This window comes from Cherax quadricarinatus, chromosome 11, assembly GCF_038502225.1.
Source record: "Cherax quadricarinatus isolate ZL_2023a chromosome 11, ASM3850222v1, whole genome shotgun sequence".
NCBI classification, from domain to species: domain Eukaryota; kingdom Metazoa; phylum Arthropoda; class Malacostraca; order Decapoda; family Parastacidae; genus Cherax; species Cherax quadricarinatus.
In genome coordinates this window covers 47,321,600-47,393,688 of record NC_091302.1, presented here as the reverse complement: position 1 = coordinate 47,393,688, position 72,089 = coordinate 47,321,600, and the positions used below count along the sequence as shown (strand labels likewise).

Below are 72,089 nucleotides of genomic sequence, written 5' to 3'. Positions count from 1 at the left end.
CAGATGTGTGTTCTGCTTGATACATAGTACTGTACAACCCTGACAGATGTGTGTTCTGCTTGATACATAGTACTGTACAACCCTGACAGATGTGTGTTCTGCTTGATACATAGTACTGTACAACCCTGACAGATGTGTGTTCTGCTTGATACATAGTACTGTACAACCCTGACAGATGTGTGTTCTGCTTGATACATAGTACTGTACAACCCTGACAGATGTGTGTTCTGCTTGATACATAGTACTGTACAACCCTGACAGATGTGTGTTCTGCTTGATACATAGTACTGTACAACCCTGACAGATGTGTGTTCTGCTTGATACATAGTACTGTACAACCCTGACAGATGTGTGTTCTGCTTGATACATAGTACTGTACAACCCTGACAGATGTGTGTTCTGCTTGATACATAGTACTGTACAACCCTGACAGATGTGTGTTCTGCTTGATACATAGTACTGTACAACCCTGACAGATGTGTGTTCTGCTTGATACATAGTACTGTACAACCCTGACAGATGTGTGTTCTGCTTGATACATAGTACTGTACAACCCTGACAGATGTGTGTTCTGCTTGATACATAGTACTGTACAACCCTGACAGATGTGTGTTCTGCTTGATACATAGTACTGTACAACCCTGACAGATGTGTGTTCTGCTTGATACATAGTACTGTACAACCCTGACAGATGTGTGTTCTGCTTGATACATAGTACTGTACAACCCTGACAGATGTGTGTTCTGCTTGATACATAGTACTGTACAACCCTGACAGATGTGTGTTCTGCTTGATACATAGTACTGTACAACCCTGACAGATGTGTGTTCTGCTTGATACATAGTACTGTACAACCCTGACAGATGTGTGTTCTGCTTGATACATAGTACTGTACAACCCTGACAGATGTGTGTTCTGCTTGATACATAGTACTGTACAACCCTGACAGATGTGTGTTCTGCTTGATACATAGTACTGTACAACCCTGACAGATGTGTGTTCTGCTTGATACATAGTACTGTACAACCCTGACAGATGTGTGTTCTGCTTGATACATAGTACTGTACAACCCTGACAGATGTGTGTTCTGCTTGATACATAGTACTGTACAACCCTGACAGATGTGTGTTCTGCTTGATACATAGTACTGTACAACCCTGACAGATGTGTGTTCTGCTTGATACATAGTACTGTACAACCCTGACAGATGTGTGTTCTGCTTGATACATAGTACTGTACAACCCTGACAGATGTGTGTTCTGCTTGATACATAGTACTGTACAACCCTGACAGATGTGTGTTCTGCTTGATACATAGTACTGTACAACCCTGACAGATGTGTGTTCTGCTTGATACATAGTACTGTACAACCCTGACAGATGTGTGTTCTGCTTGATACATAGTACTGTACAACCCTGACAGATGTGTGTTCTGCTTGATACATAGTACTGTACAACCCTGACAGATGTGTGTTCTGCTTGATACATAGTACTGTACAACCCTGACAGATGTGTGTTCTGCTTGATACATAGTACTGTACAACCCTGACAGATGTGTGTTCTGCTTGATACATAGTACTGTACAACCCTGACAGATGTGTGTTCTGCTTGATACATAGTACTGTACAACCCTGACAGATGTGTGTTCTGCTTGATACATAGTACTGTACAACCCTGACAGATGTGTGTTCTGCTTGATACATAGTACTGTACAACCCTGACAGATGTGTGTTCTGCTTGATACATAGTACTGTACAACCCTGACAGATGTGTGTTCTGCTTGATACATAGTACTGTACAACCCTGACAGATGTGTGTTCTGCTTGATACATAGTACTGTACAACCCTGACAGATGTGTGTTCTGCTTGATACATAGTACTGTACAACCCTGACAGATGTGTGTTCTGCTTGATACATAGTACTGTACAACCCTGACAGATGTGTGTTCTGCTTGATACATAGTACTGTACAACCCTGACAGATGTGTGTTCTGCTTGATACATAGTACTGTACAACCCTGACAGATGTGTGTTCTGCTTGATACATAGTACTGTACAACCCTGACAGATGTGTGTTCTGCTTGATACATAGTACTGTACAACCCTGACAGATGTGTGTTCTGCTTGATACATAGTACTGTACAACCCTGACAGATGTGTGTTCTGCTTGATACATAGTACTGTACAACCCTGACAGATGTGTGTTCTGCTTGATACATAGTACTGTACAACCCTGACAGATGTGTGTTCTGCTTGATACATAGTACTGTACAACCCTGACAGATGTGTGTTCTGCTTGATACATAGTACTGTACAACCCTGACAGATGTGTGTTCTGCTTGATACATAGTACTGTACAACCCTGACAGATGTGTGTTCTGCTTGATACATAGTACTGTACAACCCTGACAGATGTGTGTTCTGCTTGATACATAGTACTGTACAACCCTGACAGATGTGTGTTCTGCTTGATACATAGTACTGTACAACCCTGACAGATGTGTGTTCTGCTTGATACATAGTACTGTACAACCCTGACAGATGTGTGTTCTGCTTGATACATAGTACTGTACAACCCTGACAGATGTGTGTTCTGCTTGATACATAGTACTGTACAACCCTGACAGATGTGTGTTCTGCTTGATACATAGTACTGTACAACCCTGACAGATGTGTGTTCTGCTTGATACATAGTACTGTACAACCCTGACAGATGTGTGTTCTGCTTGATACATAGTACTGTACAACCCTGACAGATGTGTGTTCTGCTTGATACATAGTACTGTACAACCCTGACAGATGTGTGTTCTGCTTGATACATAGTACTGTACAACCCTGACAGATGTGTGTTCTGCTTGATACATAGTACTGTACAACCCTGACAGATGTGTGTTCTGCTTGATACATAGTACTGTACAACCCTGACAGATGTGTGTTCTGCTTGATACATAGTACTGTACAACCCTGACAGATGTGTGTTCTGCTTGATACATAGTACTGTACAACCCTGACAGATGTGTGTTCTGCTTGATACATAGTACTGTACAACCCTGACAGATGTGTGTTCTGCTTGATACATAGTACTGTACAACCCTGACAGATGTGTGTTCTGCTTGATACATAGTACTGTACAACCCTGACAGATGTGTGTTCTGCTTGATACATAGTACTGTACAACCCTGACAGATGTGTGTTCTGCTTGATACATAGTACTGTACAACCCTGACAGATGTGTGTTCTGCTTGATACATAGTACTGTACAACCCTGACAGATGTGTGTTCTGCTTGATACATAGTACTGTACAACCCTGACAGATGTGTGTTCTGCTTGATACATAGTACTGTACAACCCTGACAGATGTGTGTTCTGCTTGATACATAGTACTGTACAACCCTGACAGATGTGTGTTCTGCTTGATACATAGTACTGTACAACCCTGACAGATGTGTGTTCTGCTTGATACATAGTACTGTACAACCCTGACAGATGTGTGTTCTGCTTGATACATAGTACTGTACAACCCTGACAGATGTGTGTTCTGCTTGATACATAGTACTGTACAACCCTGACAGATGTGTGTTCTGCTTGATACATAGTACTGTACAACCCTGACAGATGTGTGTTCTGCTTGATACATAGTACTGTACAACCCTGACAGATGTGTGTTCTGCTTGATACATAGTACTGTACAACCCTGACAGATGTGTGTTCTGCTTGATACATAGTACTGTACAACCCTGACAGATGTGTGTTCTGCTTGATACATAGTACTGTACAACCCTGACAGATGTGTGTTCTGCTTGATACATAGTACTGTACAACCCTGACAGATGTGTGTTCTGCTTGATACATAGTACTGTACAACCCTGACAGATGTGTGTTCTGCTTGATACATAGTACTGTACAACCCTGACAGATGTGTGTTCTGCTTGATACATAGTACTGTACAACCCTGACAGATGTGTGTTCTGCTTGATACATAGTACTGTACAACCCTGACAGATGTGTGTTCTGCTTGATACATAGTACTGTACAACCCTGACAGATGTGTGTTCTGCTTGATACATAGTACTGTACAACCCTGACAGATGTGTGTTCTGCTTGATACATAGTACTGTACAACCCTGACAGATGTGTGTTCTGCTTGATACATAGTACTGTACAACCCTGACAGATGTGTGTTCTGCTTGATACATAGTACTGTACAACCCTGACAGATGTGTGTTCTGCTTGATACATAGTACTGTACAACCCTGACAGATGTGTGTTCTGCTTGATACATAGTACTGTACAACCCTGACAGATGTGTGTTCTGCTTGATACATAGTACTGTACAACCCTGACAGATGTGTGTTCTGCTTGATACATAGTACTGTACAACCCTGACAGATGTGTGTTCTGCTTGATACATAGTACTGTACAACCCTGACAGATGTGTGTTCTGCTTGATACATAGTACTGTACAACCCTGACAGATGTGTGTTCTGCTTGATACATAGTACTGTACAACCCTGACAGATGTGTGTTCTGCTTGATACATAGTACTGTACAACCCTGACAGATGTGTGTTCTGCTTGATACATAGTACTGTACAACCCTGACAGATGTGTGTTCTGCTTGATACATAGTACTGTACAACCCTGACAGATGTGTGTTCTGCTTGATACATAGTACTGTACAACCCTGACAGATGTGTGTTCTGCTTGATACATAGTACTGTACAACCCTGACAGATGTGTGTTCTGCTTGATACATAGTACTGTACAACCCTGACAGATGTGTGTTCTGCTTGATACATAGTACTGTACAACCCTGACAGATGTGTGTTCTGCTTGATACATAGTACTGTACAACCCTGACAGATGTGTGTTCTGCTTGATACATAGTACTGTACAACCCTGACAGACCCTGACCCTGACAGATGTGTGTTCTGCTTGATACATAGTACTGTACAACCCTGACAGATGTGTGTTCTGCTTGACCCTGACATGTGTGTTCTGCTTGATACATAGTACTGTACAACCCTGACAGATGTGTGTTCTGCTTGATACATAGTACTGTACAACCCTGACAGATGTGTGTTCTGCTTGATACATAGTACTGTACAACCCTGACAGATGTGTGTTCTGCTTGATACATAGTACTGTACAACCCTGACAGATGTGTGTTCTGCTTGATACATAGTACTGTACAACCCTGACAGATGTGTGTTCTGCTTGATACATAGTACTGTACAACCCTGACAGATGTGTGTTCTGCTTGATACATAGTACTGTACAACCCTGACAGATGTGTGTTCTGCTTGATACATAGTACTGTACAACCCTGACAGATGTGTGTTCTGCTTGATACATAGTACTGTACAACCCTGACAGATGTGTGTTCTGCTTGATACATAGTACTGTACAACCCTGACAGATGTGTGTTCTGCTTGATACATAGTACTGTACAACCCTGACAGATGTGTGTTCTGCTTGATACATAGTACTGTACAACCCTGACAGATGTGTGTTCTGCTTGATACATAGTACTGTACAACCCTGACAGATGTGTGTTCTGCTTGATACATAGTACTGTACAACCCTGACAGATGTGTGTTCTGCTTGATACATAGTACTGTACAACCCTGACAGATGTGTGTTCTGCTTGATACATAGTACTGTACAACCCTGACAGATGTGTGTTCTGCTTGATACATAGTACTGTACAACCCTGACAGATGTGTGTTCTGCTTGATACATAGTACTGTACAACCCTGACAGATGTGTGTTCTGCTTGATACATAGTACTGTACAACCCTGACAGATGTGTGTTCTGCTTGATACATAGTACTGTACAACCCTGACAGATGTGTGTTCTGCTTGATACATAGTACTGTACAACCCTGACAGATGTGTGTTCTGCTTGATACATAGTACTGTACAACCCTGACAGATGTGTGTTCTGCTTGATACATAGTACTGTACAACCCTGACAGATGTGTGTTCTGCTTGATACATAGTACTGTACAACCCTGACAGATGTGTGTTCTGCTTGATACATAGTACTGTACAACCCTGACAGATGTGTGTTCTGCTTGATACATAGTACTGTACAACCCTGACAGATGTGTGTTCTGCTTGATACATAGTACTGTACAACCCTGACAGATGTGTGTTCTGCTTGATACATAGTACTGTACAACCCTGACAGATGTGTGTTCTGCTTGATACATAGTACTGTACAACCCTGACAGATGTGTGTTCTGCTTGATACATAGTACTGTACAACCCTGACAGATGTGTGTTCTGCTTGATACATAGTACTGTACAACCCTGACAGATGTGTGTTCTGCTTGATACATAGTACTGTACAACCCTGACAGATGTGTGTTCTGCTTGATACATAGTACTGTACAACCCTGACAGATGTGTGTTCTGCTTGATACATAGTACTGTACAACCCTGACAGATGTGTGTTCTGCTTGATACATAGTACTGTACAACCCTGACAGATGTGTGTTCTGCTTGATACATAGTACTGTACAACCCTGACAGATGTGTGTTCTGCTTGATACATAGTACTGTACAACCCTGACAGATGTGTGTTCTGCTTGATACATAGTACTGTACAACCCTGACAGATGTGTGTTCTGCTTGATACATAGTACTGTACAACCCTGACAGATGTGTGTTCTGCTTGATACATAGTACTGTACAACCCTGACAGATGTGTGTTCTGCTTGATACATAGTACTGTACAACCCTGACAGATGTGTGTTCTGCTTGATACATAGTACTGTACAACCCTGACAGATGTGTGTTCTGCTTGATACATAGTACTGTACAACCCTGACAGATGTGTGTTCTGCTTGATACATAGTACTGTACAACCCTGACAGATGTGTGTTCTGCTTGATACATAGTACTGTACAACCCTGACAGATGTGTGTTCTGCTTGATACATAGTACTGTACAACCCTGACAGATGTGTGTTCTGCTTGATACATAGTACTGTACAACCCTGACAGATGTGTGTTCTGCTTGATACATAGTACTGTACAACCCTGACAGATGTGTGTTCTGCTTGATACATAGTACTGTACAACCCTGACAGATGTGTGTTCTGCTTGATACATAGTACTGTACAACCCTGACAGATGTGTGTTCTGCTTGATACATAGTACTGTACAACCCTGACAGATGTGTGTTCTGCTTGATACATAGTACTGTACAACCCTGACAGATGTGTGTTCTGCTTGATACATAGTACTGTACAACCCTGACAGATGTGTGTTCTGCTTGATACATAGTACTGTACAACCCTGACAGATGTGTGTTCTGCTTGATACATAGTACTGTACAACCCTGACAGATGTGTGTTCTGCTTGATACATAGTACTGTACAACCCTGACAGATGTGTGTTCTGCTTGATACATAGTACTGTACAACCCTGACAGATGTGTGTTCTGCTTGATACATAGTACTGTACAACCCTGACAGATGTGTGTTCTGCTTGATACATAGTACTGTACAACCCTGACAGATGTGTGTTCTGCTTGATACATAGTACTGTACAACCCTGACAGATGTGTGTTCTGCTTGATACATAGTACTGTACAACCCTGACAGATGTGTGTTCTGCTTGATACATAGTACTGTACAACCCTGACAGATGTGTGTTCTGCTTGATACATAGTACTGTACAACCCTGACAGATGTGTGTTCTGCTTGATACATAGTACTGTACAACCCTGACAGATGTGTGTTCTGCTTGATACATAGTACTGTACAACCCTGACAGATGTGTGTTCTGCTTGATACATAGTACTGTACAACCCTGACAGATGTGTGTTCTGCTTGATACATAGTACTGTACAACCCTGACAGATGTGTGTTCTGCTTGATACATAGTACTGTACAACCCTGACAGATGTGTGTTCTGCTTGATACATAGTACTGTACAACCCTGACAGATGTGTGTTCTGCTTGATACATAGTACTGTACAACCCTGACAGATGTGTGTTCTGCTTGATACATAGTACTGTACAACCCTGACAGATGTGTGTTCTGCTTGATACATAGTACTGTACAACCCTGACAGATGTGTGTTCTGCTTGATACATAGTACTGTACAACCCTGACAGATGTGTGTTCTGCTTGATACATAGTACTGTACAACCCTGACAGATGTGTGTTCTGCTTGATACATAGTACTGTACAACCCTGACAGATGTGTGTTCTGCTTGATACATAGTACTGTACAACCCTGACAGATGTGTGTTCTGCTTGATACATAGTACTGTACAACCCTGACAGATGTGTGTTCTGCTTGATACATAGTACTGTACAACCCTGACAGATGTGTGTTCTGCTTGATACATAGTACTGTACAACCCTGACAGATGTGTGTTCTGCTTGATACATAGTACTGTACAACCCTGACAGATGTGTGTTCTGCTTGATACATAGTACTGTACAACCCTGACAGATGTGTGTTCTGCTTGATACATAGTACTGTACAACCCTGACAGATGTGTGTTCTGCTTGATACATAGTACTGTACAACCCTGACAGATGTGTGTTCTGCTTGATACATAGTACTGTACAACCCTGACAGATGTGTGTTCTGCTTGATACATAGTACTGTACAACCCTGACAGATGTGTGTTCTGCTTGATACATAGTACTGTACAACCCTGACAGATGTGTGTTCTGCTTGATACATAGTACTGTACAACCCTGACAGATGTGTGTTCTGCTTGATACATAGTACTGTACAACCCTGACAGATGTGTGTTCTGCTTGATACATAGTACTGTACAACCCTGACAGATGTGTGTTCTGCTTGATACATAGTACTGTACAACCCTGACAGATGTGTGTTCTGCTTGATACATAGTACTGTACAACCCTGACAGATGTGTGTTCTGCTTGATACATAGTACTGTACAACCCTGACAGATGTGTGTTCTGCTTGATACATAGTACTGTACAACCCTGACAGATGTGTGTTCTGCTTGATACATAGTACTGTACAACCCTGACAGATGTGTGTTCTGCTTGATACATAGTACTGTACAACCCTGACAGATGTGTGTTCTGCTTGATACATAGTACTGTACAACCCTGACAGATGTGTGTTCTGCTTGATACATAGTACTGTACAACCCTGACAGATGTGTGTTCTGCTTGATACATAGTACTGTACAACCCTGACAGATGTGTGTTCTGCTTGATACATAGTACTGTACAACCCTGACAGATGTGTGTTCTGCTTGATACATAGTACTGTACAACCCTGACAGATGTGTGTTCTGCTTGATACATAGTACTGTACAACCCTGACAGATGTGTGTTCTGCTTGATACATAGTACTGTACAACCCTGACAGATGTGTGTTCTGCTTGATACATAGTACTGTACAACCCTGACAGATGTGTGTTCTGCTTGATACATAGTACTGTACAACCCTGACAGATGTGTGTTCTGCTTGATACATAGTACTGTACAACCCTGACAGATGTGTGTTCTGCTTGATACATAGTACTGTACAACCCTGACAGATGTGTGTTCTGCTTGATACATAGTACTGTACAACCCTGACAGATGTGTGTTCTGCTTGATACATAGTACTGTACAACCCTGACAGATGTGTGTTCTGCTTGATACATAGTACTGTACAACCCTGACAGATGTGTGTTCTGCTTGATACATAGTACTGTACAACCCTGACAGATGTGTGTTCTGCTTGATACATAGTACTGTACAACCCTGACAGATGTGTGTTCTGCTTGATACATAGTACTGTACAACCCTGACAGATGTGTGTTCTGCTTGATACATAGTACTGTACAACCCTGACAGATGTGTGTTCTGCTTGATACATAGTACTGTACAACCCTGACAGATGTGTGTTCTGCTTGATACATAGTACTGTACAACCCTGACAGATGTGTGTTCTGCTTGATACATAGTACTGTACAACCCTGACAGATGTGTGTTCTGCTTAATACTGTTAATACATAGTACTGTACAACCCTGACAGATGTGTGTTCTGCTTGATACATAGTACTGTACAACCCTGACAGATGTGTGTTCTGCTTAATACATTGTACTGTACAACCCTGACAGATGTGTGTTCTGCTTAATACATAGTACTGTACAACCCTGACAGATGTGTGTTCTGCTTGATACATAGTACTGTACAACCCTGACAGATGTGTGTTCTGCTTGATACATAGTACTGTACAACCCTGACAGATGTGTGTTCTGCTTGATACATAGTACTGTACAACCCTGACAGATGTGTGTTCTGCTTGATACATAGTACTGTACAACCCTGACAGATGTGTGTTCTGCTTGATACATAGTACTGTACAACCCTGACAGATGTGTGTTCTGCTTGATACATAGTACTGTACAACCCTGACAGATGTGTGTTCTGCTTGATACATAGTACTGTACAACCCTGACAGATGTGTGTTCTGCTTGATACATAGTACTGTACAACCCTGACAGATGTGTGTTCTGCTTGATACATAGTACTGTACAACCCTGACAGATGTGTGTTCTGCTTGATACATAGTACTGTACAACCCTGACAGATGTGTGTTCTGCTTGATACATAGTACTGTACAACCCTGACAGATGTGTGTTCTGCTTGATACATAGTACTGTACAACCCTGACAGATGTGTGTTCTGCTTGATACATAGTACTGTACAACCCTGACAGATGTGTGTTCTGCTTGATACATAGTACTGTACAACCCTGACAGATGTGTGTTCTGCTTGATACATAGTACTGTACAACCCTGACAGATGTGTGTTCTGCTTGATACATAGTACTGTACAACCCTGACAGATGTGTGTTCTGCTTAATACATAGTACTGTACAACCCTGACAGATGTGTGTTCTGCTTAATACATAGTACTGTACAACCCTGACAGATGTGTGTTCTGCTTGATACATAGTACTGTACAATCCTGACAGATGTGTGTTCTGCTTGATACATAGTACTGTACAACCCTGACAGATGTGTGTTCTGCTTGATACATAGTACTGTACAACCCTGACAGACTTTCTTTATCCTTCACTACATACTGAATTATTATTATTATTATTATTATCATTATCATTACTATTATTGTTTTATTATTATTATTATTATTATTATTATTATTATTATTATTATTATTATTGATATCATTATCATTACTATTATTGTTTTATTATTATTATTATTATTATTATTATTATTATTATTATTATTATTGATATCATTATCATTACTATTATTGTTTTATTATTATTATTATTATTATTATTATTATTATTGTTATCATTATCATTACTATTATTGTTTTATTATTATTATTATTATTATTTTGATAATTAATTACTGTTATCGTTATTACTGTTATTATTATCATTATTATTATTATTATTATTATTATTATTATTATTATTATTATTATTTTTATTTTGATCATTAATTAATGTTATCGTTATTACTGTTATTATTATTATTACTATTATTATTATTATTACTATTATTATTATTATTATTATTATTATTATTATTAGTTTAAGGGAAATGTTGGGATCACATTTGCTGTGGTGTAGAAGGTAATAAGTTTGGGACAAATAAGATAAAAGTAGCTCCAGTTCCTTTGCCAAAGAGCTCTTGTACAGCAACAGGTGTAAAGAAACACGCCCAATATTTCTACTCTGGCTGGGAATCGAACCCAGGCCCTCACCGTGTGAAGCAAGAACGTTAACCACCAGGTTACCAGAGCCCCCTATTGTGTATGTTCCATAAAGTACACGTGAAGAGGAAGTTTTAACCGATATCTGAAGGATCTCACTGGCAAAGAATAACTTTGTACATACTTAACCTCGGTACATTACATACATGTTACTACAACACATGAGACAAGTGTAAGAATCTACACGAGTGTGTAAGGAACCTGAACAAACTTAACGTTTCTTCTGAGTGTCCCCTCAAGGAAGGTTCCTTGATGTTGGTGAGGGGCTCTTGATTTAGGGAATTGGATCTGTGCTCCAGTTCCCCGAATTAAGCCTGAATGCCTTCCACATCCCCCCCCCCAGGCGCTGTATAATCCTCCGGGTTTATCGCTTCCCCCTTGATTATAATAATAATAATAATCTTCTGAGTGTGTTTTTTTGGTGATTTTTTTCCATCCAAAGTATGTTTGTTTATATGTCTACTGTGCCGAATATAAGACAATAATATTTTATTAGTTTTTTAACCCGGGGGGGTGAAGGGTGCTAGCCACTCAGGATAACGAAATAAAGACAGTGCGTTATCGAGGACTATCTACCTTAGTTCCATTGTGATACTTTAATCTTGTTTCCCAGGATGCGACCCACAACAGTCCAATAACACCCAGGTACCTACTTACTGCTAGGTGAACAAGGGCAGCAGGTATAAGTGTCATGGACCGGGCTACGGGGACGTTGACCCCCGGAACGCTCTCCCAGTAGACCTATCGCCCGTGCCGGGGAGCGATCCCTCGTCCCTCAGCTTGTGAACTGAGGACGCCACTTACCGAGCCACGAATACCTGCTACGAGTCCTCGTAGACATCTGTCATAATGGCAACCACTCCTACGCCACCAGCACCTACGATTCTCAGACACGTCACGGGAGACAAGTCACGGGAAACACGTCACGGGAGACACGTCACGGGAGACACGTCACGGGAGGCAGAGAGAGCGTGTCAAGGCATCTAAGGTAGTTTCAAGGCGCTTCCAAAGAAATATCTTGGCCCCCCCGTGGCCTGGTGGTAAAAGCTCTCGCTTCACACGGTGACGGTCCTAGTTCGATTCCTAGCGAAGGGTTGGAACATTGTTCCGGTTGTCTATGTTCAACCATCAGTAAAGTGGGTACCTGGTTGTTAGTCGACTGGTGTAGGAAGGAAACTGACAGATCAAAGGTGGAACTGGTCAGCTTGAAGGTGGAACCAGGCAGCTTGAAGGTGGAACTGGTCAGCTTGAAGGTGGAACTGGTCAGCTTGAAGGTGGAACTGGTCAGCTTGAAGGTGGAACCAGGCAGCTTGAAGGTGGAACCAGGCAGCTTGAAGGTGGAACTGGTCAGCTTGAAGGTGGAACCAGGCAGCTTGAAGGTGGAACCAGGCAGCTTGAAGGTGGAACTGGTCAGCTTGAAGGTGGAACTGGTCAGCTTGAAGGTGGAACCAGGCAGCTTGAAGGTGGAACTGGTCAGCTTGAAGGTGAAACTGGTCAGCTTGAAGGTGGAACTGGTCAGCTTGAAGGTGGAACTGGTCAGCTTGAAGGTGGAACTGGTCAGCTTGAAGGTGGAACCAGGCAGCTTGAAGGTGGAACTGGTCAGCTTGAAGGTGAAACTGGTCAGCTTGAAGGTGGAACCAGGCAGCTTGAAGGTGGAACTGGTCAGCTTGAAGGTGGAACTGGTCAGCTTGAAGGTGGAACCAGGCAGCTTGAAGGTGGAACCAGGCAGCTTGAAGGTGGAACTGGTCAGCTTGAAGGTGGTACTGATCACAATGTAGTCGTGATAATTCAGAGGTCAAGTCATTGGGCGGGATGTCAACATCACGAGTTTATGATGCATGACTTGGTAAGGTGAAGGCACGTGACCTGACCAGGTCAAGGTACTTGATCAGATCAGGTCAAGATACTTGATCAGGTCAGGTCACGACGCGTGACCTCTCTAGGTCAAGACACGTGTAGCTGGATATGCCTACCCATACACGTGACCTGGCCAGTTCAAGACACTTGATTAGGGTCAGATCAAGACTCTCCCATCATGACCAGGTCAAACTATCGCCTGAAGCTCAATGATGCCTATGTTGACCTCTTCTAGGCCAACTTGACACTGCATTTCTCTGCTTATCAGAACTTTGCAGAAACACTACCAAAAGTTTTTGCTAATTTAATGTTCATAGGTAAACATTTGCCAGTCATACGACAGCTTAAAGGCCTAAAGGGATTCAAAATTTCCTAAAAAAAAAAAAAGACCCAATCTAATTTACCTTTTGTACATTAAAGTGGACACAGACCAAAAGCAGAAAATTCTGAACAGATGAGCTAGAGGATCTGTACTTCCCTTAAGCTGCGGGAGTCAATACTGCTGGACGGCGGGTCAGTTGAAGGTTCTAATATGTATGTTACCAGATATGTCCTCTCCCTCACCCTCCCACATGCACTGACTCTCTCTCTCTCTCTCTCTCTCTTATTCTGAATAAAAAGCGGAACATCGTAGTTGACTGTATGTATTAAGTGCATCAACACTGGAATAGTCATACCAGGGCAAATTGAAGGGTCGTAGAGGTAATCTCAAAGAAACCCCAATGGAAATAAGTCACTCTGTCTGACTTTTTTGGGTTATCCTAGGTTCTCTAAACATATGTTGCTATGTATGATAATTCTATGTAACTGTATTAGTGTATACCTGAATTAACTTACTTACTTAGTAATTCACGGAGTGGAGAGGGGTCGAACCTATGGAGAGCGAATGTTGAAACCAGCACTCCACTGATCTAACAACTACACCATGCTAGCCTAAGACGACTCGTCCAATTAGATATATTTCTATACACATTAAGAGGTTAGCATGGGCAGACATGTGACCACCCTAACGCGTTTTCACGCGTTTTCACAGACAAATCTGACACCGACATTTCTGTGGCAAGATCTAGTTCAAGTCCCCTCAAAGCTGTTATCAGTGACAGGGCTAGGTGATAGGAGTAAGAACTAGGTGAAGGGGAATGGCAGGGGTGAAGTCTAGGAGAGGTTCAACCTGGGTACATACACAGGTGAAGGTGACTGAGTGTGGGTGTCACCTAAATTATTACTGCCGTCCGCACCAACGACACATAGAATGTCTAATTGTCGGAAATTTTGGCAAATTTACTGGAAAATAATTAGATAAAACTGGATAATGCTTTAGTAATTATGAAACTGTGTACTTTCTCTTATATGTAATGGAAAGCAAGAAATAGAGGAGGTAAGTGAAAGATTGATGTGCAGACATAGCAAGAAGAGAGAAAGAGAAAGAGAGATTGATAGACACCGTCGAAGAAAAGTCAGGTGATGGACATCATAAAGATGGCAGAGCCTTCAGCTCACAACAGAAATACCTGTGAGAAATGATATTGTGATACCGACAAGATGTGGAAAAGGACACTTATGTACTTACCTACTTAGGACTGAAGAAGCCATTCGTGGCGAAACGTTTTCTTTCATAAATGTCCTAAACTGTACGTAAGTGTCTTTTTACATAGAAATACCAGTGTTGGATGCTAGGACAGGTGGAGACGTTGGACATGTTTCCTTACACCTGTTTCCCATGTTCACCTAACATTAAGTATATACCTGAGTGTCACCTGACTGATGTGAGTACATAGCATCTTAGTGGCTGGAGCAAGCCACATATAACCCGCACTCAGGACACTTATGACGACGTTTCGGTCCGTCCTGAACAATGGTCCAAAACGGACTTTCGGGTTAGACTAGTTAATGGTCCAAGTCGGACCGAAATGTCGTCATAAGTTTCCTTCTCCTATGTGCAGGTTATTTTTTTATTGTGTGCCGTGATAAATTTCCTCCACCAAGTGCGGATTATTTGCAATTAGCAAAATATATTAAGATAGAAGCATACATATTTTACAAGCTCCTCGCTGTACGTATATCATGTCTGGTATAGTAGTGATTGTATTGAAATTTCTTTCCCCAGTTCAATTCTCCGACCTCTCAAGGAAGGTTCCTTAACGCTGGTGAGGGGCTCTTGATCTAGGGAATTGGATCCGTGTTCCAGTTCCCCGAATTAAGCCTGAATAACTTCCACATCTTCCCCCACAGGCGCTGTATAATCCTACGGGTTTAGCGCTTCCCTCTTGATTATAATAATAATAATTCTCCGAAATTCATGAGTTATGAACATCTGTTACGACTTTAGGGGAGAATAGCTACACTCTGCACTCTAGACGTAGTCCAGTTTACCTGGAGAGAGTTCCGGGGGTCAACGCCCCCGCGGCCCGGTCTATGACCAGGCCTCCTGGTGGATCAGAGCCTGATCAACCAGGCTGTTACTGTTGGCTGCACGCAATCCAACGTACCAGCCGCAGCCCGGCTGGTCAGGTACCTGATAAGATTTGCTAGTATTTTTAACCAGGAGGGTTAGCCACCCAGGCTAACCCAAGAAAGTCAGTGCGTCATCGAGGAATGTCTGTCTTATTTCCCTTGGCCTGGTAGACAATGTTCTCGCTTTAGTGTCCGAGGGTCGATCCCGGTACGGATGGAAACATTAGGACGTGTTTCCTTAAGACACCTGCTGTCCCTGTTCACCAATCAGTAATATAGGTACCTGAGTGTTAGTCAACTGGTGTGTATAGCATCTTGGGGATAAAATTGTCCTAATCTGACCGAAATGCTTTGCATAAAAAGGGGCTTCCTATATAGCGGTATGTCATCGATGTTAGCCAGATCTGTATACCTTCTACATGTACTTGTAGAAGTTAAGATTATTATTATTATTGAGTCCTTCAATTTGTCCCCCAGGATGCGGCCCATACCAGTCAACTAACACCCAGATACCTACTAACTGCTAGGAGAACAGGGACAGCAGGTGTCTTAAGGAAACATACCCAATGTATCCATCCGTGCCGGGAATTGAACTACGGGAACTCTGTGTGTGAGGCGAGTGTTCTGCAAATCGAGCCATGCGAAACTTTTGCTCCCTTTCTATTCTCGAAGAGAACTTCTGTTCCCTTCCCAGCTGTGGGCACTATTCCTTCCCCAGAAAATGGGAAGCAGGGTACAATACAGTGTAAGTTGTGGTGGCTCTGACATCAATAGTTGTACAAGTCTCGTGGGTACTTCTGTACCAACCTTGGTGATGTGTGGATGTCTCGCGTAAGTATTAACACATTAAAGACCGGGGCGCTAAATTAGACTCTTTTCCTAAGTTGGTCATGCTGACAAAATGTTGAAATAAGTAATATTGTAATAAAAAATGAAGTACGAGTATGTTCACTTACATTTATGAGGTCAGTCCCACAGGATTCCTACCTTTATTTTGAGGCTATTCACCACTTTATTTATAGTGTTTGCATATACTGTATAATCTATATTGATATTTATGAAAAAAAATCAAGTTTGATCGCCTCCAGTTATTATCATGGGAGCGCTAAAGCCGTAGGGATTATACAGCGCTTGTAAGGAAGGAGGGGGGAATGTGGAAGGCATTCAGGCTCAATTCCGGTAACTGTAGTACATCCAATTCCCTAGATCAAGAGCCCCTCACCAGTATCAAGGAACCTCCCTTGAGGGGGGGTCGCCTTCAGTAAATAATAGCGGGGGTCAGTTTCCCCCTGCAGCAGCACACAGGAGCCTCCAGGGCTGGAATGCTGTAGAAGAGACCAACCTTACTGATACATTCCTAATGTGCAAAGAATGTATGTTTGCTCATTAATAAACATTTCAAGTTAAGTGACAGGAATGAAAAAAATAATTTATACATTATTCTTAGTTATACAGTTTGCCATTAATTGCAATTATTACCCCTATTCAAGATATACATCCCTCTCAAGGAAGGTTCCTTGATGTATATTAGTTCATTATAGTAGATGGGAATCCCTCCAATTTCATCAGGCCTGCAGTTATGAATGTATAAACCAATTAGAGGTACACAGTATATCTAATGGTTATAACTATAATTTTTAAAGGGGGTGAATCGGTAAGCCAGTGGAAGGCCTCGGTCAGATAACCAAAAGCTCCAGCTGCAGGTCATCATATGACTAAAGACCTGTGTCAGGAAACACTTGCCCTGTTTCCTGACAAACCTTACCTAACCTAATGGCTGTGTGCCCAGGTAAGGTAAAGATTCTTATTATGTAATGTTTAAGCCAGGCTTCATTAAAAATAATAAAAAAAAATGTTAGCATTTAAAGAATCTAGGATTGCTAGGTCATCATAGTCATCATTCAGGTATCTAATGTTGTACTGAATATTGCTATATTCTTGGTGATGCTGAGAACAGTTTTTACATGACTGTGAAGGCAATAATTTTTAGAGCAGTATTGATTACCCTTTTAATACGATAGATTTAAATTGGGGTCAGTATCAGCATTCATGAACAGAGGTAGGATTAGGAAAGTGAAGACTGAGGTAGGGATATCAGTAGTTAACACTATTGATATGAGCAGTGGAGTGAGAAAAGAATAACGTAATTAGCTGGTATGACTACTATTAACAAAACAAAATTAGTATGAAAGTAAAGACAATGTACAGAGTACAAGTCAATGATAAAGTAACTTGTAACAAAATAAGATAAGATATAATTTATGCATATATAAATAATGTAGTAAAATTACACAATGAATTAATAAATGGAATAGTATAATAAAATAAAAGAATTTATCTATAACAAACAAAAGAGAAAGAAGCACAGATAATAGAAGTTGGTGTATGGGTGTAAAAAGTACTTCCCATCTATAGAAGTGCAACATCACCTATCCTTCAGGTGAAAGCACTCTGCTTCCCACCTTAAAATCCAGTTATCCAGTTTCCTGAATCAGCCATTAAGACCACTTTGATATAATGTGCTCATACCAACCTGTTGGATGTTAAAGCCCCAGCTTTCAAAACCTTCATTAACCCCTGCCTCTGACCTTTTCTGGGATGTCCCCAATCCCTTCTCTGCACCCTAGATATCCTGTTTTCCTACATCCTCTCTACTGTCCAAACACCTCTATCACCCATCCTTGGCCCTTGGAACTGTATGTTGGCTACTCCATACTCAGTCTCAAAGTTCTAAATTCTCACCACACATTGCCTTCAGAACACCTCCACAGCCTCCAACCTCCTCGCTTCAGCATTTAAAATCTCCTTAGAAAAAAGTGATGAAAAATGCCACAAAAGTCAGTTATAAGACTTGATGGTGACTACACTTACTATGTACTGAGTTATCATTTGGCAATTTGCATGCATCGTCTTTTAATCGGGGAGTGATAATTCTGTAGGAATCACACAACACCTGGGAAATGGGAGGCATTCAGGTTCACTCCAAGGAAATGACAAGTCCAGTTCCTTGGATCAAGAGTCCCTCACCAGCACCAAGGTACCTCTGAAGGTTACATGTAAATATGAAGATACTTTTTAATTAGTAGGAAACAGATTTGCACATACCAATAAGCGCTCAATATTGTCGTGTTAATAATATTTATGAGGAAGTGCCAGAAATACAGTAACTGACCATGCATAATCCAGAGCAATTTCCATCCATGCAATTTTTTTCTGCCGGTTATAAGTGTTCAAATGTATTTAAATGTGGGGGTAACATTTTGAAAGTGTAAAGGCTTTATAAAGGTTTAAAAAAATTTTAAGAATTTATTATTAAAATAAATAATATTAATCTTTAATTGAAACATTTTTAATAAATCAGAAAAAAATTAATTCATTATACAAAATACTAAACTATAAATAAAGGGCTAATGTAAAAAACAAATATGTATAAGTAGGAAATATTGGGAGTGTGTCATGTTTTATTTTTTGCCAGTTGAATTCATAATTAGTTTAGTTTTTCTGAAATTAGTTTTATATTTATCCATTATTTTGACATAACTAGTTATGTCAGGAATATAAGATCTCATGGGTCAAGTTTAGCTTTTCCATAACTTCAAAAGTGCATACAGATTGGAAAGAGCACAGCACCAGAGTATTCCGAAATATTTCAATGATTTTAGATTTTGTTGAAAGCAGCAATGTCAACAGACTGTACTGTATCCTCAAAGTCACATATCCTTTCAATAAGATCATCAACAGAGACTTTTTCATCTTCAACAGTGCACAAAATTGATAATTTGTTAATGCCAAATGCTAGAGGAGCCAGTTTACTGGCACCCCATTGAAGACCATCCATCCTAATTGAGCGCACAAGTTCCTCCATTGTTATCATGTCTGTCTCATCATCCCATGGTTTCACATCTAGCATTATAGAAGATTTAGCAATAGGTCCAGGCTTCTTTGACTTTTTCTCAGCATAAGCCTTCAATCGTTCATCACGAAGTTTTGCCACTTCATCATCATCATCATCATCAGAACCAAACAAATCAAATTCATCATCATTATCCATTTGTGATCCATCACTCATCTCTTCTGCCATCTCTCTCTCTTTTAGGAATGTATCACTTTCATTTACAACTTTAACATCATGCAGTTTAGCATTTTGTAAGAAATCAGATGTTGCTGCAAGACTTTCTCCTAATGTTAACTTGAGCTCAATATTCAAGGATCGTATGTGGTTGTACCACCTAAGAGCATGAGAAAAGTTATCCTCAGGGGCCTTAACCAAAGAAGAAAACACTTCAGCATCTATTTGTGAAGGGGTGAAGCCACGGATGTAACTACGATCTTGCAGGAAGTCATTCAAAATCTCTAGTCCACATGCTGTAGTCACGTCACCAAAAAACTCCATTAATCTGAAAAATTTTTACAATCAACAATGGCACTGTAAATATACCTGTACTAATGTAGCACAATTTTGTCTGCTTCTCCATTTTTTTTTTTTTTAATTTTAGCATTTGCCAAGGAATTAGCTAGTTAATTTCAGATGTCAACTTTCAGGGTCAGAAACTGACAAGTAATGAAAGTAGCAAGAATTAAAGATTGCTTTTGGCGCTTCTTCGTGAAAATAATAGGAAACCTAAAATAAAAGAAAAAAAAAAAGTCAATTAACAAAAATTAACAGCCTTGATAGGATATTCCACTGCAAGCACATTAATGAGAATCCACTCAATAACAGGTTGCACCGGTAACAATTATTAGGCATCCCTCAAATGAAGGTGTTAGCTAGCCTTTGGCCAAGGAGGATGGATTGAAAAATTCCTTTTTGAAATTTAAGATTTCTCTCACATTTTGTGTTGCATTTTAGATTATAAATACTCTTCAGAAATTGCAATACTGTTACTGGAACAATTCACAGACAATTCACATTTCAGTCCATCATGGACCATTGTTAAGGTACAGCTAAACTAGAAAAAGAGAAGACCAGAAGAAATGTCAGGAGTGGGAAGAAAGGAGAGGTGTGGTAGTGGTTGTAACAGAAGAAATAGCAGCAGCAACAGTAGTGGTAGTAATGCTAGTAGTAGTGCTAGTTAGCGGTAGAAATAGATAGTAGTGAAATTACGTATTAGTAATAGTAGTAGTGCAAAAACAAAACAAACACTGCTGGAGACCTACTGGTCCACGCTGGGCAGGACTGGTGATAACAGTAATGAGCGTAAATTATAACAATGTAATAGTGGTCTAAATAACTAGATAATAACACTGTCCCCAAGGGGCAGATAAGCACTGCAGTATGCCTACTGGCCTCTGCTAGGAAAGAAAAAGAACAGAAGCTGAGTTAGAAGAAAGGAAAGGCAAAGGAGAGGAGTCAGAGGTTAGGTCATCACAAATATTCTGAAGCTAAGAGCATTTGACAATATTGTATAATGAGAAAGGTTAGCATCTACAGAAACAAAGCTGGGACTAGGAATGTTGTGCATAAGGGTCGATTCAACATGACTGCTACTGTGAAAGCAGAAAGGACCATCTAATAGGATGGCTGTCCCTCAAGAATGACAAAAAAGAGCAATGTTAGTGTTGGCAAGGTTAACACTGTGGCTCTTCAAGTCTTGATAGAGATCAACTAGTTTCACTGAAGTATTAAGAGAACAGAAAAGAGTCGACACTAAAAGCATCAGTAATAGGAGAAATATGAACAAGATTATTATGAAGGAAAATAGTTTGATGAGAAGCAGTTTGATATCTAAAGGATGGAGGATGTTAAAATTTTCAAAACTGGAAATTTAAGGAAAGCAGAGAACAGTTTTCAAAGGAGTTTGGTAATTCAGTCAATTTAGCATAAGATTAAGCAGTTAACAAAATTAGGATTTTAGATAAAACTGGAAGTTTAAATTATTATTATTATTGTAATCAAAACAAAGTGCTAAACCTACTAGGGTCATACAGCACCGCAGAGCAGAGGGTTTTGCTGGATCAAGGAGCAGCTAGGGTGGAGAGAACAGAAGTAGAAATATAAAGGGACCGTGACTGGGAGTCAAAGTCAAAGGCAGGTCCGTCGGCAAGGAAGGAAGATAAAGTAAGGGCATCAGAGTGTTGACAACATCGGAGGTAAATTCTTTGTGGTCGTTGATAGACTGAACAGTCCAGTAGAATATGGCCAACCAAAATTGGAGCTTGACAATTCTAACAGAGTGGAAAAGGGCGCCTCTCCATGAGATATCCATGAGTAAGCTGAGTGTGCCCAATGTGAAGACAGGAGAGCATAGTCCCCCAACCTCAACATCGATGACAAGAAAATGGCCAGAAACCTAAACTTGGTTTGATAGACTGTAATTTGTTACATGTCATATCAGACCAACATTGTTGCCAACGGTTGCAAAGGTGGTCAGATTACAGCAAAATAGTCTGTGAATGGAACACCTCTATATGAAACTGGGAGGTCATGTACTGCTGACTTCACAGCAGTGTCTGCTTGTTTATTGCCCTGAATATCAACATGACCAGAGACCCAACAGAAAAAATATTTGTTTTTGCTAGAAATGTGGCATAACCAAAGGTGTATATGAAGAACCAGGGGATGAGGTGAATCAAATTTTTTAATAGCTTGCAAAGCACTAAAGAAGTCCTAGACTATTACAAATGGTGACACAGGCATAGATGCAATACAGATAACTGCTACAAGAATTGCATACAATTCAGATGTAAAAATGCTAGCCGAGTCTAATTATTATTATAATAAAAAAAGCACTAAGCCACAAGGGCTATACAGTGCTGCAGGGTAGGGAAGGAAGCGAGGGTATTGGGCGGCAGAAGGGGGGAGGGATGATCAGTAGGTTACAGAAAACAGCGGGGCAGGGGATAGTGCGGGGGTAGAGGGCAGCAAGAGATTGAGGTACAAAGGGCTGAAGGTATCATCAGAGTTTGCGAAGTAAGTCAGTTGTTGTCAAAAAGTCAATGAGATAGTCTGGATGAAAGGTGGGTCCATCAGCAAGAAGGGAAGGTAAAGAGAGAGCAGCGGAGCGAAGACGATGGAGGTATATTCTGCGTGCTCATTGATAAAGTGGGCAGTCTAATAGAATGTGGCTAACCGATAATGGAACCTGACAATTCTCACAGAGAGGAGCAGGGCACCTCTCCATGAGATAACCATGAGTAAGACGAGTATGGCCAATGCAAAGACGGGAGAGAGTAGTCTCCCAACCTCGACACTGATGACAAGAAGACGGCCAGTAACCTATACTCGGTTTAATAGATTGAAGTTTGTTACCGAGCAGAGTAGACCAACGTTGTTGCCAACGGGTGTGAAGGTGGGTAGCTATTGCAGCAAAATAGTCCGTAAATGGAACACCTCTATATGAAACTGGTAGGTCATGTACTGCTGACCGCGCAGCAGTGTCTACCTGTTCATTGCCCTGTACGTCAACATGACCAGGGACCCAACAAAAAACAATATCTTTATGCCTGGAAGAGATGCGGCGTAGCCAAAGTTGGATACGGAGGACTAAGGGGTGAGGTGTATCAAATTTCTGTATAGCCTGTAGAGCACTAAGGGAGTCTGAGACAACCACAAATGATGACACAGGCATAGATGTAATACGGATAAGTGCTGCAAGAATGGCATACAATTCAGCAGTAAAGATACTAGCCGAAGATAGTAAGTGCCCTCATATGACGCTGTCCGGAAACACTGCTGCGAATCCTACACCGTCAGAAGACTTAGACCCATCTGTGTACACTGCAATGGCATGAGAATGAGAGTGGAAGTGGACAAGAAAAAGAGAGCGGGAAGCTACCATAGACAGTTGGGCTTTCGAGCAAGGGAGTGAGAAAGAACAGACTCAAACAGCTGGAACTTCCCAGGGGGGTAGGGAAAAGTGAGATGCAACATGAACATAGAAAGGTGGTAATTGAAAATAAGACAAGAGCGAATGTAGGCGAAGGGAGAAGGGAAGGAGCAAACAGGGGTGGCGAACAAATAAAGAATGTCTACTAATATCGGTGACCATTCTATAAATGGAAGGATTGCAGAGATGAGAGCGTACATAGTAGCGAAGGCAATGGGCATCACGGCGATCGGATAAGGATGGAACGTTCGCTTCTGCATAGAGGCTCTCAACAGGGGAAGAGCGAAAAGCACCAAGGCATAAACGTAATCCTTGGTGATGAATGGGGTTAAGGCTAGAGAGAGTAGCAGGAGAGGCCGCTGAATAGATCTGGTCACCATAGTCAAGTTTCGATAAAATGAGGGCGGAATGTAGGCAAAGGAGAGTGCGACGATCGGCTCCCCATGAAAGATGAGCAAGGGTTTTAAGAAGGTTCAGCCGGCTGTGACAAGTTGCCTTCAGAGAGGTTATGCGAGGTTTCCAGGATAACCTACGGTCAAAGAGGAGGCCTAGAAACCTGACTGTATCACGTTCAGGGATACGGGAGCCATAGAGGTACAAAGGATCATCGGAGATGACAGAGCGTCTAGTGAAAGTAATTTGGTGAGTTTTGGTACTGGAAAATTTAAACCCATGTGTGGTGGCCCAATTGGTAAACGGTCGACCGCACGTTGAAGAGAAACCGTAATGAGGTGACAGTCAGCGCCTGCACATGCAATAGCGAAGTCATCAACATAGAGTGATGACCAAATATTGGATGGAAGACTAGAGGCCAAATCATTTATAGCAAGGAGAAAAAGTGTTGTGCTCAGAACACATCCCTGGGGGACACCTTCAGCTTGGATAAAGTCCGGAGAGAGCACATTATTAACCCGAACACGGAAATGTCTGTCAGTTAAAAAGTTCTTAAGGAAGGATGGTAGATTGCCTGGAAGGCCTAAGGAGTGGGCTTGGGCCAAAATATTATACCTCCAAGTTGTGTCATATGCCTTCTCAAGGTCAAAAAAATATGGCAATAACTGAGTGGTTATTCACAAAGGCATTACGAACATAAGTATCCAAGCATAGTAAGGGGTCTATGGTAGAACGGCCCTTACGAAAGCCATATTGACGAGTGGAGAGACTGTTGTGTCTCTAAATACCATACTAAACGTCTATTTACCAGGCGTTCCATCACTTTGCAAACTGCACTGGTAAGAGCAATGGGACGATAGTGGGAGGCTTCATGTCCCGTAGTACCCGGTTTGCAGAAAGGGAGAACAATGGCAGATTTCCACAGCTGTGGAAGAACTCCCTGTGACCAAATAAGATTGAAAAGGCATAATAGGACTGCAAGGGCTGACTGATGTAAATGTTGTAGCATATGAATATGAATGTCGTCGGGCCCAGCTGCCGACGATCGGAAAGCTGAGTGTGTTGCCTCCAGTTCCTAAAGTGTAAAAGGCACATTATACTGTTCTTCTCTGAGAAGAAAAGTCCAAGGGTGCTAACTCTCTAGCAGACTTTGAGGAAAGAAACGAGGGGCATAAATGGAGCCCCTTAGAAATACGGACCAGATGATTGCCAATTTCATTGGCAACATCCAGTGGGTTTGCTATATCAACACCGGCAACCCGCAGAACAGGAGCCGGGTCAGAATATTTACCATTCAGTTTTTGTACTTTTTTCCAGACTGCACTCATAGAGGAAGCAGATGTGATGGTAGAGACATAATCTCACCAGCAAGTGCGTTTAGCGTCATGGATGAAACAGCGAGAGATCGCACGCTTCTGCTTAAAATCAAGAAGTCTCTCTGTGGTTCTATTGTACCGGTACCTGCCCCACACAGCACGTTTCAAATGTACTGCACGAGCACAAGCAGTAGACCACCAAGGCAAGCATTTCTGAGAATGTCTGCCCAAAGTTTGGGGTATAGAATGAGAAGCTGCGGTTAAAACGGAGGACGGTAAGAGGTGTAAAAGCTCATCGATGGAGGACGAAGAAGGAACCTCACTAAAAACAGTTAGTTGTGAGTAAAGGTTCCAATTCGCCTAATCAAATTGCCAGCGTGGGTTACGAAGAGGTGGTGAATATGAAAGGGAAGTAAGAATGATTGGGAAATGATTGCTGTCATGTAAATCCGGGAGAACAGACCAGGTGAAGTCTAATGAGGCGAAGGAAGAGCAGACTGAGAGATCGATGCAAGAAAGAGTATGACTCCGAGGATCAAAATGGGTGTACCTGTATTTAAAACATGAAGGGGGTGGGTAGCAAGAAAAGCCTCTAAATGAATGCCACGGGAATCACAGTGAGACTCCCCCAGAGGAAATGATGGGCATTAAAATCGCCAAGTAACAGAAGTGGTGGCGGTAATGACGAAACAAGAAAGGCAATATCTGGGATAGATAATGCCCGAGAAGGAGATACAAAGAACAGAATGTATACCACCTAGGCAAGTGGATACGGGCTGCTGTGTAATGCAGCGAAGTACGAACAAATAGCTGATGGTACGGAATATCAGTGCGTAGAAGAAGGGCACTTTCATTAATGGTCCCATCAGGAAAAGGATCTGAAGAATACAATAAATTATAGCCTGAGATGGGATAGATAACGGCAGAGTGTAATTTTGATTCCTGTAAGCAAACACCAACAGGGGAAAATTGGGAGAGCAACATCTGAAGCTCATCCCGATTACCCCTGAGGCCGCGAGTATTCCACTGTAAATAGGCCATGATTGGCAATGATAAAGATACCTGAAATCCACAGGTAAGGGTACCTACGGACTAGAGGGGTTAGAAAAGTCCACATGCGGTGGCAAAGGAAAACGTTTAAGTAGCGAAGGAACGGTGAGTTGTGAAGAAAGGAGTTGCGCAGATGGAGGAGAGGAAAGAGAAGGAACAGAGGGTGGATCAGTGTCCATTGATGGTTTGGTCTCTGCAATATATTCAGAGATTGCTTCAAGTGTTTCGGAGTTCAGAGACGTCGTATGAGAGACAATATTGGAGATGGAAGGAGGAGGAGCTGTAATGGACTGTACCAAGGTAGGGGGGCGGGGCGAAAGGGTGGAGGGAACTGGAGAAGTGTGGGAGGGGACAGAAGAGGCAGAAACCTGGGAGGTGGCAGAAGAGGAAGAAACTTGGGAGGGGACAGGGGAGGAAGGCACAGTACAAGGAGGAGGATGAACCTCCACACTTGTAACAGAGCCAGTGAAAGGGGAAGACCCAGGTACAGAGACCAGGAAGGTAAAGTGTGGAGGTGGATGAAGGGAAGGAGGGGTTAAAGGAGATTTTTTGGACTTCTGAGAAGTAGAGCGACGATTGGGAGGAGGTGTCGTAGGGACGTCTGAGCCCAGGACAGCAAAAGAATTAGATACAGGAGTGACTATGGGACTGGCAACCACAGAGGAGGCTGCAGAAGATGGGACCCTAGAAGTGGGGGACGCTTTGAAACACGAGAATAAGAAACACGGGGCAGTCTCCCTTGAAGGCGTAGATGAGAAACCGCCATAGCATAAGGAAGACCTTCTGCCTCTTTGAGGCAACGAATTTCCCTCTAATTTAAGTAGACCTGGCAATGGCGAGAGTACGAAGGGTGAGCCTTATGACAATTAAGGCAAGAGGGATTTCGACTGCAAGACGTATTAGAATGGTCTTCGGCACCACAGACTGGGCATTGGGCTATAGATCTGCAATATTTTCCTGGGTGGCCAAAACGCCAGCAATTCCTACACTGTTGCGGTGTAGGGATCACCTTCCGCACTTGTAACCAATGTCCTGCTACATAAACAGAGGATGGGAGTTCACGGCTGTCAAAAGTTAAACGAGCCACATTGCAAGGGTATCGTCTTCGCCCGCAGGCAAGAACAACATAAGTGTCTACCTTGAGAATTGGGAGATCTTGGAGTTCCAGCTGTTCGAGAATGTCAGTGCCACATGTCTGGAAATTCTGTTGGACTATGGTATGGGGCAGAATAACAGTACCACTACAAGAATTGAGGGAATGATGTTTTTCCATAGTGATAGGAATAGTATCGATATGTGAAAGAAGAGAAAGATCATGAGCTTGGGTAGAATTCTGGACTGTGATGATGCGCGTACCACTCTTAAGAGCATGAAAGGAAATATCTCTACCAACGTGGCGTAGGAGCGCTTTGCCAATACTATGGTCGGAAAGATAAGCAGTAGAAGAAGTCGGTCTTAATGTAAAGAATTTAGTCCACTGTGTGATCCGAAACTAAGTGTGGAGAGGGAGTGCATGATGTGTCGGTCTTTTCCGAGTAGAATGGAAAGGTAACGAAGTAACATCATCAGGAGATTGTCGTTGACATTTAGAAGTGGGACCAAAGTCGGTCCGATGTGGGATGGGCTGGCGATCCGAAAATCACCACACCGTAGAGGGAGAAGCCGGAAGCATAGTCAAAGGAGTGCAGAGGTCAGACAAATCGAAGGAGTCAGTGGAAGCCCCGGTACCTGAAGCGGGTGAGGAAACAGCACCAGCAAGAGGTACAGGGACCTTAGGAGTGTCCAAAGAGTGGCCAAAAGACGAGGCGAGGTCAGAACAGGGTGCGGTAACAATAAGGGGCCCGGGGGTAGCGGGGTCATGGATTTGGGACTCCATGGTTAGGTTAATTCTTTCTTTTTGTTTTTAAGAAAAAAAAGGAAAGAAGAAAATAAAATAAAAATAAAAAAGAATAAAAAAAGGGGGGACCAGGGAGGGATAGTTCCTAGGAGGAATGAAAGGGCCAGAAATCTCCCTCCACGCCCAAGAGGACTTCAGCACGGCAAGTAGCGCAGATGCAGCATGGAACCCGTGCCATACCCTACCCTTCATGCCAGTCAACCAGCAATCCGGGATAGCAACCTCACATCTGCCGAGCTACCTCGGTGGACAAGAGAGGGCGGCCAGATATCCGCCACAAGCATACCTCCTTCGGCCACCACCCCCGGAATCCAAAAGGTGGCTTCCAGAGATACACCCGTCACCCGAAAGACACCCAAAGCCACCCTCCGGGATACCGGAGAGGGATCGGGATATCCCCAGGCGATCCAGATCCCATGGCAAACTACGCCACCGCCAAGAACCTCAACGGAATGGGATGGACCCCGGTACCCTTCCCCCTACCTATGAACTAGTGTGCCTGTGGGAAAAATCCCAAAGGCCAAAAAGAGGAAGGGCAAAAGGGAGGGGTGGGGAGGAGGAGGAGGAGGAAAGGAAAAAGGGGAGGATGGGATAGGGAAGCGGGGATTGGGGGGTAATTAGGTTTGGTCTGAAGAAGGAGACCGACAGGTCTAATTCCTCAGACCAAGAGCCTCTTCACCACGCCAAGGAGCCCCCCTTGAAGAGGAGCAGACTTTATAAAAACATCCTACTGTCTTGTACTATTATTATTACTAATTCTTTCAGTACTAGTACCACCATTACTAATACTACTGCTATTTTTACTACAAGCACTATTTTCCTCTCCCACCTCCCAACCTGCCTCCTGGTCTATTTACCTGCTCAGATGTGATGACAATTAACTAGGATGGTCGGAAGTGATATTTGTAATTGCCATGTTACAGAGTTTACCTTTTTTCCACCTTTCCATCCCCCTCCCCCTCAAATCATAGGTACCTGGGTGTCAGCAAAGATCTCTTATCCAAGGAATTGGGGCTACTCTATCCTTAGATTAAACCTGATTACCTATTTGCTCAGGTACTAAGTGACCATACAGATCTATATTTGTGAATTTCCACCTAATCATTTTCAAACATCTTCAGTATACATATGAATCACTTCAAGCACTAAAAGTTTTGCACAAGTTTATACTACATCCTTGTGCAAATGAGCACTTTCTTTCCATTGTCAGGTAGTCTAAACTTGTATAGTAGTGCTCTTCAGACTTTGTAATACACAAAGCTTTTGAAAGAATATTGCTGCTTACATAAAGGGGTTTGTAATATACATTAAAATGAAAGCTAAGAAATGAATTACAGACTTTAACACAATTTTTTTTTTTGTCAACCTCTCCAAGTTTCATAATAAAAAATGTATATCCTTCAATATCTTTTTATAATGTACATTTTTTTCCCTTGACAAATCAGACTGATGGATCAGTGTTTGCACCACTTCAATCTTGACCATTAATTTGGGTCACCCCATCTTAGTGTGAAATGGTGTTAAAATAATGTCAAGTAATTTATTCAGTAGTTTGCCCTTCACATAATGGGAACAAAGAAAATAGTAGATTATGATGTAATGAGATTAAATTTTGTAAACAAACTTTTATAGTGGAATGTACACATCTATTTCTCTCAAAGAAATACTGTATAAAGTAGGGAAATGCTGAGTAAAATGACAAATTGTAGTGGTAGGCAACAGGTAAAAATTTTTTCTCCAAAACTGGAATATTAAACCATTTTTTATAACCTAGATATCACGAGAAATAAAAGTATATGGTCATTAGCATTCAACATGCATGGCAGAAGGGTATTGATGCCATAACAGAAGTATGAGGGGGAAAGTACAAGGTGAAATGGGGCAGCCAGTGTGGCAAGTTTTTTTTTTTACTAAGCAGTCAGAATTGACATTAAATGGCATGATAGAAGAATGTCAAGGAATTGAAGATGAGCATACGTAAAGTCACATGCTCATCAGAGATGGGGCCAAATGCAGTTTTATTTATGCTGTATGTTTTTTTAATCTGTACTGTTTAATTTAATTTGCTTATTTAAATGAAAGGGGGAGGGGGGAACTATACTCAAACATTTGAGCCAAGGAAAGGAAGGATAACTCTCAATTCTTTGCAACAAGAGTCCTTCATGGGCATCAAGGCACCCCTTGAAGATTTGACGCTTTTGAATCAAATACAATTCATATATAGTATACTGAGGGGAAAGTACTAAACCCATAGGGGTCATAGAGTCTGGGAATGGAAGGCAATCAATTTTGATCCAAGGAATGGGAGACCATGTCCCATTCCTTGGATCAAGAGCCCACCAACACCAACAAACCTTTCCTGAGTACAATATTAATGTCTTTGCTTATCCAAGATCTGGTTCTCTTTAAAGTAATTCACTTTTTTAACACACCTACAGTCTCCTACCAAGGTAGGGTACCATTGGTGTCAGCCATAGATGGGCTGACATTAAAGCTAAACTTCCCCTCCAAACTGCAATGTCCCTACTTGTTCAGCCTGCAGGCACTTGCCACCTGCAGCTAACTGGTTTCCCTGAATCTCTTCATGTTACCTAGCTCACACTCCAGCACGTCAAGTCAGAAAACCCATTTGCGTCCATTTGCTTCTATTAACACTTGCACATGCCTGTTGGATATCCAAGTCATCCTATTTTGCTCCATCCTATGTAAATGTCCAAACCACCTTAATAACCCCTCCTCAGCCCTTCGAACAATTTTTAGTACCCAGCTTCCTAATGTCCAGCTTAAAAATACCTAATACATATTTAAGTTGGCAAAATGTCTTAAAAAGAGTGAACTAGTATCAAGCCTGTCAACCATGACTATAGTTCATTTGTGATCCAATGATCTAAATCAGAAGCTATCAGGTCTCCCATGAAAGCAGGTATCTAGACCTATGTATGTTTTAGACCCAAAGACCCTGGAGATGATCTTATTTTGCAGTTAAATGTCTCCAAATGCTAAAGTTAGATCTCTGTAAAGCTAAATAGACAAAGCAAATCTTTGGAATATTTACTACAAAATTGCCTTTAAAGGGTGTTCTTATAATGAAAGGCTTTGGATCAAAGGAATCTGAGCTACTCTCCCTTTCCTATAATCAAGTCTATTTACAGTACCTCCCATTCCCAGGCACTTATGACCCCTACAGGTTTAGTGCTTTTATCTTTAATATAATTTACTGGATTATTATTATTATAATCAAAAAGAAGTACTAAACCATAATTTACTGGAAAATATTTCCTCTACATACCTAGCCTAACCTCAGGCATACTGAATAAAAATACTTAACAATTTTCAATTATTTACCACATTATCTTAAATCACTTCTCTGGCAGTCACAGATCAAGCCTCACACTGAGAAGGAAATTACATGGCTAAGAATAAAGACAAACAGAAAAGCAGGGTATGCTGCATGTAAAACGTTTAAAATTTATCAGTCAGGTACATCTTGCTAGTAGTACAGTGGACCCCCGCATAACGATTACCTCCGAATGCGACCAATTATGTAAGTGTATTTATGTAAGTGCGTTTGTAAGTGTATGTTTCGGGGTCTGAAATGGACTAATCTACTTCACAATATTTCTTATGGGAACAAATTCGGTCAGTACTGGCACCTGAACATACTTCTGGAGTGAAAAAATATCGTTAACCGGGGGTCCACTGTATATGAAGAAATAAACAGCAGTCCTGCCAATTCAAAACTAGTAGTACATGTTCCTTCATGGATGGTTTGCAACAAGCCAGAACACTCCCATCCATTATGACCCCATTTTCAGTACAATGACTGCAGAAAACAGCTTCTCTTATGGATACAGAGTACTGATATCACCCATCCCAAATCTTCTATAGTCATGCCTTCCTCCCCTACCCCCTTCCCAACAATATTGATAAACAGGCTGTTGGATAATATTGACAGGGCATAGTAAATAGCTGTGCAATATTTTTTTTCCTAGTGAAATTGGATAATTTTTTGTATCTGGAATCATAAAAAATGTAGCAATTTACTTTGGGAACATTTTCTGCACAAAATCCTATTATGTAATGTCTACCTCCATTTGTGCAAATAAGATGCAATTTATATTTGTATGGCAGCTGTAGATATTGATAAATGTACCTAAAATATATTTTCATGAGAATTGATTCTTCCCCAAAATCAATAATCAATGGGTAACTAGTGTTAATAACTATACGTATATATAAAGAACCAAGAGAAGCTAAAACTACATACCCTCTACTGCATATTGTAGTATTCTTACCCTTCTTTATTTTAATACTGACCACATTACGTTTTCTTGACGACTTGGCTGGAGACTTAACTGCACTATGAAGGGCTAAGAAGCATGCAATCTTCATGAATAAGGCTGCTCAGCAACATCAACCGATAGAGCCTGAAACTTTATTGTAACGGCTAAATCATCAATTGTTACATTTAATTCAATGTACTCTCTTTCCTTGGGTCTACCTTCTGCCATTCCTTTGAGTGCATTCATAAAATCTAATGTTAACATCAAGGTTAACTTCTGGATAAGAGAGAAACCTATAGTGTTTAAGTATTGTGTTCACATAAAGCTGTCTATGGGTCATTCAGTATGTACTGCAGTACTGTCATAATTAAAATGTAATAGTGCATATCACTTAATTTTAAAAGTACAAACCATTGCAAACAATTTAATGTTTCAGAACAGGAATATGTTCACTTAATGACTTGGTAAATCATGATGACACTATTGTAAACACCTCACTGCACAGATGGCTTGAACCCACAGTAAGTCAGTGACAAAACTAGCAGACTACTACGGCATTCACTGAACCATACCAGTGTGATGAGACTGATGCAACTAGGTAGTGAATAACACTATACACCATAGGAAAATTAGTATGGGTTCAACTGATTGCAATGCAAGTTTAATTTTTACAGGTGAATCTCACACCAGCATGGCTGTAGCATGCTCTAGCTCAAATCCCATCAAAGCCATTATGAATGATTTAGTAGTGACACAATTGTAAACAACTCCTTGAACAGGGGGCTAAAGCCCTCCTTGCAGAGTTTGCAAGCCCATAATTATGATTTATCAAATCACTAACGATTCTGATGGGACAAGTTAAAGCATGCTAACCTTCCTATGGTGTACAGGAGGGCACCGCTTATATGGCAGGTTAAGTTCTAGGCTACCACCGTAAAACAGAAATAGCCATAAAGCAAATCTTTTTTTTTTTTTTTTTTTTTTTTTTTTAATTTTAATTAAATGCCTCTTAACATGTTTACACTATCATAGATTAAGTTAGCAATAGAACTAGGCATGAAAAACAAAGTAAAATGCACATCCAGCACACTCAATACTTACATTAAAATATTTGTACAGTGGTCCCTCGCTTTTCGTAGTTCTCGGGAATCATAGATTTCGGAAATCATAGGGATATTTTCGTATAAACATGGGCTCGCTAATCATAGGTTGATTCGCGAATAGTAGTTCGTCCGGGACGCGTACGCACAGTGTGAGCCGGAGCAGCCTCCCTACCCAGCCAGTCTGGCATTGTTTACCAATGAGTGAAGGTCCCCTCATGTGCTCCTACGAAATATTTCATAATATTCCACTCATTTTAGTGCTTGCAAGTACGTACTATATAAGCTACCATGGCTCCAAAGAAAGCTCCTAGTGCCAAGCCTGTAGTAAAGGTGAGAAATACGATTGAATTTAAGAAAAATATCATTGAACAATATGAAGTGGCACAAGTGTGGCCGAACTGGCCAGGATGTATAAGAAACCCTACACAACCATATGTTCCATAGTGACCAAGAAAAAGGAAATCAAGGATGCTGTTGTTGCAAAGGGGGTAACTATGCTGACAAAAATGAGGTCACCAGTACTCGAAGAGGTTGAGAAGTTATTATTGGTGTGGATAAATGAGAAACAATTAGCAGGAGATACTCTTATGACTTTGATTATTTGTGAAAAGGCTAGGCAGTTGCACAACGATCTGGTAAAGAAATTGCCTGCAAATAGTGATGTGAGTGAATTTAAGGCCAGCAAAGGTTGGTTTGAGAGATTTAAGAACCATACTGGCATACACAGTGTGGTAAGGAATGGTGAGGCTGCCGGCTCGGACCACAAGGCGGCTGAAAAATATGTGCGTGAATTCAAGGAGTACATAGAGGCTGAAGGACTGAAACCTGAACAAGTGTTCAATTGTGACAAAACAGGCCTCTTTTGGAAGAAAATGCCAAAGAGGACCTTCATTACACAGGAGGAAAAGGCAATGCCAGGACACAAGCCTATGAAAGACAGGCTGACGCTCATGTTCTGTGCTAATGCTAGTGGGGATTTCAAAGTGAAGCCATTACTAGTGTACCATTCTGAAAATCCCAATGTGTTCAGGAAAAACAATGTTATGAAGAGTAAATTGTGTGTGTTTTGGAAATCTAATAGTAAGGCAAGGGTCACAAGGGAAATTTTCGTTCAGTGGTTCAATGAAGTGTTTGGCCCTAGTGCGAAGAATTACCTCCTGGAAAAGAACTTGGATCTCAAGTGCCTGCTAGTAATGGACAATGCGCCTGCTCATCCTCCAAACTTGGATGACCTAATTTTCGAGGAGTTTGGGTTCATCACAGTAAAGTTCTTGCCCCCGAATACCACTCCTCTCCTCCAGCCCATGGACCAGCAGGTCATTGCAAACTTTAAAAAACTCTACACCAAAGCAATGTTTCACAGGTGCTTGACTGTGACCACACGCACTCACTTGACCCTAAGGGAATTTTGGAGAGAACACTTCAGCATCCTCCACTGCATAACCTTTATAGGTATGGCTTGGGAGGGAGTGACTACCAGGACTTTGAACTCTGCTTGGAGAAAATTGTGGCCAGATTGTGTCGACAAGAGGGATTTTGAAGGGTTTGGGACCGACCCTGATGAGCCTATGTCTGCTGTTAAATCAATTGTGGCACTGGGGGGTTCCATGGGGTTGGATGAGAGTTTGGAGGATGTGGAAGAGTTGGTGGAAGACCACAACGAAGAGCTCACCACTGAGGAGCTGCAAGAGCTTCAGCAGGAACAGCAACAGATTGCAGCTCAGAATCTTGCTGCAGAGGAGGAGGAAGAGTGATGGAAGAAGGTGCCTTCTTCAGAAATTAGAGATTTTTTTGCTATGTGGGGTAAGATGGAAAGCTTTATGGAGAAACATCACCCTGACAAGGTTGTTGCAAGCCATGTTGGCAACATGTACAGTGACAAAGTCTTGGGCCATTTTAGGGAAGTGTTAAAGAGACGCCAGAAACAGAGCTCTCTCCACAGTTATTTTGCAAGACAGGACTCCAGTGACTCTCAAGGTGGTCCTAGTGGCATTAAGAAACAAAGAAGCAACCCCAGAAAAGCAATTGGTACCCGAGGTGTTGCTGGAAGGGGATTTCCCTTCCAAACTGTAAACAATCCAATCTCTCTCCTCCTCCAGTCTCCCATACACTAAGAAGAATCTCCAATATTATATATATATAATCAAAAAAGAAGCGCTAAGCCACAAGGACTATACAGCGCTGCAGAATCTCCAATAAAGGTAAGTGTTATGTTGTTAATGTTTCATTCATCATTTCCCATTGTATTGTTTATGTACTACATGTATATTTCATGTAAAAAATTTTTTTGTTTTTATACTTCCGGGTGTCAGGAACGGATTAATTGTATTTACATTATTTCTTATGGGGAAAGTTGATTCGCAAATCGTAGATTTCGATAATAGTAGCAACTCCAGGAACGGATTAACTACGAAAAACAAGGGACCACTGTAGTCTTAATGTAGGGCGAGAGGCTAGAGGCTAGTGGCCCGATGGCTAAAGCTCCCGCTTCACACACGGAGGGCCCGGGTTCGATTCCCGGCGGGTGGAAACATTTCAACACGTTTCCTTACACCTGTTGTCCTGTTCACCTAGCAGCAAATAGGTACCTGGGTGTTAGTCGACTGGTGTGGGTCGCATCCTGGGGGACAAGATTAAGGACCCCAATGGAAATAAGTTACAATCCTCGATGACACACTGACTTTCTTGGGTTATCCTGGGTGGCTAACCCTCCGGGGTCAAAAATCCGAACGAAATCTTATCTTATCTAGTACTATATGACTCACTAAATCATAATGACAAGATTGCAAACAAACCATACCACGGGTGGGGATAGAACCTGCAATCAGTCATAAAACTCCAGTGGCTAGTGCATCAGTCTGGAGTTTTACGACTCTCTGATTGCGGTTTCTATCCCCACCCGTGGTATGGTTTTTTTTTTTAGTAGTACAGTTGTACCTCAAGTTACAAACAGCTCACAACTTGAACAATTATTCCTTATGGAAAAGAATTAAGTTTGTAACTCAAGGTACCACTGTATTTATTGTAGAAAGTCAGGTATAGTAGCCCATCCAGCTACCACACCTCACAATTATGTTTTCATATGCCCTAGTTTGTATGTAAAACTATAGTTATTGTCTATAAAATGTATTTTTTGTTAATATTTCCCATAAGAAATAATGTAAATCAAATTAATCCATTCCAGACACCCAAAAATATTAACAAAAAATACATTTTATAGACAATAACTATAGATATTGGCAGTTTGGAGGGATATGTTGTGTATCTTTATATGTATATGCTTCTAAACTGTTGTATTCTGAGCACCTCTGCAAAAGCAGTGATAATGTGTGCATGTGGTGAAAGTGTTGAATGATGATGAAAGTATTTTCTTTTTGGGGATTTTCTTTCTTTTTTTGGGGTCACCCTGCCTCGGTGGGAGACGGCCGACTTGTTGAAAAAAAAAAAAAAAAAACTATAGTTTTACATACAAACTAGGGCATACAAAAACTGAGGTTCCACTGTATTTTGTGTGTAGTGTATTTATTATTGAAAAAAAAAAAAAAAAAAAAAAGTCGCAGATGGATTAATGAAATGTCCGTAACAACATTTAAAGCTCCCCAGAGCCATTATTATTATTACTATGCTTATAGCCATCAACATACTTTGTTCACTGTGTTTAATCTTTTCTAACTTGGCATTTAAAGTAAGAGGCTTACAACTCCTTTTTATCACTATTATCGTCAACAAAATAACTACACACACGCAGAGAATGTAAACAAACCGAGGGCGATCAGACGAATGCGTATCAAGACCTGTCCACTTTATTCATACACATTCATTTTGAATTATGCAATGCTTTACCTGGAGTTTACCTGGAGAGAGTTCCGGGGGTCAACGCCCCCGCGGCCCGGTCTGTGACCAGGCCTCCTGGTGGATCAGCCTGATCAACCAACCTTGTGAAGGTTTTTCCTCAATACAAACGGCTTACATTGTGTACAAGTTGTCTTCATGTTAGTACAGTAGAATAAATAGCAGCAACACTCCCATGCTCGTGCAACACGCCATTTTTAGAGCAAATGACGCTACAAGTGAAGACATACAAAAGGAATATTTTTCTACAGCCCCCCCCCCCCCCCCCCCGGTAATACTGTACTAGACAGCTTCTTTGGTGTCGGACTAAAGAAAACAGAATTCTTTCTGTCACTCCTACAAGCAACCCAGCTACCACATGTCATATTTATGCCAGTTTGGTGATATGCATATTTATATATGTAGTATATTTCTTGTATAATTTTGAAGATGCAATAAGCATATAATTGCTCTGGGGCACTTTTAATTTTGTATATTACACTAATATGGATATTTTCAATAATCCATCTAATATTCATAGATGGATTAATGAAAATATCCATATTAACATAATATACAACATTACAAGTGCCCCAGAGCGATTATTATGTACTTATGACATTTTTAACATTAGTGAGAGAGACTTAGTGATTTTAATGTGTACCTGCACACCAGCACTGTGTGCAAGTTTATTAGGTACAGGTACACAAGTATAATTATCAAAGTACTGTGACACCTCTGCTGTTGAAACGCACTTGTCGAACAAATTGGTTTTCGAACAAGGAATTGGAGAAAAAAAAAAAAGTCCTGGTTTTCATACATGCTTTTGGTTGTTGACCAACAATGTTTGGATCATGTGATCACCAGGCAGAGTCAACAACGTGATTCTCAGTCAGTATAGCCACTAACTTGCTTGCTGTCAACTTCTCTTGAGCTTTTGTGTGCATCTTTTGAACTTTTTTTTTGTTTTGCAGTCTTGGTGCAGTTTTTTTTATTGCAAGACAAGCCATCATTTTTGTCTGGGGTACACAGAAAAAAATGCGGAAAATTTTGAAAAAATGAGTCAAGTTTACAGAAAAATAATTAAATCTGGCAACATTTTGGTGTTAAGTCTCACGTTTATATGATGTTTTTACAACGAATTATAGTTATTTCAATATTTCTTGTGATGATGAATGCATGTAATGCGTCTGAACGTGAAGTGATATTTCAGATTTTTTAAAATTATTTTTTGTATTATGACTTACAATATACAGTGGTACCTCGGGATACAAACTTATTTCGTTCCAGAAGGCTGTTCGAGTGCTGATACTGAACGAATCTGTTCCCATAAGGAATAATGTAAATTAGATTAATCAGTTTCAGGACCCCCAAAATACACTTACAAAAGCACTTAGATAAATACACTTACATAATTATTCACGTTTTGAGCTGTTCGTATCCCGAGGTACCTCTGTATGCATTAAATTCATCATTTTGCATTGTTACAAGGTGAAAGGAACTATAAGAGAGAGGGTGAGAGAGTATCAGAGCATCTCGGTAATTGTCGAGTGGTCATGACTGATGGTTGAGTGCTTCACGGCACTATAATATGTTGCATAATTCAACAATTACTGACAATAAATTTTGTCTACCTATCACATTTATTCCAAAATGGTATTAGACATAAGAAAAATAAGAAAGAAGCAAAACACACACACCCAAATTCATAATTGGCATTATATGGAGCTCTGGCGACTGCAGAACCTGGATCTTGCCTCGGGCAAGACAATGATGGAGTGAATGATGAAAGTTTTTCTGGGCCACCCTGCATTGGTGGGAAACTGCCATGTGTTAATAAAAAAAAAATTACGAAATCGGAAGATAAAAGAACACGAGGACCCAGAATATGTTGTCCCTTAAAACAAATGTCACTTGACAGGTTTTTAACGAGACAAAGAACCAGTGAGCCAGAACAAGGTGCAAGTAGTGAAGAAAGACAGAAGAGAAAATGCCAGGAGAGTTGCTCAACTCTCCTTCCAAGCAATAATATATCCTCTCCTGCTTCCAGTATGCCATTAGCTCTCCTCTGACAGGTAAGAGGCAGTTAAATTTATTGTACAGTATTTCAGTTAGTTTCTTTTAGTATTAATTTTTAGTTTTATGCAGTATTTAGTACATTTTTAATAAATTATCATTTGGGGTCTGGAACGGATTAATTCTATTTACTCACGTTATTCTTTATGGGAAAAATTGCTTTGGTTGTGAAACAGACATCTGGAACGAATTAAGTTTGACATACAAAATATGCAGTAACTTTAAAACAGGAAATTTTGCAATGTTTCCAGACTTGAGATATGGAGCTCATGGAGGATGTAAACAGTGTGGCATGGATGCTGTAATAGCTAATTAGGGAGCCGTATAAAAAAAATTTTGGTCATAATTTGAAATGTCCATATTAGCAAAGTGCCATAAGTGGAACTTGCCTGTATAGAAATGTACTTCATTGGATGAATCTTATTAGGCTCACATGCAGTGACTAGTTTTCTGACTGGCTTGCCATGGATTCAATCCACCATGAAGCGAAATGCTCACTCAATCCCTCTGAACACCTGTAGTATTTGAACATCAACTAAAGGTTTGGGAGTGATTTAGCAATGTGCCTACACCTTAAGTTATGCAATTGTTGGTTAAACTCAACAAAGGTAGAAGAGAACTTTTTATAAAACATATGGCCTATAACAAGCTAAGCAAGTACAAAATGAGCAACATACATATTTATGCAAGTGCAAGTGAAGCACAAGAAGGCAGAAACAAGCAAGGAATAGACAGGGAACATTGCAGAAGGCCAGATGTGCCTTGTGCACACATGTAAATCACCAGTGAACTATTTCTGGTACAAGTGCAGAATACAAGCAATACCTGTCGTATACATGTGTACAAGACTACACTCCTAGTAAGACTCCAGGCTAGTAATCAAGGATAGAGGCAAAACACACATTAGATACCTGGAATCTCCCCTAATCTGCACATAAAATACAATTCAGCAAAATCCGAGCTTTCAACTTAGCAAAAACCTTATCCCTACGCTTATTATAAAAAACTTTCCAATTTATAGTACACAAGACAGTGCTCCCTGATCCCACACTGCCACACCCTAAGCTCTTTCCCTACTACTCACATCTAACTGCGTGCATGTACATATACATACATACATGTGCATTTTGTATTGATTTGAGCTACATGGACTAATTTGCTTTTTAGCAAAAAGTGAATATATCAGCAGTATGCTGCTACCCTTTTCTACATACAGAAGGGCCTTGCATATTCGTTGTTTGGTCCTTTTACTGCTCTGCCATGTTTTCGCACAACGGTTGCATATCGGAAGAATGACTGGTGCTGTATTTTAAGATACTGTATGTACTGTGTAGTTACTTTATCATTTTTTATGCCTAGCTGTATTGAGCACTTAATATATGATCGCATAAACACGCTATCAGACATTTTAAACACATTTGATAATGAAAAACTGCTCTTTTTCCACCCGCTGGTGGTTTTCACTTATTGTGCAGGGTCAGGAACCTAAGAGCCATACAAAGAGGGCCCTCCTGTAATTAGTGGCAACAAAAGCTGGCCATTTCCTGTCACATCACACATGCAAACTGTCTCAATAAAAGTACTGTTTAGCATTCGTTCCCTTGTAGATTGAAACCAGCACATTTTTCTAAGAATAAGAAACAATGAAATTAATAACTTACCTTTTCATGGAGTGTTAAAATTGGCAAAAATGCAGTTTCTATTAGTCTTTTTAGTAGTTTCTTTTTGTCTTTTAAGACAATGTTCAAAGTAATCTTTTATTACAATTGTGTGATTCTTCTCTATACATGGAATTCATATTGTCTGGCTTAATCAGATTATCCTGGGTTAAAAATGTACATATGCTGTAATGCATTTTTTGTGCCCATTATGTGTGCCCCAAGACCAGTGTAATAAAGACGTTATGCACGTATGCTTAAATGAAAAAAAAAAGCCCACTTTTACATAGATGCAGTGGTACCTATGTAAACAAGTGGGCTGCCAAGTCGTTATTATTCATGATGCATTGCATGGACCCACCCAGCCCTACATTTTTTGTTTTAGGTATGACACTCACGACTGAGCCAAGGCATATATGGCAACTGGCAACAAATTTGAGGCTAAGTCACGTTTACCCATCACATCAGCACACACTACCAAATTAGTGCTTTATATCTCTACAATAGCAACTAACCTGGATCATCTTAACTTATTTTTTGCTAGCACTAAATCCCACACATTTTTTTTCTTAATGCAAAGGAAATTTCAAATACACATATTGAAGAGGAAATTTGAAGGATTTCTGGGTAACCCAGCTACAAAACTATACATACTTGCACTTGACTTGAACAGCAAGCCTAAAAACAGCCTCACTGAACATATAATCAAGCGTTAGGCCCAGCCTGGAGCTGGGCAAGTATTCCCAGAACCATCTATTAGTATATTATGGCCTTACAAATCAGATAAAAAATAAACTCTTAGGAAAGCAACTAAACAAATTTTTTGGTATATCGTACCCATTACAAAATTAAAAGTTTAACAAGTGTTCTGGGTCACAAAACATTCAGTTCTGCAAATAAGTACAGCAAACCTTTGATTTAATAAACTAATGAGGGCATGGGTGGCCAGTAATGGAGACTATGGTATCAAGATTTTTCCACAATTGTAGTTATTACTCTCATAAACTATCTTTATCCACCATTTGAATAAACCACATTTCCTGTTTTAAATTAATGTCCACTGAATTCAAGGTTTACTGTAGTTTGCAATTCTGCTAAGTTTATAACCATCAGGATCCACCAGTCTTCACTCTCAGCAATACACATTGTAAGATATCTTACAATGCTTATCCTGAGTGACAGTCCAGTTTAGGGCCACAAAATAAAAAAGACAAAGGTAGGTTCTCAACCGTTTAGGAAGGCGATATCCATCAAAATATTACTTTTAAAATCCAACCATACTTGGAAGGGAAGAATTTTTATTTGCAAATCTTCAAGGTAATCAAAGCTGCATTGTGCAAGTTGGCTTTTTTAATTTTCATCATAAGCACTAAACCCATAGGGGTCATACAGCCATGGAAGTTGGAACCTCATTTGTCACTAACAAAATTCTTTCATGCCATAGCAAGGCACAAGGATCAAGTACTAATTACAATACTGACATGCAAATTTGCACAACCAAAGCATTGAATGACATACAGCACATATCTAAGAAGGCAAGGTATATTAGTATCTTCCAGTTTATGTCTAGCATTTACATACCAAATCATAGTTCTGATTTTAAAGTTATTAAATACACAATGTGCATCATTTAAATTTATCAGAGTGAAGTGAATGTGTGACTGCTCTACATCCAACACAGTGCCTGATCTTGTGCATTGTGTGATTAACTTGAACAATTTCAATTGTGCAGTACAGGAGATAATCAGAAGTTTCAACAGTAACCTACCTAGATTATTAGTATTCAGGGTTTCTAGCAGTTTCCATTGATGTATGGAACTGTTTTGAGCAGCATATACCTTTCAAGCACAATTTTATGCTGTAATTTTAAGTTATTTATGCTATTTTCAGTGCAGTATATACAGTTAACACAATACATTAACAGTCCAGTAGGTGGAATCACTGAAACCTTGCCCCCTCAGCTACTGCGTGTAATACCCTGAATGCTTACATTAAGGGAACTGGAATGACATTGGCAAAATAAAACTGCCATGTAAATTAAAGATTTTATTATTAAATAAGCCCGAGCAAGAAGGGTATCAACACTAGTCCCACAATTGGTGAACAGCACTGGGTAGGATTTACATGTACAGTAAACTGTAGGTGAGCTAAGCCACATACGTGCCATTTCACATCACCTCGTGGAACTAGGAAGTTCCCTTCCCTCCTTTGTCTAGTGTTCATAATCTTACTCATAGATCCAGGTCTCATTGGACTGTGTCCAGCTAACAAGTTCCTCTGGTTTGAACCACAGAGCAACCTCCTTGTTTGCAGATTCAACAGAGTCCGAGCCATGGATGATGTTCCTGTAAAAATAAAAGTTCCAGAATAAGAACATTTCAGTTTCCTTGAAGTAGGTTACAAGTGTGCAAAACTATTGGTAGATGTATCTAGTTTTATATCTGCATAAGTTACTAATGCTAGGTAGTAGGCTGGTAAACAGCAACTGCCCAGGAAGGTACTACAATCCTGCCAAGTGAGTAAAACAAAAGCCTGTAATTGTTTTACAAGATGATAGGATTGCTGGTGTCTTTTGTCTGTCTCAAACATGCAAGATTTCAGGTACGTCTTGCTACTTCTACTTACACTTAGGTCACACTACACATGTACAAGCATATATATACACACACCCCTCTGGGGTTTCTTTATAGTTCTTGTTTATTTCCTCTTATCTCCATGGGGAAGTGGAACAGAATTCTTCCTCCGTAAGCCATGAGTGTTCCAAGAGGCAACTAAAATGCCGGGAGCAAGGGGCTAGTAACCCCTTCTGTATAAATCACTAAATTTAAAAAGAGAAACTTTCGTTTTTCTTTTTGGGCCACCCTGCCTTGGAGGGATACGGCCAGTTTGTTGAAATAAAGAAGTTACTAATACCAGCTGACACTTATAATGAACACAAAGAGGCTGAATAATAGTTTCACCACAGATATACAGAAGAGTAACAAATAAAGCCTATAAAAGATTAATTGAACTGTTGCCTCAGACTGTTCAGAAAACTGTCCTCTTAGCATGATAACATTTCTTGAATTTCACATCAGATTATTAAAGCAGCAATGTAAGAATTCAACACACCATCTTCCAAAAATTCACTGTAAGCAAGAGATAATGGTGCCAGTGTTGTCAAAGGAATGGAAGGGACAGGATACAACAGTTTGTCAGGCATTCTACATATATTTTAACCAGTTATCCATGACTATTTTGGAGTAAAACAACATTGTTAACTGTAGCCAAATAGTGAGCCACTTTCTTTTAGCCTGAAATAGACTAGAGGCAAGAACAAAATGAACAATCAAAGAAAAAGCTCATTCAGAATGTAACTACTCACTGGAATAGCACTTCTTATATGGCATCTGTGGAAAAAAAAAAATGCAATTTAACGCTTAAATAACACGTCTTCCATCTGATGGAAATGAACGAAATTTGTGCAAGTGTTTCTTCTTTTCCGGGTCACCCTGCCTTGGTGGGAAATGGCCAGTGTAAAAAAAAAAAAAAAAATTATTTCCACGTTTTCACATGTTGAAAATACTTCATAAAATAGCTGACTTATTATTATTATTATTATTATAATCAAAAAGAAGCGCTAAGCCACAAGGACTATACAGCGCTGCAAGGCAGGAAGGAAGCGAGGGCATCAGGTGGCAAAAGGAAGATGGACGAGTAATAGGTTACGGATGACAGCGGGGTAGTGGATGGTGAAAGGGTAAAGGGCAGCAAGAGACTGAACTAGAAAGGGTTGAGGGGAGTGCGAAAAGTATCATCAGAGTCTGTGGAGTAAATCAGTCGTTGTCAAGAAGTCAATGAGAGAGTCAGGATTAAAGGAGGGTCCATCAGCAAGAAGGGAAGGTAAAGAGAGAGTAGTAGAACGAAGACGACGTTGGAGGTAAATTCTGCGTGCTCGTTGATAGAGAGGGCAGTCTAACAGAATGTGGCTAATCGATACTGGAACTTGACACTGCTCAGAGAGGAACAGGGTGCCTCTCCATGAGATACCCATGAGTAAGACGAGTGTGGCCAATGCCAAGGTGGGAGAGAGTGGTCTCCCAACCTCAGCACTGATGACAAGAAGACGGCCAGTAACATATGCTCGGTTTAATAGAATGAAGTTTGTTACCGAGCAGAGTTGACCAACGTTGCTGCCAACGGGTGCGAAGGTGGGTAGCTATTGCGGCAAAATAGTCCAGAAATGGAACACCTCGATAGGAAATTGGAAGGTCATGTACTCCTGACCGCGCAACAGTGTCTGCCTGTTCATTGCCCTGTACGTCGACATGACCAGGGACCCAACAAAAAACAATATCTTTATGTTTGGTAGAGATAAGGCGTAGCCAAAGTTGGATACGGAGAACTAGAGGATGAGATGTATCAAATTTTCGTATAGCCTGTAGAGCACTAAGGGAGTCTGAGACTACTACAAATGATGACACAGGCACAGATGCGATACGAATAAGTGCTGCAAGAATGGCATACAGTTCAGCAGTAAAAATGCTAGCTGAAGATAGTAAATGCCCGCACGACGCTGTCCGGAAACACTGCTGCGAATCCGACGCCGTCTGAAGACTTAGAGCCATCTGTGTACACAGCGGTGGCATGAGAATGGGAGTGGAAGTGATCAAGAAAAAGAGCGGGAAGCCACCGTAGGCAGTTGAGCTTTCGAGCAAGGGAGTGAGAAAGAACAGACCCGAACAGCTGGAACTTCCCAGGGGGTTAGGGAAAAGTGAGATGCTACATGAACATAGAAAGGTGGTAACTGAAGTGAAGACAAGAGTGAATGTAGGCGAAGAGAAAAGGGACGGAGCAAACAGGGGCAGCGAACGAATGAAGAATGTCTACTAATATCGGTGACCATTCTATAAATGGAAGGATTGTGTAGATCGTGAGAGTGTACATAGTAGCGAAGGCAATGGGCATCACGGCGATCAGACAAGGATGGAACATTCGCTTCTGTATAGAGGCTCAACAGGGGAAGAGCGAAAAGCACCAAGGCACAAACGTAATCCTTGGTGATGGATAGAGTTAAGGCTAGAGAGAGTAGCAGGAGAGGCCGCGGAATATATCTGGTCACCATAATCGAGTTTCGATAAAACGAGGGTCGAATGTAGGCGAAGCAGAGTTCGGCGATCAGCTCCCCAGGAAATATGAGCAAGGGTTTTAAGAAGGTTTAGCCGGCTGTGACAAGTTGCCTTCAGAGAGGTAATGTGAGGTTTCCAGGATAACCTACAGTCAAAGAGAAGGCCTAGAAACCTGACTATCACATTCGAGGATACGAGAGCCAGAGAGATACAAAGGATGATCGGAGATAACAGAGCGTCTAGTGAAAGTAATTTGGTGAGTTTTGGTACTTGAAAATTTAAACCCATGCGTGGTGGCCCAAGTGGAAACACGGTCGACCGCATGCTGGAGAGAAACTGCAATAAGATGACAGTCAGCGCCTGCACAAGCAATAGCGAAGTCATCAACAGAGTGATGACAAAATATTGGGTGGAAGACTAGAGGCCAAATCATTTATAGCAAGGAGAAAAAGTGTTGTGCTTAGAACACATCCCTGAGGGACACCTTCAGCTTGGACGAAGTCCGGGGAAAGAACATTATTGACTCAAACACGGAAATGTCTGTCAGTTAAAAAGTTCTTAAGGAAGGATGGTAGATTACCTCGGAGGCCTAAGGAATGGGCCTGGGCCAAAATATTATACCTCCAAGTTGTGTCATATGCCTTCTTAAGGTCAAAAAATATGGCAATAACTGAGTGATTATTCGCAAAGGCATTACGAACATACGTATCCAAGCGTAGTAAGGGGTCTATGGTAGAACGACCCTAACGAAAGCCATATTGACTAGCGGAGAGACTTGTGTGTCTCTAAATACCACATTAAACCGATTTACGAGACGTTCCATCACTTCGCAAACTGCACTAGTAAGAGCGATGGGACGATAGTGGGAGGCATCATGTCCTGTAGTACCCGGTTTGCGGAAAGGGAGAACAATGGCAGATTTCCACAGCTGGGGAAGAACTCCTTGTGCCCAAATAAGATTGAAGAGGTGTAAGAGGACTACAAGGGCTGACCGATGTAAATAATGTAACATACGAATATGAATGTCGTCAGGCCCAGCTGCCGATGATCGGCAAGCTGAGAGCGTTGCCTCCAGTTCTTGAAGTGCAAAAGGCACATTATACTGTTCTTCTCTGAGAGAAGAAAAGTCCAAGGGTACTAACTCTCTGGCAGACTTTGAGGAAAGAAACGAGGGGCATAGATGGAGCCCTCGGGAAATACGGACCAGATGTGTGCCAAGTTCAATGGCAACGTCGAGAGGGTTTGCTACATCAACACCAGCGACCCGTAGAACAGGAGCCGGGTCAGGAGAGTATTTACCACTCAATTTCCTCACTTTTTTCCAGACTGCACTCATAGAAGAAGCAGAGGTGATGGTGGAAACAGTCTCGCCAACAAGTGCGTTTAGCTTCACGGATGACACGGCGAGCGATCGCACGCTTCTGCTTAAAATCAAGAAGTCTCTCAGCGGTTCTATTGTACCGGTACCTGCCCCATGCAGCACGTTTCAAACGTACTGCACGAGCACAAGCAGGAGACCACCAAGGCATGCACTTCTGAGAATGCCTGCCTGAGGTTTGGGGTATAGAATGAGAAGCTGCGGTATAAACTGACGTCGAGAAGATGTGTAGGAGCTCATCAATGGAGGATGAAGAAGGAACTCACTAAAAGCAGTGAGGTGTGAGTAAAGATCCCAATTTGCCCGATCAAATTGCCAGCGAGGGCTACAGAAAGGTGGTGAATAGGAAGAAGTAAGAATGATCGGAAAATGATCGCTGTCATGTAAGTCCGGTAGAACAGACCAGGTGAAGTCTAGTGCAGTGGAGGAAGAGCAGACTGATAGATCGATGAAAGAGAGTATGAGTACGAGGATCAAAATGGGTGGGAGAACCCGTATTTAAAACATGGAGGGGGTGAGAGGCGAGAAAAGCCTCCAACTGGATGCCACGCGAGTCACAATGAGACCCCCCCCCCCCAGAGGAAATGGTGGGTATTAAAATCACCAAGTAACAGAAGTGGTGGTGGTAAGGATGAAACAAGAAAGGCAAAGTCTGGGATAGAAAATGCTCGAGAAGGAGAGAGATATAAAGAACATATTGTAAACCACTTATTCAAGTGGATACGGGCTGCAGTGTAATGCAGCAAGGTATGGACAAATAGTTGACAGTATGGAATATCATTGCGTAGAAGAAGGGCACTTTCATTAAAGGTCCCATCTGAGAAAGGATCCGAAGAATACAATAAATTATAGCCTGAGATAGGTTGGAAGACAGCCGAGTGTAATTTTGGTTCTTGTAAGCAAGCACCAACAGGGGAAAACCTGGAAAGCAACATCTGAAGCTCACCCCGATTACCCCTGAGGCCGCGGATATTCCACTGGAAATAGGCCATGATTGGCGATGAAGAAAATACCAGGAATCTGTAGGTAAAGGCACCTACGGACTAGAGGGGTTAGAAAAGTCAACATGTGGTGGCATTGGAAGACGTTCAAGTAGCGAAGGAACGGAGCGTTGCGAAGAATGGGGTTGTGAAGATGGAGGAGAGGGAAGAGAAGGAACAGGAAGTGAATCAGTGTCCATTGAAGGTTTAGTCTCTGCAATATATTCTGAAATGGCTTCAAGTGTTTCTGAATTCAAAGATGTATGGGAGACCATATTGGAGATAGGAGGAGGAGGGTGAGTAAAGATTGGGACAGTAATGGACTGTACCAAAGTAGAGGGGGAGGGAAGAGTGTAAGGGACTGGAGATGAAGTGTGGGAAGGGACAGAAGAGGCAGAAACCTGGAAGGTGGCAGAAGAGGGAGAAACTTGGGAGGGGACGGGGGTGGAAGGCATAGTACGAGGAGGAGGGTGAATCTCCACACTTGTAATAGAGCCAGAGAGAGGGGAAGAACTAGGTACAGAGACTGGAAAGGTAAAGTGTGGAGGTGGAAGAAGGGAAGGAAGGGGCAAAGAAGATTTGAGCAATGTGGATTTTTTGGACTTCTGAGAAGTAGAGGGGCGATTGGTATTAGGTGTCGTACGAGGTCTTGTCGATACTGGGGCTTGTAAGGAAGGACACGAAGATGTGAGAACAGACCGAGTTGTAGTCGGGACGTCAGAGCCAAGGACAGCAAAAGGATTAGATGCCGGAGTGGCTATGGGAGGGGTAACAACAGAGGAGGCTGCAGAAGATGGGACCCCAGAAGTGGGGGGATGTTTGGAAACACGAGAATAAGAAACACGGGGTAGTCTCCCTTGGAGGCGGAGATGAGTAACTGCCATAGCATAAGGGAGACCTTCTGCCTCTTTGAGGCAACGGATTTCACGTTGATTTAAGTAGACCTGGCAACGGCGGGAGTATGAAGGGTGAGCTTCGTTACAATTAAGGAAAGATGGAGGTTGACTGCAAGATGTATTAGAATGGTCGTCGCCACCACAGACCGGGCATTCGGCCATAGATCTGCAATATTTCGCTGGGTGACCAAAACGCCAGCAATTTCTACATTGTTGCGGTGTAGTTATCACCTTTCGAACTTGTAACCGATGTCCCGCGACATATACAGAGGACGGGAGTTCTCGGCTGTCAAAAGTTAAACGAGCCACATTGCAAGGGTAACGTCTCCGCCCCCGGGCAGGAAGGACATAAGTGTCTACTTTGAAGATTGGGAGATCCTGGAGTTCCAGCTGTTCAAAAATGTCATTGCCACATGACTGGAAATTCTGCTGGACTATGGTATGGGGCAGAATGACAGTACCACTACAAGAATTGAGAGAAAGATGTTTTTCAATAGTGATAGGAGTAGTATCGATATTCGAAAGGAGAGAAAGATCATGAGCTTGGGTAGCATTCTGGACAGTGACGATGCGCGTACCGCTCTTGAGTGCATGAAATGAAATATCTCTACCAACATGACACAGGAGCGCTTTGCCAATACTATGGTCAGAAAGGTAGGCAGAAGAAGTCGGTCTTAAAGTAAAGAATTTAGTCCATTGTGTGGTCCGAAACTGAGCATGGAGAGGGAGTGCTTGACGTGTCAGTCTTTTCCGAGTAGAATGGGAAGGTAACGAAGGAGCATCATCAGGAGATTGACGTTGGCGTTTAGGAGTAGGACCGGAGTTGGTCCAGCGTGAAATGGGCGGGCAATTCGAAAATTGCCGTACCGTAGAGGGAGAAGCCGGAAGCATAGTCAAAGGAGAGCGGAGTTCAGACAAATCGAAGGAGTCAGTCGAAGCCCCGGTACCTGAAGCGGGTGAGGAAACAGCACCAGCAAGAGGTACAGGGGCATCAGGAGTGTCCGAAGAGTGGTCTAAACACAAGGCAGGGTCAGAATGGGGTGCGGTATCAAGAAGGGGCCCGGGGGTAGTGGGTTCACGGATTGGGTTCTCCATGGTTAGGTTACTCCTTTGCTTTTTGTTTTTAAGAAAAAAAAAAGAAAGAAAATAAAATAAAAATAAAAAAAAGAATAAAAAAAGGGGGGAGCGGGGAGGAATAGTTCCCAGGAGGAATGAAAGGGCCGGAAATCTCCCTCCGCGCCCAAGAGGACCTCAGCACCGCTAGTAACGCAGATGCAGCATGGAACCCGTGCCATACCCTACCCTTCATGCCAGTAAACCAGCAATCCGGGATAGCAACCTCACATCTGCCGGGCTACCTCGGTGGACAAAAAGAGAGGGCGGCCGGATATCCGCCACAAAGCATACCTCCTTCGGCCACCACCCCTGGAATCTGAAAGGTGGCTTCCAGAGATACACCCGTCGCCCGAAAGACACCCAAAGCTACTCCGGGATACCGGAGAGGGATCGGGACATCCCCAGGCAATCCAGATTCCACGGCAAACTACGCCACCGCCAAGAACCTCAACGGAATGGGATGGACCCCGGTGTCCTTTCCCCTACCTAGGAACTAGCGCACCTGTGGGAGAAATCCCAAAGGCCAAAAAGAGGAAGGGCAAAAGGGAGGGGTGGGGAGGAGGAGGAGAAATGGAAAAAGGGGAGGATGGGATAGGGGAGGGGAGAATGGGGGGTAATTAGGTTCGGTCTGAGGAAGAAGACCGACAGGGCTAATTCCTCAGACCAAGAGCCTCTTCACCACGCCAAGGAGCCCCCCTTGAAGAGGTCCTGAGCAGAGACTTCGAGCGGAGCTGCTGCTGGGGTGCAGGGCTCGGGAGAAGGCTGCTGAAGTCTCTGGAGTAGACTGTTGGAGGCATTGGGCAGAGTACTGGCTTGGCGCAGTACTCGTGCTGTGTAGGTCTTGGGACCTGTGGCTTAGTTCCTGTGATGAACTGCCCTCTGAACTATATTGTAAGTTACATTCATTTTGGTCAAGTTGATTGTGTTCCCTGTCTCACTGCTTATGTGTACCACCCCATTTATCTAAACCACAATAATGTTCTGTTCCCAAATATATTATTGTACAAAGACTTAATAATAAACAGTGTTTGAGTAGAATAGTAATATTCACTGTCCCCGTTATTTACTCATTTCTCCATTTATTTATGTTTAGTTAAAGTAGTGAGAGGGTGAGTAGTGTGGAGTGGAGTGTAGAGTAATGAGAGGTGAAGATGTAGTCACCAGTGACCTCACATTACCTACCTACCTACCTACCTCCGCTAATCATCTCTCCTACCACTTCGCCTGCCTGTCCCCTGCCTACTGACTCCCTCCACTTGCCCCCATATTCCCCTAATCATTACCCCCCTACATGACAACATACATTGTTTTATGGCAATTCGTAAGTATAACTTGCTGTACCTTATACAGTCAGATACAACTTGCAGGCATTATCTCCCTTCACCTGCTTCTCTCATGTCCACAATAGATCTTTCCATCTCTATGATAATTTCACTGCCTTTTTTTCACTAGCTTAGATTTGTCAGCCTCTTTAATATTCATTATTTCTTTGTGCTTGCTAACAGTAGAGATGGTAGATTGTGGAAAGCCATACTTAGAGAATAATGTGATAATTTCTTACTTGATCTTCATAGAAATGGCCTGTTTATTGTGCACTTTAGGGGCCTATTAACCAAGTATTTGAGAGCGTTAAAAAAATATCGAAAAATTGTGGAAACCGAGTTATTCATACAGAAAAACAGCTCAACTCTTTGGCAACACAATGGTACAAGAATCAATGTTCTACGATGTTTCCACAAGAAATTATAGTCATTTATATCAGGTACGGTGACAGCGATGAGCGTAGCAAGTCTGCTCTCAGACACGTATATTTTTTGGAACTTTTTCCTTGTTTTTTCTCGCTATTTCTTGCATTATTCTTTCTAATATAGTAATTGACTATTTGACATCATAAAAATGTAGGCGGAGCTTATCCGTAGACTTCTAGCCAATCAGGAACCATCTGGGAACACCGGCAGTATTCCTGCTCCAGAGAGAGGCAGGAGAAATCACTTCATTATTACGCTTATATCAACTATCAGAATTGATCTAATAAGACAAACACTAAAAATAACATACAAACATGTTATATACTCTAGACTGAATAAAATAAGCCATAATATGGCAAGTGTCCACCAGCAATATTCAATATAAAATCATTACCCCTCATCTCCATGTCGTATTCTTTGGCCTTTGAGTAAGAGAAAACGGTGTTTTGAAGAGGATAACTGCACTAGAACACCAGTTTACTAAGGAAAACACCAAAACAAACACGATTTTTGGAAAAAAAAAAAAATCGAGACGGCGGGCCAGCCGGCATTCCAGGCCAATATCTCGGAAGTAACTTATTGACTTATTTCACTTCACTACACCTTTATTACTTAATTAAGTGGAATAATATTCACAGAAATTGTAAAATAATGATTGTTCTTATTTTTAATGGTGGACTTCTGGAAATATTCCAAATATTTTGGGATTTATGTGGGAGTAAAGGGCACATTTTTGCAACATTCTAAGAACTTACAAACTATTTTTCTGTGAAATAAAGATAAGATATTTAGAGGAAATTGTACCGTTAAATATTCGTATTAGCATTGTTCTCTGGGTACCAAGAGTCCAAACAACCTAACGTCGTCCCATCCTGCCAAATGGCATTTTCAGTAAATCATTATTTTTTCAGTTGTTTGAGGTATCTTACCGACAAATATTTACAGTCAATAGAGTGAATACTTCATCTTGTGCACCAGCAGTGAAAGAAATCTGACAGGGGGGGGGGGAATTAATTGTCCAATAGGCCCCTTAGGGCCATGATCACTTCTTAACACCTAAGATGGTGTAATTATAAATGCAGTTATGAAGGATAAATACAGAATTAGTGCAAAAGTACTCTTAATAGCTTTAAACTTTAAACAAACTGTAGTAGAAACTCTGCTATTGGCCAAGATGCTACTATAGACCTTCAATCCCACTGCCGATTGGCTGCTAAGCCACCCTCAGACCCCCAATCCAAGAGACAAGCTGTCAGGCTGGCTTGTTGGCTAAGGTCCACCCACAAGAACTAGTACTTCCATTGGCTCAAATGTTGCCCCAGAAAGAAACTACCACTTCAGTGACTGGCTGAGGGCCACACAAGCACACTGACCATAATAAGAAGTTAATGCTTTAGGTTCAAACCTAGGAACAAGGAAAATGTGAACATATGCACCCGGTTGCATTGCCAGAAATAGTTATAAGGATAATAAATGCAATAAATGATAAATAATAGTAGTAGTAATCTAATACTGCAAGTATGATACACCCATTACAGACCTAGATGACATCACTGGTATACTACTGTATATAGAAAGACCCTGGTTATGCAGAACATTTCAGGCAACTTAAGTTAATCTTGTTCGCCAGGATGCGACCCACAACAGTTGTACCATCACATGCAAGTCATATCTCCAATTTTTAATCACAACTCAAAACAAAATTCCTCTATGAGGGTAAATAATAACAAATTACTGTAACAACTGTGTAATATTCAAAACATTTCATCAACAAAGTCTCAGGCTCAGGTAACACACTATCAGTTCAAAACGTCAATATTAACTAGGATCCAGAATTTAAAGAACTTATAGAAATGTCAGTCAAGTTTAATAATGGAGACAGGTTGTTTAAGTTCAATTTCAAATTCCCAGTCATTACAATAAGGATAATTCCCTCAAGTTGCTATTTTTTTTTTTTTTAAAGCTTTAACTGAACAGTAAAAGTGTTTGATGTTCTAGTTTCGAGTAACTGGAGATTCACACTTACTGTATATTCATACAGATTTCTGACGACTTTCATCAGATTACTAAATACGTAGACTGATTCAGAAATTTTAGTTCATTCTTAACCATTTTCTAAGTCTCACGGAGGTGCCTGTGATTAGTAACGAGTAATAACATTTGCATATTAGAGAAATTAAGTTCTTAAATTTAATGATTTAACCTTCCTAGGTTATTTTATCTACTGAGCAATAAGCATTCCTTTATATTTTGAATATACAGTAGTTATAACTTGAAAAAGAAAAGCAGATAAAACATCAGTACCAGTATTAGCCTAAAACTGAGTATGTACTGGTACTGGCAAAAATCTTCCACTGTCCTATCCCTAGTGTACAATACTTTTAAATTCATAGTGTTTAGAAAATTGACAACAGTGCACTGTACAAGCATTGCCGTGAGATACAACAGAAGTTAAATTTATAGCAAAAACAATTATGATAAACTCCCTTACCTGCCAACTTCAATGCAGAAGTCTCCACGGATGGTGCCAGGCTTTGAATCAGCTGGGCGGGTCTCTCCCATCATTGTACGGGCAGTCTTGACAATACCTGTACCTTCCCAGCACATAGCTACCAATGGACCAGATGACATGTACTTGCACAAGCCTGGATAAAAGGGCTTATCTGCAAGATCAGCATAGTGTTTCTTCAGGTGATCTTCTGTTGCCTATTAGTAACAAAAAATCAAGATAGAATCTAAGATTTGTAATAAATCAATAGTACAGAATGCCAATTAAAATTACATTGTAACTTCTCTGGTATCATACCTAGTTAGAAGTAGGCATGAGTTGCAATGAGAAGATTTTTATTTAGGCATCAATGTTTTAAAAATCAGATAACTGAATTGCCAGAAATCTGACCGATGAATGCCATACATTTTTCCCAGCAACTGCAAAAATTGATGCAGCTGACTGTAGTACCAAAAATTACAGTGGTCCCGTTTTCCGTAAGCATTGAAAGTCGTAACTTTTGAAAATCTTAACCTTTTTTCATCAAAACACTGATTCGCGTATCGTCATTTGATTCGCATATAGTCATTCGTCCTGGATGCGTACGCACAGCCCCGAGCGGCCTTACACTTCATTCCCAGCCAGTGTGCCATTGTTAATCAACAAGTGACCATCACCTCACGTGTTCATACGATACATTTCATATCAGTCCATTCATTTTAGTGCTTGCAACTGCTAAATAAGTCACCATGGCTCGAAAGAAAGCTCCTATGCCATGCCTTTGATAAAGGTGAGAAAAACATCACTGAACAATATGAAAGTGACGTACATGTGGCAGAGCTGGGCAGGATGTATAAGAAACCCCATGCAACCATCACTTCCATTGTAGGCAAGAAAAAGAAAATCAAGGAAGCTGCTGTTGCAGAGGGGGTAAATTATTATTTATTATTATCACACTGGCCGATTCCCACCAAGGCAGGGTGGCCCGAAAAAGAAAAACTTTCACCATCATTCACTCCATCACTGTCTTGCCAGAAGGGTGCTTTACACTACAGTTTTTAAACTGCAACATTTACACCCCTCCTTCAGAGTGCAGGCACTGTACTTCCCATCTCCAGGACTCAAGTCCGGCCTGCCGGTTTCCCTGAACCCCTTCATAAATGTTACTTTGCTCACACTCCAACAGCACGTCAAGTATTAAAAACCATTTGTCTCCATTCACTCCTATCAAACACGCTCACGCATGCCTGCTGGAAGTCCAAGCCCCTCGCACACAAAACCTCCTTTACCCCCTCCCTCCAACCTTTCCTAGGCCGACCCCTACCCCGCCTTCCTTCCACTACAGACTGATACACTCTTGAAGATATTGTTTCGCTCCATTCTCTCCACATGTCCGAACCACCTCAACAACCCTTCCTCAGCCCTCTGGACAACAGTTTTGGTAATCCCGCACCTCCTCCTAACTTCCAAACTACGAATTCTCTGCATTATATTCACACCACACATTGCTCTTAGACATGACATCTCCACTGCCTCCAGCCTTCTCCTCGCTGCAACATTCATCACCCATGCTTCACAAAAATGAGATCGCAAGTACTCAAAGATGTCGAGAAGTTATTGTTGGTGTGGATTACCGAGAAACAATTAGCAGGAGATAGTCTTACGCAGTTAATTACTGTATTTGTGAAAAGGCAAGGCAGTTGCACGAGGATCTCAAAGAAATCGCCTGCAACAAGTACTGATATTTGTGATTTTAAAGTCATCAAAGGCTGGTTTGAAAGATTTAAAAAATGTAGTGGCATACAGTGTGATAAGGCATGGTGAGGCTGCCAGTTCTGACAAAAATGCAGCTACAAAATTCTTAAGTGAATTCAAGGAGTACATAGAGGCTGAAGGATTCGTCCTACATTACTCGGGAGGAAAAGGCACTCCCAGGACACAAGCCTATGAAAGACGGGCTAACTCTCATGTTTTGTAGTAATGCTAGTGGGGATTTCAAAGTGAAGCTTTTACTAGTGTATCATTCTGAAATTCCCAGTGTGTTCAAGAGAAAATGTTGTGAAGAGTAAATTGTGTGTGTTTTGGAAAGCTAATAATAAGGCATGGGTCATGAGGGACATTTCCTCGAGTGGTTCAATGAAGTGTTTGGCCCCCAGTGTGAAGAAATACCTCCTGGAAAATAAATTGGAATTCAAGTGCCTCCTGCTAATGGACAATGCACCTGCTCATCCTCCAAACTTGAATGACCTAATTGTGGAAGAGTTTGGTATCATCACAGTGAAGTTCTTGTCCCCTAATACCACTCCTATTCCTCGCCCAGCTGCCGGTGAGGGTGGACGTTTGCTACACCTCTCTGTCAGGCGCAAGTGCTAGCCAGGTTGTCACGATGGTGGTTGGGGTGCGCCGCAGAATTAACACTGTCGGCATAGAATTACCGAGATGTACAATTAATCAAGATTCGGCGTTGACGTTGTTGCCTCTGATTATTCAAGACATGGGATTGAGGATTGCGACCTTTACAGTGTAGCCTTAAATGGAAACTACCGAATGTTCGGGAAACTGCTGTCATCACAGGTGTATGAGGATCTACTTGATCATTATCAGGATGTTGCTATCGAGGTTAACGAGGGTATCCTGGTAAAGATTGTCGATGTTTTGAGTCAATTTACGTATGTAAAGTTATGTAATGTGCCTTTCGGGGCAAATGAAGCTGACCTACGTAGTGTGTTTGGGAAGTTTGGAACTGTACACGTAGCTCAACAAGGCAAGTGGACGGCAGGGGCTTATGTGGGTTATCCAGAAGGTAGTTTTAGCCTAAAGATGACTCTGAGGCAACCAATACCTTCGTATGTGTTCTTAGAGGAATTTAGGACACAAATACTTGTAACTTACGCTGGCCAACGTAGAACTTGTAGACTGTGTGATGGTTATGATCACATAACGGCTGAATGTGTGAGGCGGAGGACTGGCCAGGGAATACCAAGGAGTGATATTTCGAGGCGAGGACCTACAGCGACTGATCAGAACTGCCAGGATGGACGTAGGCGTGGTCGGTTGTGGAGTGAGGAAGTGGAGGAAATGCAACGTGAGGTGGAGCATGAGGGTGCAGTGCAGCAATTGAGTGTGTCTGCAGAGGATGTGATGCACGAAGCGGACAAGGACGTACCGAATGACGTAGAAATTGACGTAGTGCTTGAGACAGTTTTGCAGGAGATGTTCCCTAAATCAGAGGAAGCCTTGACAGAGGTAACGACGGGAGACCAGGTACCGGAACAAGGGGAAGCATGCGGGTCTGGAGGAAGGAATGTAATGTCGGCTTGGCCAAGTAGTGAGAAGGGGAATGAGGTGATAGAGGTGGAGGTGCACAATGAGGAAGGTCAGGAGACAAGCATGGTGGAAGAGGAAGTGTCGAGGAAGCGGGCAGCCGTCACGTCTGACTCGGATGACGTCCTCACTCCAGCACAAAGACCAGGGAAAAAGGCGAGGATTGAAGGTGTGTGTAGAGGCACAGAGAAAAAGAAACGCCAGCAAGGGGTTAGGAGTGGAGGGGGTGGGGTGAGTGCCAAGGACGGTGTGTATGAGGCTACTGGACAGCGGAAAAATGTGGTGGGGAAAAGTGGGTGGAAAACGTAAGCAGGCCTAAGGTGTATGACAATGTTAATGGTTTATGTAAGAGTGGTAAGTGTGTATGGTTGCGAGGACTGCTGTATCGTTACAAGGTAGATGTTGCCTTTATACAAGAGCATAAACTTGAAAACAGGAAAATTGCTGGTGGATGGATATAGGGCTTTTGTAATGCCAACGACACGTTTAAAAGGCAGAGTAGGTGTTTTAATTCGTGAGGCAAGCCTGTTTATTTTGCAAAGGTTTGAGGGGGGGGGTGAGGGAAGAATAATGAGAGTAGACGGGTGGTGGATGCGTGAACGCGTGTCCTTTGTTGGAGTGTATGCTCCGGCGGAGAACAATGTGAGGGTAAAATCGGCATTTGTAAGGGATGATCTGGTGTATTTCTTGAGAGCGTTGCCCAGGGTTGAATTGATTGGGGGAGATTGGAATTGTATAATACGGAGATTTGATGTGACGCCAGCGGGGGCGGGATATTTCCCTAACGCGTTGCGAGATCTGTGTAGAGATATTGGGGTACGAGATGCTTTTTGGGGTGGAATAGGTGAAGTGCAACATACGTATGTAAGGAGGGAATACGCAGCTAGACTGGATAGGATCTATATAACGCAAGGGGTTTCAGTAGTCTTAACACTATAGAAGCAATTTATTCAGATCACAGGGCAGTGGTGGTGGTGGGAGTGGCATGGGATTCGTTAGTGAAACTGAAAGCTACTGGAAATTAAACGCGCGACTCCTTGAGGATGAGGAAGTGGAGGGGGGGGGGTTTGCTTCGTTGTGGAGGAAGCTAGGTGAGGAGGCAAAAAGGGTTGATAATGTTGTACATTGGTGGGACAGTGTGGCCAAGGAGAGGATTCGTAGGTTTTACGTGGGTGAGGGGAAGCGTATAAATCGACTGAAGTATGGATTAACAAATTATTTGGAAAGTAGAATAGGAAACTATCATGAGCACGGAGTGGTGGGAGGGGTATTCCAAAGAGGCAATAGATGATCTGAAGAGCAGGTTAAGAGAGGTGCAGGAGGAGAGATTTCATGCGGTGCGGGTGCAGGCGGGTGTGGAGGAAGTGCTTTGGGGGGACAAGCCATCGGCATGTGTGTTGCGGAGACAACAGCAGAGGAGGACAGCGACCACAATAGCAGATTTGGAAATGCACTCTGAGGTGAAAGGTTTTGGGAAGGGGCAGGTGTTAAAAACAACGGAGGGGATGAGTATGTTCATGGATGCGTGGTATGGGCATTATTGGAAAAGTAAAGGAGTTAATAGGGAGGACCTTGATGGGGTGTGTGCTGTAGAGCCCAGAGCTCTGGGGAGAAAGGACAGGGAAGCTTTGGGTTGTGAGATTGAAGAGGGGGAGATATGGAGAGCACTTGTAGACATGTGCAGAGGCAAAGCACCAGGTATTGATGGACTACCAAGTGAATTTTACTTAAAACATTGTGATCTGTTAAGGGGTTTTTTAGTAACACTGTTCAATAGAATGAAAGACGGAGGAGAACTGGGCGAGACGCAAAGTACAGGGGTCGTTGTGCTTGTGCCTAAGGGTAAGGTGCAGAGTACACTTAAGGTTTACAGGGCGATTACTCTCATGTGTGCGGACTATAAATTGTTCGCGAAGATTTTGGGGAATAGGTTAAAATGTGTAGTGGGACGTGTAGTTTCAAGTAGTTTCAAAAGGTCAACTAGGGTTGCCAGGACGGTCGACGGTCATGGGGCACGGAATTCTAAAGGGGTTTGTTGAGTTTTGAGGGGACGCAGGAAAGAGAGGGTATGGTGGCGATTGATTGGCAGGGTGCTTATGATTAGGTGGAAAGGGAGGGTTTAAGACAGATCCTTAGCAAACAAGGTTTTGGGGATGAGATTGTGGGGTGGGTTGAAATGTTGTATAAAGGGGCAAAAGCGAGAATTCAGATCAATGGACGTGTGGGAGGTGTGGTGAACATGGATAGGGGCTTGAGGCAGGGTTGCCCGCTATCACAGTTATTATTTGCATGTATGCAAGAGCCATTTTATAGGTTGGTTGAGACCAGAGTGTGTGGGGGGGAGGGGTCGAGGGAGGGCTTGATTAGGCATCATGTGGTAGGTTACGTGGATGACACGACACTCCTAGTCTGGAAGGGAACAAAATTGAGAGAGCTGGGAGGGGTGGTTGGCATGTTTGGAGGGGCAACAGGCATGACGGTAAACGTTGAGAAAACAAAGATCATGGGGCTAGGGGCGTGGAGAGACAGAGTTGATTGGGACTGTGATGTGGTGAGAAGGCAGGAAGGGCAGTTATTAATATGTGGCATTTTGTATGGGGCGACCATACGGGAGGCTAGGGAGGCGAATTCATTGAGAATGGTGGAACGCGTGGAACATCGGTTGGGGATGTTACGGCCTTATCACTTGACATTATTGCAACGGGCAATTGTTATTAATGTATTGCTGTACAGTAAGGTATGGTATGTAGCAGCAGTTTTTCCATTGCCGAGGGCTGAGATTACTCTTATCCTTAGAAGTGTTTTTAGGTTCTTATGGGGCTCAGGATGTGAATGGATGAAGAGGGAGGTGGTGACTTTGCCGGTGAGGAAGGGAGGTTTAGGTTTGTTGGACCTGGGAAGGAGGGTGAAATGCATTTTCGTCAGGTGGGAGTGGAAAAGACTAGGGGGCCAGAGGGGGACATGCATGCAAAGGTTGCATGATATTTTGAGGGGAATGTATGGGGGTGGGGAATGGAGGGAGTGAGAGATTTTGTTGAGGGCACTTTTGTGGGCACGTGAGCCAGAGAAATTAAAGGTGAGGGATTTATATCGAATATTGAGGGTAGAGGAGACGGCCCCAGTTGAGGGGCTGTTCCCGATGTATGCATGGGGCGCTATATGGAGTCTGTTCGGTAAACTAAAGCTAGGGCCCAGGGTGCGAGAGATCATGTTTAAATTTTTACACAGGATTCTGCCTACTGGATCAGTCCTCAGAAATAGACGTGTCGTAGAGGAGGGTTGGTGTGGGTTATGTGGGGAGTTGGAAACAGCCTATCACGTGATATACTTCTGCGATTATTTGGGGAGTGTGAGGGAATGGCTGGGGAAAGTGGTCAGGAGGATAGGAGGAACTGGGGCATCAGTGTTGAGAGCACTGAGTCTTGATATAGGTGGGGTGGGGGAGAATGTGGCATGGGGAGTAGCTTATATCATGGTGGATTTCGTGTACATATCATGGGGAATGAGAGGGGTGGATAATGGGGAGACGAGGAAACGAGTTTTAGCGAGGTTTTTTGTAGGACAATGAATAGGAATCGGGAAATTTATGGGAGGAGATGGGAGGGAGATTTCACTGAGGGTTACAGGTCTATCACTGTTGGGGAGTTGCTAGAGTTGTGGTGGGGGGGGGGGGGAAGTGTGTTTAGATTGTTGTGTAAAGCATTCGATAAAAAGGGGGGGGGGTACCAAACGAAAGATGTTGGTTTGGTGTGCATGTGTGTGGGTGAGTGATAAGTGCAAGAGAGAAGGATTGTGTGTAATTGGGATGTGCATGGGAGTGCTGAGTTCATGCGTTCTTAGTGTTATTTAATATTTGTTAATTAATGCCATCTGCAGAAGGCCATCGTAGTAGTGTATAATAGTAGAAGTCTGAGAATGCTGCATGGGACAGCAATAAAGATAGGATTTGACTCCCATTGTAAACTAATTCAGTTTATAATGTATATATATACATATGTATATATAAATAATGTTAGAACAGCAGCTGGCATTTTCACTACTGTAGAGTTATTGTTTTCAATATAATATGTTCTTAAGTTTAAATTAGTTTGGTTAGTTTATAAGTTAAATAAACAACGGTGAAATGCTGTACATTTTGGTGAACTGGGGTTATAATGCTTGCATTTTTTGCTGCATGTAATTATTGTATGTGTATATTGAAATTAGCAGTCGGGAAGGAGTAAGAGGATTCTTTATTTTGTATTACTTGAACAGTTATATTTTGTTGTAATGAATTATGTATATGGCAGTATACACCTATCAGCTGCATGAAGTGTATATATTTGACATATTACTGCATATTGCAGTGTATAGAAATTGATGAATTTATATTGTCTGTCAATGCTCTCATACTGTATACTTTTGTTAATGTATTGCATGTTATAAATAAAATATAAAAAAAAAAATACCACTCCTCTCCTCCAGCCCAGGACCAGCAGATCATTTCAAACTTTAAACTACACCAATGTTTCAAAGGTGCTTTAATGTGACCTCAGACACTCAATTGACTAAGAGTGTTATGGAAAGATCACTTCAGTATCCTCCATTGTATAAGCCTTATAGGCTTATACAATGGAGGGAGTGACTTTCAGGACTTTGAACTCTGCTTGGAGAAATCTGTGGCCAGATTGTGTCCAGAAGAGGGATTTTGAAGGGTTTGGGGCTGACCCTGAGGACCCTTTGCCAGTTGTGGAATCTCTTGTGGCATTGGGGAGTTCCATGGGGTTGGATGCGAGTGGTGAAGATGTGGAAGAGTTGGTGGAGGACCACAACGAAGAGCTAACCACTGAAGAGCTGCACGAGCTTCAGCTGGAAAAGCAATAGACAGCAGCTCTGCATGTTGCTTCGGAGGAGGAGGGAAGGAGATGGAAAGTGCCTTCTTCAGAAATTAAGGAGATTTGTGCAATGTGGAGTAGGATGGAAAGATTTGTGGAGAAACACTACCCTGACAAAACCTCTGGACAAGTATTTAGTGCCACAAGTGTGCAGCGAGTCTTAAGCTGGTCCTAGTGGCATTAAAAAACAAAGAAGGGACGTAACCCCAGAAAATGACTTGGTACCCGAAGTCTTTATGGAAGGGGATTCTCCTTCCAAACAGTAATTAATCCAACCTCTCTCCTCCAGTCTTCCGTACACTAAGACTCCCCAATAAGTGTTATGCTGTTAATGTTCCATTCTTCATGTCTTATTGTTTTCTGTGTATGTACATCTATATTTCATGTAAAAAAATATTTTGTTTTAATACTTCTGGGTGTCTGGAACAGATTAATTGTTTTTTTTTTTTTTTTTTTTTTATTATCACACCGGCCGATTCCCACCAAGGCAGGGTGGCCTGAAAAAGAAAAACTTTCACCATCATTCACTCCATCACTGTCTTGCCAGAAGGGTGCTTTACACTACAGTTTTTAAACTGCAACATTAAGGAGTGCCTCCGGCAAATTTCCGCGCGCGCTCACCGAAATATCGGAAAAATATGGATAGTGAGTTATATATACTGAAAAATAGCTCAACTCTTTGGCAACACAATGGTACCAGAATGAATGTTCTACGACGTTTCTACAAGAAATTACAGTCATTTATATGAGGTAAGGTGACGGTGATATTGGTAGCGAGTCTGCTCACAGCCCATATATATTTTGGAAATTTTTCCTTGTTTTTTATCGCTTTTTCTTGCATTATACTTTCTAATATAATAACTGAGTACTTGGCATCATAAAACTGAAGGCGGAGCTTATCCCTAGATTGAGCAACAGTCATTAATCATATCATAATGCGCGGAAGGGTTGCCGCGCCAGGAGAAATCACTTCATTATTACGCTTATATCAGCTTATATATCAACTCTACAGCTTATTTATCTATCAGAATTGTTCTAATATGATATAATAAACACTCTAAATAACATACAAACATGTTATATACTCTAGACTGAAAAAAATAGACCATAATATGGCGAAAGATTATCGGGAATATTTCGATAAATATTGAGTTACTGCTCTCCATGTCGTCTCCGTGTCGTATTCTTTGGTCTCTGAGTAAGAGAAAACGGTGTTTTGAAGAGGATAACTGCACTAGAACATCAGTTTACTAAGAAATACACCCAAACAAACGCGATTTTCGCGAAAAAAAACTTTTTTTTTTGAGACGGTGGGCCGGCCGGCGTTCTAGGCCTATATCTCGGAAGTAACTTATTCCTCTACAGTTGCTATTTCTGCATTTATTACTTAATTAAATGGAATAATATTCACAGAAATTGTAGAATAATGGTTTCTCTAATTTTGTTAAAGGTAATTTTGGAAATATTCAAATACTTTCGGAGTTATGTGGGAGTAAAGGGCAGATTTTTTGCAGTATTCCAGGAACTAAAAAAAAATTTTTTTTTTTTTATATAAAGATACGTTATTTAGAGAAAAGGCGTTGCCTAAAATTAGTTTAAGCATTGCTCTCTCGGCACCAAGTGTCCAAACAACCTTACGATGTCCCATATAGGAATGATTTTTGAGACAAGGACATTTTTCAGAAAATCAGTCTTTTTCAGTCTTTTCTCAGTTGTCGTTTGAGGTATATTTTTGATAAATATTTTCAAGAATGAGTGAAAACACTTTGTCTTGTGCACCAAAACTGGAGGAAATCGGACGGTAAACAAAAAAGCTACATTTTTTTGCCGGAGGCACTCCTTAACACCCCTCCTTCAGAGTGCAGGCACTGTACTTCCCATCTCCAGGACTCAAGTCCGGCCTGCCGGTTTCCCTGAATCCCTTCATAAATGTTACTTTGCTCACACTCCAACAGCACGTCAAGTATTAAAAACCATTTGTCTCCATTCACTCCTATCAAACACGCTCACGCATGCCTGCTGGAAGTCCAAGCCCCTCGCACACAAAACCTCCTTTACCCCCTCCCTCCAACCCTTCCTAGGCCGACCCCTACCCCGTCTTCCTTCCACTACAGACTGATACACTCTTGAAGTCATTCTGTTTCGCTCCATTCTCTCTACATGTCCGAACCACCTCAACAACCCTTCCTCAGCCCTCTGGACAACAGTTTTGGTAATCCCGCACCTCCTCCTAACTTCCAAACTACGAATTCTCTGCATTATATTCACACCACACATTGCCCTCAGACATGACATCTCCACTGCCTCCAGCCTTCTCCTCGCTGCAACATTCATCACCCACGCTTCACACCCATATAAGAGCGTTGGTAAAACTATACTCTCATACATTCCCCTCTTTGCCTCCAAGGACAAAGTTCTTTGTCTCCACAGACTCCTAAGTGCACCACTCACTCTTTTTCCCTCATCAATTCTATGATTCACCTCATCTTTCATAGACCCATCCGCTGACACGTCCACTCCCAAATATCTGAATACGTTCACCTCCTCCATACTCTCTCCCTCCAATCTGATATTCAATCTTTCATCACCTAATCTTTTTGTTATCCTCATAACCTTACTCTTTCCTGTATTCACCTTTAATTTTCTTCTTTTGCACACCCTACCAAATTCATCCACCAATCTCTGCAACTTCTCTTCAGAATCTCCCAAGAGCACAGTGTCATCAGCAAAGAGCAGCTGTGACAACTCCCACTTTGTGTGTGATTCTTTATCTTTTAACTCCACGCCTCTTGCCAAGACCCTCGCATTTACTTCTCTTACAACCCCATCTATAAATATATTAAACAACCACGGTGACATCACACATCCTTGTCTAAGGCCTACTTTTACTGGGAAAAAATTCCCCTCTTTCCTACATACTCTAACTTGAGCCTCACTATCCTCGTAAAAACTCTTCACTGCTTTCAGTAACCTACCTCCTACACCATACACTTGCAACATCTGCCACATTGCCCCCCTATCCACCCTGTCATACGCCTTTTCCAAATCCATAAATGCCACAAAGACCTCTTTAGCCTTATCTAAATACTGTTCACTTATATGTTTCACTGTAAACACCTGGTCCACACACCCCTTACCTTTCCTAAAGCCTCCTTGTTCATCTGCTATCCTATTCTCCATCTTACTCTTAATTCTTTCAATAATAACTCTACCATACAGACTTATCCCCCTATAATTTTTGCACTCTCTTTTGTCCCCTTTGCCTTTATACAAAGGAACTATGCACGCAAATCGTCAACTTCAATAATAGTCACTCTCAGGAACGTATTAATTACGAAAAATAAGGGACCACTGTACTTGTTCTTAAAGGAGATATTTAAAAAAATCAGCATTTTTTTCATTAGCTGTCGAGCTTTTGCTATTCTAGTAAGATTTGTTTACTGACAATATTAAAATTATTTGTCATCCAAAATGTAAAAATTTTTAAATAACTCTGCACCTTTAAATTTTTCTGCAAGAATCTTTCAAAATTCTAACTTATCTTGACTATTATATAGTACAGTACTTAAACCCAGACATCTTAAAAGGTTTAAAAAGAAATTCCTTACAATTTATTATCTACATTGCTCGTAAGTTGTAAAATGCAAAACAGCAAGAGGACTGCAACCTGAAATTTAATACTCCACATGCAACAAAGCCAAGGTCTTTAAAATAGTACTGTATAGTCCTTGTGGCTTAGCGCTTCTTTTTGATTATAATAAATAATAATTTAAAATAGTAGGTATCCTTTCCTAGATACATTATGCACTACCAATACTATTTACATTATACCACACTAATGTACCCTTACCTCATCCATGGTATTGGTGCCTGGGGATCTACACCAAAACACCTAAAACCATTAATAACCCAACAAAGAGCAGCTGTGCAGACTATCACCACGTACTCCAGTGCCAGACAACACACTCCTCACTCTTCCAAAGCTTCAACTTAATATACAAAATATGCACTTTATATGTACAAATGAAGACCATACCAGTGAATCGGTTTGAAATATTAAATCATACTTTTAAAACTACCACTGTTCATTTAGCTACCTTTCTTATTGTGCACATAATTGTAGTTAACATTTGTGTACCTATTATTGTAAGCTGATCTCTAATGTTCATGTAAAACAGATTTTCACAGTCGAGTTACTTAGCTATTTTAATTTTTAAGGTTATAATCCCGATTGATTGTTACTTTAACTTATATCTAGACTACAAAAATAAGATGTTACAAGGACTTAATTGTACTTTAATGTACATGTACCTAAATAAACCTAATAACATGCTATTAAGTCATAAGGAGCACAGCATCAGACCTATCTGTCTAATTCCTTAGCACTTTTTAAGCATTAGGGTTAGTTTGCCCAAAATACGTTGCATACTAGTGGCTTTCTTCTGTGCCTAACTTTTTATTACATTTAAACATTATCTATGAATTTAAAAAAAAATGAATTTGAAAGTTTGACCCGTGCCGGGGCTCGATCCCGGACCCTGAGTGTGTGAGCTACGAACAAGCAAGCCACGAGCAACTATAAAAATGCATAAACCAAATAAGCAAATGAAAAATATAACGAGACACGTCTGGACACAATTTAAACTTTCACAGGTTGACATCTGTCCGGCCAACTGCCGTTTATACTTTCGCCACCACACCAAATATAGGTCTTGCCCACTCTTTATTACCCATGGTGAAGTGCTAAGTCCGTAAGGGTCATACGGTGCCTTGGAAATGCGAGGCAACCAAGTTTGAGCCCAGGAACAGAAGTTCCTTGGATGAAGAGCCCCTGGGAGCGGTCCGGTGGAGCCAGCCAAAAAATGGGCCAACAGGTCTACCCGTGTTTTCTTGTAATGTAAGTGATGCCCACTACCAGCGTCAAGAAAATAAAATCAATTAAGCCTTACTGATCAAAGTCACCATATAAGCAAGACAGGCACCAGCCGGCAGGACCAGCGCCATTGTACCAACAAATATTTTACCTGCATGAACTTCATGCCGGCCAGCTTGAAACCCTTACTCTCAAATCTCTTGATGATCTCGCCGATGAGGCCTCGCTGGACACCATCAGGCTTGACAGCGATGAAAGTACGTTCACGAACCATGATGGAAACGGGTGTGAGCAGCCTCGAAACGTAAGAGAGAAGGGACAACAAGCTGACCAGCATAAGGTCCTCCACAGGAAAGACAGATCTTCTTCAAGCTTCCTGCCTCACTCAGCCCCACACACTAACTCTCACAACTCTCGCAAACTAAGTAATATAACAATCTTTATTCACTTTAAATGCACAATTTTTTTTACAGAACCCTGTTGTGTATTTCTGTAATGTTTCATTTAGTATTTAGTTACTGTTAATATATACTAGTATGCACATACTAGTGACTTTTCTATGTGTCTACTAGTGTTTTACCATACACATGTAAACTACATTATTTTATACTGCATAAAGAAATAAAAATTTATATTTGTATTTGTAATATAATCTACTAGCCTTCTATGTATATATAGATGACTATATACTTATATATGTATATTGTGTATTTCTGTAATGTTTCATTTAGTATCTAGTTACTGTTAACATATACTAGTATGCACAGCATACATATATATTCAAATGCACATTGATTTAAAGCTGAGTGTTGCCATAATAGAAACTAATGCTCGGGAATACTTCATGGATCCCCATTAAAGAATTATTTTTCAGTTTTATATCTATTAGATTAATTTCATTTGAGTGTGTACATATATACACAAGCACATCATCCCAGACAATTACATTAACAAAAAGATCAACAGGTTTAATAAGCCAATACATAACTTCGAAAAACTGACTACCTAATCCTCACCATCTTGGCGACTGATATAACCATATCTCTCTACATACATTTGTACACCATATACGTTTAATAATTTATATTCATACATACATATCAAATACATATGCATATTCACCTGCAAGTATCACTCATACAATATACATGTATATGTAGCAACCAGTTGCAGCGGCTAGTTTTTTTTTCAATATGTTGTACTAATATTCACTACACTCATATTATTAACATTTTCTCGGTGTTACTAAGATACAAATATTATTGCAACTATATTTTGTTATCGTGTATTTTTAATTTGTGGATGGTGGCTCCTCATCCCAGTTTGACTGTCCCTTACTTATGGTAGCTGAGTTAATCTTGTTGTCATGCAAATTCAAAGTCAAAGTCAAAGTCAGAGTCAAGGATTTGTTGCCATATGATACAATGTTTGTACAGAGATGGATAACATTTGGTTGTTCGTGCAGGAATTCCATGGTTATGTACAGCATTTAGAGCTATTGTGCTATATACTATATTTTTGTGTCATAATATATGTTACTAGCTGTGGCTACCCTAATTTGGGTGTCATTTTAGAAGGTTAGAGCTAAAGTTTGACTATACTTACCAAACACCCATCATACAAGATGGCTTTCCTGGTGTTATGTATATATTCCTTTACACAGAGTAGTTTTTCCTTTAATATTTCATCATAGGATGATTTTTTCCTGTCTCATACCCAAATTACCCCCAGGACTTTCCTCTCACACCATCACACCGAAAAAGGATTTTCTTGTATATTCCATCAGTCAGGTTTATTATCCTGCCATACTTTACTACACATATAAGTTCCATCAAACACCTTAACTACCGGAAACGCTTGGAAGCACTTGACTTGTACTCACTGGAACGCAGGTGAGAGAGATATGTCATACCTGGAGAGAGTTCCAGGGGTCAACGGCCCCGCGGCCCGGTCTGTGACCAGGCCTCATGGTGGATCAGGGCCTGATCAACCAGGCTGTTACTGCTGGCTGCACGCAATCCATCGTACGAACCACAGCCCGGCTGGTCAGGTGCCGACTTTAGGTGCTTGCCCAGTGCCTGTTTGAAGACAGCCAGAGGTCTATTATGTATGCTTGGGCCCCTGACACTTATTGTATTGTCTCTTAACGTGCTAGTGACACCCCTGCTTTTCATTGGGGGGATGTTGCATCGTCTGATAATCTACATTTGGAAAATCCTAGAAGTGGTCCCGAATCTGCACACAGAAATCACTCCCTACTAAAGTAAAAGACTGGGCAGGCGGTGCAAAATACTCCCAGTGAAAAGTAGGGGCGCTCTTGATACACTAAGAGAAAACACATTAAGTGTCCGGGGTCCAAAACTGTTCAACAGCCTCCCAAAATGTATAAGGGGAGTTACCAATAGACCCCTGGCTGCCTTCAAGAAGGAGCTGGACAGATACTTAAAGTCGGTGCCGGATCAGCAGGGATGAATCCTAACTAGTCATAAGTTGGCCTGTGATACTCCAATACTGAAACTATGTATTGTGCCAAAACAAAAGCATTCACATTGCTAAACTTACAAACTAGTATTTAGTCACTTAGCCATAATACCAACTTACCTCATAATTTGTAATATTTTAAATTTAAGATCTAATCTAAGTCTGCCCGAAATGCCTAGCCATGCTAGGTGTTCTAGTGGTACACTCTGTAATTATTATTTTACTATATATAAACCACACAATAACCAAATTCTGTAAACTCAGCACTGTAATCCTTATAGAGAATAAACTTTAAATTTGAATTTGAATTTGAATCCCGCTGTGGGTTCAATAGCTACAGCAACTTTAAGGGCCATCGGTTAAAAAATTGTAGCTCCTTTGTTTACCGTCCGATTTCCTCCAGTTTTGGTGCACAAGACAAAGTGTTTTCACTCTTTGTTAAAAATATTTATCAAAAATATACCTCAAACAACAACTGAGAAAACACTGAAAAAGACTGATTTACTGAAAATGCCCTTAGGGGGCGATTTATTCCTATATGGGACGACGTAAGGTTGTTTGGACACTTGGTGCCGGGAGAACAATGCTTATACGTATTATATAAGCTACCTGTCCTCTAAAATAACTTATCTTTATTTCACAAAAAAATAAAGTTTGTTAGTTCTTGGAATGTTGCAAAAAATCTGCCCTTTACTCCCACATAACTCCCAAAGTATTTGGAATATTTCCAAAAACTCAGCGATCTTAATTAGAGAAATCATTATTCTACAATTTCTGTGAATATTATTCCATTTAATTAAGTAATAAAGGCAGAACGATGTACCATAAGTGAATAAGTTACTTCCGAGATATTGGCCTGGAACGCCGGCCGGACCGCCGTCTCGATTTTTTTTTTTTTTTTTTCGCGAAAATCGCGTTTGTTTGGGTGTATTTCTTAGTAAACTGATGTTCTAGTGCAGTTATCCTCTTTAAAATACCGTTTTCTCTTACTAAGAGACCAAAGAATACGACATGAGAGGATTCACTCATTTATATCGAAATATTCCCGATGGTCTATCGCCATATTATGGCTTATTTTATTCAGTCTAGAGTATATAACATGTTTGTATGTTAGTTATAGTGTTTATTATATCATATTAGATCAATTATGATAGATAAATAAGCAGTAGAGTTGATATATAAGCTGATATAAGCGTAATAATGAAGTGATTTCTCCTGGCACTCTCTGGAGCGGGAACACTGCCAAGCGTTCCCATATGGTGCCTGGTTGTCTCTTAGTCTACGGATAAGCTCCGCCTACTGTTTTATGATGCCAAATAGTCAGTTATT

General features: G+C 41.4%; 2 protein-coding genes across 3 annotated transcripts; both read right to left on the bottom strand.

Annotated features, from left to right (window-relative positions):
- Positions 1–19,353: 19,353 nt before the first annotated feature.
- LOC128687614 (elongation factor 1-beta-like) lies at positions 19,354–38,040 on the bottom strand. 2 transcript variants are annotated; one of them, XM_070084090.1, is made up of 2 exons: positions 32,839–38,040; positions 19,354–20,458 (listed from the first exon to the last, which is right to left on the bottom strand). In XM_070084090.1, the coding sequence occupies exon 2, from the start codon at positions 20,452–20,454 to the stop codon at positions 19,720–19,722; it is 735 nt and encodes a 244-aa protein (XP_069940191.1). In that variant the 5' UTR covers positions 20,455–20,458; positions 32,839–38,040; the 3' UTR covers positions 19,354–19,719. The 2 variants fall into 2 exon arrangements, with proteins under 2 accessions (XP_069940191.1, XP_053631139.2); XM_053775164.2 differs by having other exon boundaries at positions 32,861–38,040.
- Positions 38,041–43,527: 5,487 nt separating this feature from the next.
- awd (nucleoside diphosphate kinase) lies at positions 43,528–68,663 on the bottom strand. Its single transcript, XM_070084091.1, has 3 exons — positions 68,431–68,663; positions 55,212–55,426; positions 43,528–43,839 (listed from the first exon to the last, which is right to left on the bottom strand). Exons 1-3 carry the CDS (start codon positions 68,614–68,616, stop codon positions 43,722–43,724), a joined length of 519 nt encoding a protein of 172 aa, XP_069940192.1. The 5' UTR covers positions 68,617–68,663; the 3' UTR covers positions 43,528–43,721.
- Between the last annotated feature and the right edge of the window lie 3,426 nt (positions 68,664–72,089).

Bases quoted from the DNA above. Each gene is read 5' to 3' on its own strand.
- awd (XM_070084091.1), bottom strand. From the start codon at position 68,616: ATGCTGGTCAGCTTGTTGTCCCTTCTCTCTTACGTTTCGAGGCTGCTC. The intron at 55,427-68,430 runs GTAAAATATTTG...TGTTACTAATAG, and splicing joins CCGGCATGAAGTTCATGCAG to GCAACAGAAGATCACCTGAA. The intron at 43,840-55,211 runs GTAAGGGAGTTT...TTATTTTTACAG, and splicing joins TTCTGCATTGAAGTTGGCAG to GAACATCATCCATGGCTCGG.
- LOC128687614 (XM_070084090.1), bottom strand. From the start codon at position 20,454: ATGGAGTTTTTTGGTGACGTGACTACAGCATGTGGACTAGAGATTTTG.